Source organism: Vombatus ursinus, unplaced genomic scaffold, assembly GCF_900497805.2.
Source record: "Vombatus ursinus unplaced genomic scaffold, bare-nosed wombat genome assembly UNPS02014816.1, whole genome shotgun sequence".
NCBI classification, from domain to species: Eukaryota; Metazoa; Chordata; class Mammalia; order Diprotodontia; family Vombatidae; genus Vombatus; species Vombatus ursinus.
In genome coordinates this window covers 28,269,573-28,341,661 of record NW_020954594.1, presented here as the reverse complement: position 1 = coordinate 28,341,661, position 72,089 = coordinate 28,269,573, and the positions used below count along the sequence as shown (strand labels likewise).

Genomic DNA, 72,089 nt, shown 5'->3' with positions numbered 1-72,089 from the left:
GCTAAAGATTTGTAGATTACATAGAAACCTCATGTCAATATATCAAAGGTACTTTTTTCAAGAAGAGAGTCAGGAGGTCCTGGACATGGTGAGTATGACAAAAAAGTATCCCCAAATTTAAATGATTCTTAACAGACAGTAAATAACTCGTGATCAATGTGTAGGTAATTTCCAAATAAGCTAACTCTATATAGTCAGATGACCAATTTGTTAGATAAAGGATAAAAATTAACACCAAATTGGAATGGATTTTTAAAAATTAGAAAATAGGCCTTGCAATTAAAATATCTCCAGTATGGTTTAGTACAGACTAATGAATGAATATAAGAATGAATGGATTAAAAATGAAAATGTATTTAGTAAGTGCCTACTACATATCAAACACTATACTAAGTGCTGGTTATACAAAGTGAAAAAGCAAAACAGTCTGTGAACTCAAGGACCTTACACCCTAATTGAAGGATATAAAACATAAGAAAGATCATCAGCCGGGGAGCTAGAAAGGCTCGAAATCCTAAGGTTTGGAAATGCAGAGTGGTTGAAAGGGCCCAAGGGTTCTAAGCATGTAACAACATGAAAGAGAGTCATGCCCAAGTCTCTGGAGGTCACAGAAGCAGGGCAGATGGTAAAGCCTAGTGTCCACCTCAAAAGAAAGTTTCAGTTGTTGACTTCCAGCTCATCCAAGTCATGTGCAACTATATCACTCTTCCCATCTGGTCATACTATTGGGTCTGAGTATCCCAGGGAGGTCAAAGGAGGTACTATACATGTTAACACATATATATGCCCTCTTTGTTCTATATATCTTTTAATGATATGGATATTACAGATAAATCAGACTTAAATTTATCATATAGCCTTGAAATGGTTCTTCTACTTCAGTAATATTTTCTATTTTTGAATAATATCTTTAAACTCATTTGCATTTCTCAACTATCAAATATAATTCTTCCTTCCTAAATCTTAATTTTTGGGGCCCACCTTGCAACTAGTAGCTCAAAATGGGAACAGATTGCCTTAGGTTGATGTGATATGAGAGATAATGTGGCATAGTAGATATTATGCTTGACTTGGAGTCAAGAATCCTACCTCTGACAATTATTAGTGTAAATAAATCACTTAAATTGTCCATTTCACTTTTCTTATCTGTAAAAGGAGGGGCCTAGACTTAATCTCTGAATTTTCTTCCAGATCTAAATTTATGATCTTATAATATGACCAAATGTCATCAACACATTCATTACTCATGTCAAAGAGTAAACTTATTGCTTTGGTATTTTGGTAGATCTATAGTTATTCCCTACACTGATGCAGATTGCAGCCCCATGCTTGCCATGCATCCTCCTTTGAAGATCCTCCCAATGCCCTGGGAGGACTTTCTCCAATCATTTTAGGACCTTAGGAAAAGGAATATCCTGAGTGAGCTATCAATCTGTTGTCTCTCACTCTTACTACACAATTGGCCCAATTCCTTTTTTTGTTCTGTCCTGTGACCTCTATCTTATTACAGTTGTCTACTTTGAAAATTTGTGACACTGACCTCATAGTCACTCCTTCCACTAATGATTTTCAGGAGTTGTTGTAGCCAAAAAATTTATGACAAATAGGTTGGTGCTTAGACAACAGACATAAAGGTCCATCACCAGGCCCACATATGATAGCATAAATGAAACACAGCTCTGTATTTGTCAATAACTTATCAACAATCCTCCCCTACACATATGCATATAGGAAATATTTAATAAATATTTGTTGTACTAAATTGAAATACTTTGCAGAAAAAAAACTGGCTTATGATCAGGCTCATCCTTTTCATATAGCCAGTAGCTTTTTTAAGATAAATGCTGAAAAACATAGAATTGCATTTGGCTATAAAGGGAAAAGGGCCCGGGTTACTGCAAGAATATTTCATTAAGCTTCCCCAATAGGCACCTCAATGAGCAGAAATGCCATTTGAAGCTAAAAATATAAACATAAAGAATAGACTCTCCAGAGTAAGTCCCTGGCCCTTAAAAACCATTCACAAACTAATCAGTTCAAGTTCATTTCCACACCAAATAAATAAGGCAATGAATCTGTTGCTGTTTTCAATCACTGAGGTCCTTAAATTCAAAAAGAATTTCCAAAGAGCAAAGAGAGTAAGTATCCTGTTCTGATACCTTTTCTTACCACTGCTTTCTTAAATGAAGATTCTGATCCCACCAGATTGATCTATTGCCATATTTGGAACATTTCTATTTGTTTCCAGATCCCATGCCTTTGTTCAAGAGCACTACAGGGGAAAGGTCACTGAACTCGGAGTGTGGAATTTAGAATCAGGGGATTTTTATGTGAATTCTGGCTCTCCAATTTTGCCTTTGTGACCTTGGAAAATATCACTTAACCTGTTTGAGCCTCAATCTTTTTATATGTAAAGTAAGGGGATTGGACTAGATTACTCCCAAGGTCCCTTGCAGGTCTAGATCTATGATCTTATGTCATTCTTGCTCAGACTATCTTTCATCTGCCTCTTGTACTTGTCAAAAGCATCCCCCTCCTTCAAGAGCTTCCTTGTGGTCTTACTCTTCCCCCTGCTATGTTCCCTCATCACATCTAGCAAGGACTTATCTTTCTTCCCCTTGAATTCCTATAAGTACTTATTGTTCAGCTCTTAGAGCAGCGCCTAGCACATCATCATTGCTTAATAAATGTTTCTTTCTTTCTTCTTTTTTTTTTTGGCTGGACAATGGGGTTAAGTGATTTGCCCAGGGTCACACAGCTAGTAAGTGTTATGTGTCTGAGGCCGGATTTGAACTCAGGTCGTCCTGAATCCAGGGCCAGTACTCCATCCACTGCACCACCTAGCTGCCCCTTAATAAATGTTTCTTGATTGATTGATTATCTTTACCAAAACTCTTAGCCCCTAGGTGGCACAGTGAATAGAATGAAGAACTCAGTTCAAATCCATACTCAGATACTTACGTAACTGTGTGATTCTAGGCAAATCACTTTTAAACTCTGTTTGCCTCAATTCCCTTAACTGTAAGATTATTATAACAATAGCACCTACTTCCCATTGTTGTTGTGAAGAACAAATAAGATAAATGTAAAGGATTTAGCACAGTGCCTGGCATTTTATTGTTGTTATATTCATTTCTACATGACCCCGTGGACTTTGTTCGTGGAGTTGTCTTGGTAAAGATACTGGAGTGGGTTGTCATTTACTTCTTCAATGTGTGCCCATTTTAGATGAGGAACTGAGGCAAATAGGGGTTAAGTAAGCTAACAGCTAGTGTCTGAGGCTGCACTTGAATTCAGGTCCTCTTGATTCCAGGGCTGGTGCTCTATATACTGTGCCACCTAGCTGCCCTGATGATGTCTTTAGGTGGATTATTTTTTGCATGGCAAGGGGCAGAGAATAAGTATTCATCTAACACCTACCACATAGCAGGCATTATAGTTTTTTTAAAAAAAACAAAAATTATCTCATTTGATCACAAAGAGATTCAACTGAACAACAAAAATTTTATTTGATCATGGGAGTTAGGAGGGAGGAGAGGGATTTGTCTTATTAGCATCATTTAAATAGCAATGGATAGATTGATGGGCCTAAAGTCAGGAAGATCTGAGTTCAAATCCCACCCTCAGACACTTGCTAGCTATGTAACCCTGAGCAAGTCACTTAATCCTTTTTGCCTTAGTTTCCTTATCTGTAAAATGAGCTCGAGAAGAAAATGGCAACCCACTCCAGTATCTCATAAAGAGTCAGACATGACTGAAGAACAATTCAACAACAAAAATCAACAATGCCATGCAAGGTATCATGTGATAAACTATTTATCATACACCTAATTCAGTGCCCATCTCACACCTCTTAGTTTTTTTGTTCTATCTATTTGAACTCAGATCATCCTGACTCCAGGCCCAGTGCTCTACCCACAGCACCACCTAGCTGCCCTGTCTGGCACATAGTCAATATTTAATAAATGTTTGTTTCTTTCCCTCTTAGGACACATATCATAGACTGCCTTATGATGTTAGGTCCTTTTGAGTACATTTTAGTTGCCTGATGAGATACATGATTCTCAAGAACAGGAGCTGTGTTATCTATTTCTTTCGTATTCTCCCTAAAATGTCTAGTATAAGGCTCTGCAAATAAGTTAACAGACATGTTGACTGACTAACCTTGAGCAGCCAGAGGGGAAAATCATTGTAAGCTCAAGAATATATCTCAGGTGATAGATTTTTCTGTTGGAAAGCATATGTCTATGGACAGACCTGAGACTATATTTTTAACTGCTGTGGTATGAAGAATATGAGTAAGCAAAAAGGTTTCCAGACCCTGTTTCTACTATCGTCAAAAGTAGCAATGATGATTTTATGAAAAATGCAGAAAATCCTCCCACCATCAGCAGAGGAAATGCTTTGTTGGCACAGTCTTCAAGAGAGATGAAAAGTAGCAAAGTGGAAAGAGTGTTAGAGTACAAGGGTCTGGATTCAAATCCTGATCCTACATCTTACTACCTATGTGATCGTGGGCATGTCCTATATCTTCTTTAGCCTTCAATTTCTTTATTTTTATAAAATGAAAGAATTTGACTATGTGACCTGTAAGGACCCTTCCAGATCTACCTGCTATGAGTTTAGAATGTTAATTCACCTTTCTGTCATGTATGACCCCAACTTCATTGTTGTTTAGTCAATCAGTCATGTCTAACTTTGTGATCCCATGTACTATAGCATGCCAGGCCCTTCTATCCTCCACTATCTCTCAAAGTCAGTACTTGTTAATTGCTCCATAGTCCCCAGTTTTTTGATTAATATTTTCTCAGTTATACATAGCTTTTAAAATTCAGAAAACACTTACATGTAAATGAGCTGATAGACCACAATATGTTGAAGCCAGCCATCTTTACATTTATCAGTACTCTTGAAGCTGCTTCCAAACAGGTTCTCATGGTATATTTAACTGAGTAACTATTTGTTCTCAGTTCCTCAGAACTGCCTCAAACTGTTTTTTTTTAACATTAATATACTTTTTCTGCCCTTTTCAGGAAATAAAGTGTCTATATATGAAAAGAATAGTATCTTTCAGGGGAAGGATAATGTATTCTGTTTTGGATGTATTGAATGAATTTCAGGTTGTTCTAAGATATTCTGTATGAAATATCCAATAGGCAGTTGGTGTTATGGGGTTGGAGTTTAGGATGAGGTCGCCAAGAAAGAGAGAAAAAAGAGAGAGAAGAAAAGAAAAAAACAAGGAGCCAGGGCAGAGCGTCGGAGTATTCTTACAATGGGGGGGGGGGGGGGGGGTGATGTGGATGATAAGCCAGCAAAAGACACTAGGAAGGAACAATCAAACAGGCAGGAAACCCAGTAAAGAGTAGAATCAGAAGAATCCAGAGATGAGAGAGTATCTGGTTAATATCATTAGAGCCTTTCCATTCTGACTTGCCTTCATGTACTCCACGTTCCAGCCAAATTGGCCTTCTTGTTCTTCTTTTACATATGACATTTTAACATTGCACTAACTATCCATAAAGTATGTGAGGAAGAGGAATATGAATTGGGTATGCAAAAGTAGCCTAGAGCCAGACTGTGTAAATCCTCCAATACCAAACACAAGAGTTTATAATGTAGCCTAAAGGCAAAACAGGGTTCTAAAGATTCTTGAACAGGAAATAACAACTTAAAATATCATATTATTCTTGATATGGTGTGGGGATGAGATGGGATGGGGTGGGATGGTACCTTATATTATGGTATTGTATGGTATAGTAGCAGTAATAATTAACATAGAACTAGGTAGCACAGTGGATAGAGTCCAAGACATAGAGTTAGGAAAACCTGAGTGTGAATTCTACCTTAGGCACTTACTAGCTGATTGACCATGGGCAAGTCACTTAACCTCTCTGTGCCTCAGTGTCCTCATCTTTAAAATGGGGATAAAAATAGTATCTACCTCACAGGATTGCTGTGAGGATTGATTGAGTTAGCATGTAAAGTATTTTGTCAACTTTAAGTGTTATATAAATGTTAGCTATTATTACTACTACAATAGTATTGTATTATAATTGTATCAAGTATAAAAACTCCAAAGCACTGACTTATTAAATTCCGACTCAATCAGTAGCAATGCTTCTGTGCCTTTGTACTAGGTGTCTCCCATGTCTGGATTGAATTTCCTCTTCATCTCTATCTCTAGGAATCTTCAGTTTTCATTAAAACCCTAATGAAGAACCAAATTTAGTATTAGCCTTTCCTGGACCCCTAATCTTGTAATGATTTACCTCTCAAGAGTATATTGTATCTGTTTTATGTTTATTTTGATACATATACGTATACATGTACATGTTGTCTCCTCTGTTAGAAGGTAAGCTTCTTGAGGGTAGGGGCTACTTCACTGTTGTCTTTTTGTCACATGTATCTAGTATGATACCTGGCACATAGTAGGTACTTAATAAATAATTGGCTGTTGGTCGATGGATTAGGTAAGCCATTTATGTTCCCAGACAACCCTCCAAGACAACAAATTAGAGAAGAATTGCCAGTCCACAGTGCTAGAGGAAGTTTCCACACCAGGAGGTGTTCACACTGGTGAAATCACGTCAAGATCCAAACAACAATGATTAAAGTTAAATGTCATGGATGCTCATCCCATAGTGACTAAACTGACTAGGCCAATGACAGCATCTCTGCTGAAAATTAAATAAGAAGAATCTGGCTTAATTTGTATATGATGGATATAATTCCTTCCTGACAATAAGGTTGGTTAAGCACTAGTGTCTCCTTCAGGAATCTTTAAAAATAAGATAGATATCAATCCATTTGGAACAGTTCAGATGCAATCATGACAATAGAAAGAAGAAATAAAATAATGAAAAGAGCCTCGAGAGTCAGGAAAACTAGATTATAAACCCAATCCTGTTACTAAACTTGGACAAGTCACCTGACCTTTCTTGGCCCCTGTCAAATAAAATGTTTTGCTTAGATGATTTCCAACATCCCTCCTAGTTCTAAAATTTATAAAATGAGGAATGTCCTCAATTGTTTTCTGCAAAAACACTTGTAGTACAAAACCCAGTCAGGTTGAATGGCAAGGAAATAGTGACAGAAATCTGGTTCTTTCACTTCACCGGGATTTTTTTTCTTTCTAAGAGCATGCTTGTGACTGGGAGCCAGGCTCAGTTAAACACAGATGTCCCCATCCCTACATTCACAACAGAAGAGGAAAAACACACCCTGAAATATTTGAACATTTTTACAACCATGGTAATGGGCTTAGTGAACAACAAAAACTAAAGCAAATTGCTCTTCAAAAGGAAATTCACCTTTCCAACAAATGTAGCCTTGGAGCAATTGAAAGGTTCAGAAAGAGGTAGAATTGAGGTTACATTGAAGAAATCTCCCAGCAACTCATAAATGAATTAGGCTATAAATGAATACTAGATTTGTTTCAACCCTAAGAGCTCCTATAAAGCATAAAGGCTTTTAACTCCCTATGAATAATCCTTTCCCATAAAACCCCCTCTTCTTCAGCTGCCTCTTCATAATTTCTGAAAGTATAATTTAGAAAGTATGTTGTTTTTAAAGTGAAAAGGAGTTTCAAAGGAATAGACCTTGCAAGTAAATTTGTTTTGCAAGGAAACTAGCTAAGCCTCACGTCTCTTCAGTAAAGCATTATGGTGTAATCGATGGAGTGCTGAATGGGAAGTCAGAAAAACCTAGGTTCAAATCTTGCCTTCAGCCCTTACCAATGAGGGCACCCTGGACAAATCTAACTTCTCTGAGTCTCAATTTTCCATTCTGGAAATAAGGGACAATAATACTGGTAGGATCTGCCTGCAGAGTTTATGTGAGGTTTCAATTAAATAATGCATATGTAATACATCCTTTGGGCTACTCCCCAACTTGTGCTCCCACTTATGAATTGGACCTCAGATGTGTGACTACTCCCACATTTTAAGGGTATACCCTGTAGTACCACCATTCTAAAAATACAGTTCAGTGTGTTTTCCATTAGCAATCAACCAGCAGACTCAATTAATTCTTATCTAAAGTATTATTCAAATGATATAGCAAGAACAATAGCTACAAGCCTTCTCCTCTTCCCTTTATGCCTCCCTGAAAAAAAAAAAAACTTGGACAAATTATTTCACAAATATATATGATGGTGGTGGGGAGAGTGAACACAGACCTAAAGTACAATGGTAGTAAGATACATGTTTAAAGAACACAACGCTACTCACAACTGAAGAGTCTTCATGTTGCTTCTCTCTTGGACATGGGTCAGAGCTAGATGAGCTGTTTGGCTGTCATTGTTTCTCCCAGGGCATGACTTCTCTGCTGGTCAGGGCAATATACTGGACAACCTGGAACCTGAGTTTGCTCTGCAGTGGTTATCTGGAATCCTCACCACTCAAGTTTTAGGCTTAACTGCAATTCTCAGGTAGGACTACTGCTATGCTTTTTCAGAAAGAGCAAAGACACTTAGCCTAGGACTGGAAGAAGGCTATCCAATTCTGTTCCCTCAGACTGTCAGCTTTGAGACTTGCAACCTCCCAGGCAAAAGGTAGGAGGGCAGATTTAGCTATTCCTTTTAACCACTCTTCCTGGTACATGGCTAGATTCCATTGGTAGAGTCATCTCATCTTATCTTCACAATAACCCTGGGAGGTAGTTACTATTATTACCCCCATTTTGCTGATTAGGAAATTGAATCTGTGAGAGGTTTAGTGATTTGCCAAGGTCAATTAGTAGTAAGTGTCTGAGATAGGATTTGACCCCAAGAGCTGCTGATTCCCAAGTCCAACATTTATAAATGTGCACCAAGATGCAAAGTGGAAACAGGGAGGAATTCGTTCTTTCCATTGTAAAGAACTGAAAAAGTGTCTCCCAGACTCCAGATCCAGAACTTGATCCACTTTCTATCAAGTCACATATAAGTGCTTTTTGGGGTATAAATGAGACTACTCAAAGTTTTACATAAGGTTCCAAATTATCCACTGATGTGAAAGCAGCTTACCCTTAAATCTCATTGTATCTTCTGGTTTCTCCCCCTTGTATTCTGAAAATTTGCCTGTCTCAAAGACGTCACAGCATGGCATACACACAACACAGTATAGCATAGTATGATAAAGTATATTATTGCTTCATGTATAGTATAACATAATTAGAATAGCATAGAATAGCATAGTGTAGGATAGGCTAGGCTAGGCTAGGCTAGGCTAGGCTAGGATAGGATAGGATAGGATAGGATAAGGTAGAGTAGGGTAGGGTAGGATGGGATAAGAACAGCTATCATTGAGTGGGAAAACCCTCAGAACACCTACTCATCAAATGCCTTTCACCCTTCTGACTAGCCAAACCCAGCTTTCAAGGCCTGTCTCCTCAATAAAAAAAAATCTTTCTAAATTCTCCAATGCACAATGAAATCCTATAGCTGCCAAGAGTCTGTGCTAGATAGTTTTGCAATAAATTATTTGGTATTTTGTATTATTCACCAGTTATTATGTATGTATATATCTTATCTTCTCAGTTGGACTGCAAGCTCCTCCATCTGGTAGCAAAGTAATAGTTAGTGGTCACCTATCCCCTTTAGGATAAAATGCAAAATCCTTTGTTTGGCACTAAAAACCTTTCACAATCTGCCTCCAGGCTACCTTTCCATACTCATTTCATATTACTCCTCCTCATACACCTGATAGTTCAGGGAAGCTGGCCTACTTGCCATTCCCAATCTATGACATTCCATCTCTCTCGCTTTTGCATGGGCTTCTTCCCATTGCTTAGAATGTTCTCCACTGACCTCTACCTCTTGTAATCCCTAGCTTCCTTCAAGGATCAGTTTATTTGCCATTACCTAATAGAGTCTTTCCTGCTCCTCATCCATCCTCCACACATACACATACATACAAATGTTAGTGACCTATACCCCAGGTGGAATTATTTTATATACATTTTGTATTTAATTTGATACATACCTGTTCTCACACTACCTTGAGAGTAGGGACTGCTTTAATTTAATTTTAATTTAATTTAATTCAATATCTAGAATAGTGCCTTAAATAAATGTTTCCCTTTTTTTTTAACCTGTTTTGCTCCCCCATGGCATCTGGCGGTGTTCCAATCAGCAAGTAACCCTTTATTCAGTCATTCTATCAACAAATATGTACTGAACACCTACAATAAGACAATGTGCTAGATGGGGTAGGGGAAGAGGAAGGGGGAACAAACATAAAATAATATAAAATATCTGTTGACTGACTAACTGACCAGATGAATAAACCCCAAGCAATGAAAAAATGTTTTGATTAAATGATTAACTACATAAGAAACTGTTTTTGGGATGAGGTTGAAGAGAATAATCAAATCAAGTCAATAAATATTTATTAAACCCTCAGTATGTTCCAGGCACTGAACTAAATACTGGGGGTGCAGAGAAGGGCAAAAACAGTTCCTGTTCAAGGAGCCCAGTCTAATGGAGGAGAGATAACATGCAAGCAACTACTATGTACAGACAAAATATGGACAAGATAAACTGGAAATAATCAACAGAGGACAGACTAGCATTGGTGAGCCTGATAGGTAAAATGACTGACAATGGTCTGCTCATGATAAAACAGTAGTTATCCGGATCCTGTGGTTTAAAGTGATAATAAATAGCCTTTCCCACCCCACCCCATCCCACCCCACCCCCAATAATAGCTAGTTCTTTTTCCTTAACTTAAGACAGTGAAAAAAGAATGCACTGCACTTTTTTAATTGATCAAGACAAGGTCTACAAGAAATAAAGAGCTGAACAAATGTCGATGTCTAGGAAAGAAACTAGTGGTGGGAGATTTCTTGGCTTTGTTAACTAAATTAGGGTAACCCAGGACTACCTAGAACAGCAGCCTCATGTGGAATCCAAGGACTGAAATTGAAGAATCAACAAGTAAGGGATTATATAAATTTATTACATATTATTTCCCATTATATACTCTATGCTCGAGTCAAACCAACCTACTTGTTCTTCCCCTACACATGACATTACAGATCTTACCTTGCACCTTACCACATGCTGTTCCCCATTTTTAAACGCATTCCTCCACCTACTGGAATACTTAATTTCCTTCAACACTGAGTACAGGAGCCACCTCCAACACAATCCTCAAAATCATTTTGAACATATTTTGTACACTTCGTGCATATTTTATCTGCACACAGGTTGTGTGCCACACATTCCTCCAGTAGAATGGAAACTCCTTGAGGGAAGGGGCTATTTCACTTTTGTCTTGGTTTCCCCAGTGCCTTTGGATAGTGCCTAAACATAGTAAGTAGTTAATTAATGCTTGTTGAATGAAAGAATGTTTCCCCAATTAGCAAAACCTGAGAAAAAGGATCACGGATGGTTTGGAGTTAGAATCAGGATGAAAAAATAGCTTTATGATTTTCAATCAAGACAAAGTTGTACTCCGTAATCGAACTGCCAAGTTATATATGTATGGCATAGAGTAAAGCTTCCTTACAACGTAGGAGGTTCATTTCTTGAATGCTCAATAGCTGCCTAGATATGATCATCCAGATGACCTCCTCCCTGTGAAAGAGAAGTAAGTGGCAGGGCTTCATAACCAAGGCTGTGGTTTAAATTAGAGGCTGGCTTCTTTTCTTTTTAGTTGGTGAAAGGAGACAGGATCAGCAGAAAATGTACAGAGCAAGCATTTTATCACAGGTGCCCAAGGACTGCTCTTCTCAAACTGAGTTTCAAGTTCTAGTGAAGAGTAGTTATATAATATCATACTGTGCCCCACTGAAAACTCAGGGTGTCCCTTCGGAATTTAGCAATTATTTGGAAAAACATTGTGAAAAGATATATGGTGGGTGAAAATGGGACATAGTAAAGGGATCAAACACATAGCCATGGGCAAACACATAGCCATGGGCAAGGTATTACATTATATACAATATTACTGAGGGCTGCTGGGGGGAAAAATGTACCTATGAAATATTTAATAAAATAAAATGTAATAGGACATAGATAATGTTAAGATGTGGTTTCTAAGTCAACATGCAGCCTTCAGGGATCCTTATGAACAGTTTAGTACCCCCATTTCTATTTGAGTTTGACACCACTGGACTATAGCATATTACCAATGAATAGCTGCATACTAAAAGTAGTGAAAGAGCTCTCCTCAAGGAGATGGGAGGCAAGAGGGTACAGGGGAACAGAGTGGAGATTTGGGGACTCTAGAGACAGGGCATCTGGTTTAAATCCTGTATCTGATACTTAGCAATTGGGTGATTTAGGACAAGTCACTTAGCTTCCTGAGGCTGCAAAATGAGGGCATTGGATTAGATGGCTTTTAGGCTTTTATGAATAACCCTTCTAGCTCTAGCACTATGGTCCTATGTTTGATCAGAAAAGGAATACATTGATCAGGTAGAAGAGTGAGGAATAATAGATAGGGAGTCTCTGTGTTCCACTGGTATTCCTACAATGTGATGAGATGTAAAAGAAGCCCTCTAGTCCCTTAGATGGAAACACTGAGAAGGAGTTATGGGTAGATATGAATAAGGATTCCAGAGAAAGAAAAGACAAAGATAGATTGTCCTCTGTACTACTGGAGTAAGTACTCACATTAATGCAATCAGGGGTTTATCAAAATTTTAACTGAAAGAAATTAGGCATCAATCTATCCCACTATAGGGACAGAAGGAAAGAAAACCATCTCTCTTACTCACTGGCCCTGGATGGACACATCATGAGTGCCATGCATACATCTGCCTTTGCAAACCATTCAATTTTCTATGCCCTGGCCTTGGTTTAACTTCCTAGAATCTGATCACAGCTGACTTGGCACCTGGCTCTTCTCCCTTTTTGCTAACAAGAGTTGTCCTCTGAAGGAGTGCATGCTGCAGAAGGGAGAGAATACATAGCTTTCTGTTCCCATCCCACAGACATTAGGTATAGCTGGTGATAGCTCAGAGCAGGCCTGTACAAACTGCAGCTTGCCAGAGGATTTCCTCTACATACAAAGAATGTTTTCCTCTACATTTTTCAAGGGCTTCCTGAAATCCTTTGGCCTGCCATAAACAGCCTGCAGGCTGCAGGTTGTGCAGGCCTGACTTAGAGTGATTGGAATAATCCCCTATTTGCCTTAAATAAATTGTTTGGAATTTAAGTGGGCTAATTAGGGGAAAACTGGGGTGCATGATCAGCTCTCATCAAGAAGTTGTCGAACAGTGTTCACAATGAGTAGAGAAAGTGATGATGGGTGAATAACCAGAGTGGTGCACTAATTCTCTGGAGATGTCAGGAGAAAATGAGGTTGGACTTCTTATGACAAACTTTTGGGAGAACATAAATGAGAGCAGCACAAAATGGGCAAGCATAGACCAGCTGTGATCTACACTGCTAGAGGCTTGATGAGATCATGGATCCTTTTGATTATTAAATATTATCTCCTGAATAAGTAAACAAGGAATATTCATTTCTATAGACAATCCTCACAGGTATGTGAGACAAAAAAGGCATAGCGATTTATAGTCATCATAACGGCACCTAATGATAGTAAATAGGTTATAAGATGACTTTTGGAGAACGAGATTCTTGAACAGGTCAGATTAGATGAATTATGTAGTCTTTTTCAACTCCCGTAATCTGTGATTCTGTGTTTCTATAACTATAAAGCTAAAGAGTGGTGGGCCCTTCTCCCTGGGCAAGCTTTTGTATGGTCAAAGATAGGAATAATATATTGCCTCAGGGAGAGGAGGTCCCTCTGGTGGTGTGGTTTCAAATGGAGCCAAATAGGGAAAATTCTGAAGATTTCTCTGTAGATAGTAAGCCAACAAATAGTCAACTAGAATTTATTAAATGCTTACTAGGTGCCAGGCACTGTGCTAAGTTCTGGAGATACAAATACAAGTAAGAAGAAAAATAGTCCCTATCCTCAAGAAGCTTATTTGCTGACAGAAGAATTTGCTTTGGTAAGGAGTTTGGGAATGTCTGAGAGCAACACTTAGCGCCACTTACTGGAGGCTATATGGAATTTTAAGAGGAAGAAAGAAAATAAGCACTTATTAAGCACTTACTACATGCCTGCAACTCTGTTTAGCACTTTAGGAAGCTGAGGCAAACAGATTAAGTAAATTTGCCCGGAATCACACAACTACCAAGTGTCTGAGACTGGATTTGAATTCAGGGCTTCCTAACTTCAGACCTTGCTCTTTCCACTGAACCAGCTAGCTGTCTAAGACAAGAAAACATGGAGAAATGACAGCATAGACTGCCTGCTAGGAGTGGTACAGAAATGTAGGGGAAACATAATGAAGAACAATATATATCATTGTCAAACTTCTGAGAAAGGCAACACATATTGGGGGCAGAAGGAAGAAGTTATGAATGTTAAGTGGCTGTAACTCCCTAAGACCTTTGGGATATGGTTCCTCATTAGAGAAGATCCTTTGCTAGATCATCATCTACGTGCCATGACGAATTCTGGGCCTTCTCCTTGCCTTTTCTTTCTATTCTATCTCTCAGTAATATCATCAACTCCCATAGGTTCAATTACCTCTATGAAAATGACTCCCAAATCTATATACATAAGCCTCATCTCCAGCTGCCTCCCAGACATTTCCACCTGATTATTCCATGGGTATTTAAAATTCAACTCTGCAAAACTGAACTCATTCTTTCCTCCTAAATTCACTCCTCAAGGCAGGTAGGTGGCATTATAGATAGATTGTAGGGTCTGATGTCAGGAAGACTTCATGAGTTCAAATCTGGCCTCAGATACTTACTAGCTCTGTGACCCTGGACACGCCATTTAATCCTGTTTGCCTCAGTTTCCTCATCTATAAAATGAACTGGAGAAGGAAATGGCAAAAATCACTCCAGTATCTTTGCCAAGAAAACCTCAAATGGGGTCCCAAAGAGTCAGATATGACAGAAAACACTGAAACCTAAACTCACCCCTCCTCCTAACTTCCTGATTTCTGTCAAGAACACCACCATGTTTTTCAGTCACCCATGTCTATAATCATCAGGTCCTCTTCAATTTGTCATTCTCATTCACTGCCTCCCCAAAAAGCAAATAGTTGTCAAGTCATATTGATTTGTACTCCCCACCATATCTCATGTTCTTTGTACTCATCAAGACCAGTTCAGGCCATCATAACCTCTCTGCTGAACGTTAAAAGCAGCCTCCTAATTAGTGTTAAGTTCTCCAGTCTTCACTCTCCAATCCATTTTTGACATTTGCAAAATTGATATTTCTAAAGTATAGAACTAAATGTCACTCAGACTTAGAGTCATAGGATTGTGAATCTAGAGAGGGAGGGGACCTCAGAAGCCATCAAGTTCAACCCCTTCATCTTACAGTTGGGGAAACTGAGACCTGAGGAGATTAAGTGACTTACCCAAAGTTATACAGGAGGGAATGGGATTTGAACACAGGTCATCTCTCTCCAGAACAAGTGCTCCTTCCACTGTATTACCCTGCTCAAGAAGTATCAGTGGCTCTTCATTGCCTCTATGATCAATTGCAAAGTCCTCTATCATTTAAAACCTTTCACATATCTTTCTAGATTAATTACTCATTACTTCACTTCATACAATCTATATTCCATCCAAACTGGGCTCTTCCTTGTACATGACATTCTATCTCCCAACTATGCTTTTGCATAGGCTGCTTTTCATGCTTGGAATGTCCTCTTTCTAAACCTCATCCTCTTAGAATCTCTAACTCCCTTTAAGCCTCAGCTCAAGTGTCACATTCAAGAGGCCTTTCCTGATTCTCCCATATTTCAGTCTGAAATCTCTTTGTACTTCTTTTATTTATACCCTGTATTTACTTAGCTGTGAACAGTTTGCATCTACCTAGCAGAATGTAAGACCCTTGAGGGCAAGGACTGTCTCATTTTCATTATTTATATCCCCAGCACCTGGTACAGGGTAGACATTTAATAAATGTTTCTTGTTTGATCTATTTATTTAGTTAAAATTTTCCCTTTCCAATACTGTGAACTAGATACTGGAAGAGAGTTGGTACTAGTTCTGGAGGAGATGTTACTGGTACTGGTATCTGGAGGAGGCATTACTACCACTCTGTAGTAATAGGTAGTGATTTCCCTGTGTTGCACGAGTGGAGCTGGAGGAAATCCACAAAGTGAAATAGGGCCCTTTGTATTGTAAGAGCACCTGACACAAGATTAACATGTAAATCAAATATTCTGATCTCTCTCATATTTGTAGCAATCACTTTGGAATACAAAATGATTCATTAGAGTTTGACAATCTGATGGAAATTAAAGGTAGCTTTCATATCCATCTCAGGAAAAACTTTTTTCCTGCATTAATTTCAAAGTAGAAGTTCCATAAAATATTCTCACACCTTTCCAGTACTATCAACTTGCTATTATCTGCGTACAGATTATCCATAAAATGGATTATCCATGGTGAGCCATGAGTTCCTTCCCTGACCCACTGGGCCCCAGGGCACAGCAAAAGAATATTTCAGTGTGTTCGTTGGTATATGCATGTGCTTATGCATATGTACCTATCTATTAAAAAAAAAAAGTAAGGTACACTGCAATCATTGTGGTTCTCCATCACAGTCAGGACCTTGGACAGTTACTGATGTACTTCTCTCTACTAGATTCTTATCCAAATGGAGAGGAAGGTAGGCTGGTTGTTAAAAGTAGGTGGATTTGGACTAGATGAATAACCAAAAGCAAAAAACAAAAATAGTCATTAATGGGTCAATGTTAACTTGAAAAGAAGTCTCTATGGGAGGACCCCAGTGTTTGGTATTTCTTCAGATCATAGGATCATAGTATTATATCTTTAGAGCTATAAGACACCTCAGACCAGAGAAAGTCTTCAAATAGAGTTTTGAATGACTTCTTTAGGAGGCTCTCATAGAAGAGATTCTTGATTAGGTACTAGTTGGACTAAATAGCTTCTGAGTCACTTCAAACTTTGAGAGTCTATGAGTCTTTAAAATTCTATAGTTCTAATAACCTAAAAATATTTTTATTATAAGCTAAATAATTGTCAACAAAAACAAGACACTAAATAATCATGGAAAAGAGGGAAGAAAAACTCTCACTCCCTCCTCACGCTCTTTTAACAAAGAGAAACACAAAGAATTAGCAAACAACATAGAAGTTAACAAAATGCTTTTCCCCCTCCATCCCCTCCAGGCTTACTCTCAAATTCCACCACTTTTGTCCCAGTATTAACTTTATTTTTTCCAGTTTTAATCAACTAAAAACTGTGTGCCCAGCTGTGGACTGGGGACTGTTGAGAATAAAGAAGGAGCAGAATATATAGTCCTTGCCCTAGAGGAACCTACAACCTAGTTAGGGAAAGAAAGGGAACACAAATAAAACAACAGGGAATGATGCAAGTTGTAAATTACCATAATTCAATTACCACCACTGAAAACAACAATTGAATTTTTTCCTGCGGTAGAAAGAAAGGCTATAGAAGAGGAAGGAATGTTTGAGTACTTCTAAATGAAAACTGACAAAATTGTTTACTTCTATCAAAGTGTGGTCTTTCATGTAATTTATTTAGTGTTCCTAGTTTGCAGAATCATATCTAGCCTTGTGACCTTGGGCAAATCACATAACCTCCTTAGACCTCAGTTTCCCCTTCTGAGAAATAAGATGACCTCTGAGGTGGTCCCTTCCAGTTCCAGAGTTAACATCTTCTACTTGATCCTAGGATCTTATTTAGAATCATAGGAGTTTTTAAAAAATTATCTCATCTTCAAATGCTCAAATATGAATATGAATATGTGATCTCATAAATTTTAATTTTCCCTCCAATGATGCAGATTAAAATCTATTCACATCTATTCACCCCTTTCCTACATCCTAACATAAATTCACCTTAGAAGAGTCCACCCAACATTCTGGGTACCTTCCTTCCTTTCTCCAGATACTGAAAGAAAACCAGTGGAACACACAAATTGTTCAACTGTTATCTCTTGATGTTGCCAACTGACCAGCCCATCTTCCTTTTTGTCCATAAATTTCCTTTGTGACATTCTATAATCCTATACCACCATTTTACAGATGAAGTAACCAAGAACAAAGTTTAAGCTACCTGTTCAAACACAAGCTAGTGTCAGAGGTAGGACATGAATCCAAATCTTCTGAAACCAAATACAGTGCTACTGCCACAATAGTGACTGTAAAGTTTCTATGATTTTCAGTCCTGAAAGATTACCCTGAACCAAACCAAAAGGACTCTAAAAAGTATGAAGAAAGTAGATATTTGAGCTCTGAAGTCTCTGCACTGTTAGTCCCTTAAAAATACACATTTATGTACATTACAAAATGTACATTTCCTGAGGCCAAGGGCATTATTTAACTTCTCTATGCAGAGCAACAAATGCTGTTTGTTGTCACTCAAGCACCCCCATACACTCTTACTTTGTTAGGCTCTTATCTTAGTAAAGTAGAGAAAAATGGAGGTTAGATGATAAAATTAGGTGAACTTAAAACTAGTTGAATAACCAGATACAACAAATAGTCATTAACAGGCCCCATATATCCTCTCCTTACTCTTCTCCTGGATGGATGCTAACCTGCTATCCTTACCCCTCTCAGAGGGAACCCAGAATCCATGCCATACCCTGACTCTTAGGCCCATTGCCCCTGTCCCAATGTTGATGTGTCAGTCCTCTCAAGGTGCCAATTCTGTGGAGGAGACACCTCAATGCACCCTAAGAACTCCTTGTCCTTGTCATTTGCCCTACTGGTGTAACCTTAAGACCTCCAGGCCTATCACCCTACAGATATACCCTCCTATATGGGTTGTGTCTTACAATTAGATTGCAAGTTCCTTGCTATCAGAGATGATATTCTTTTTCTTTTTCTATCTCAGCTCTTAGCACAGTGCCTGACACATCGTAAGCACTTAATAAATGCTTGTACATTCCTTCATTTCTGAGTTGAGTACCTATTCTGTCACTATGCTGTGTAAAGCAATATCAATATACAATTAATTACCAAAGAATGAAATTACTTCCATGGTGGTGGGGAATGGCAGAATATAATGTTAGAATAAGAGATGTGAACTAAAGATTATGTTGACTCAGTGTCACTGTGAGGATGATGGAAGTCTTACTCCATTAACAGCAGTATAACTGAAAAATTCTTGCTTTGCTAACAATTTTCCTTCTCAGAGATCTGAAGAAACCAGGAAGGTAATTGTTGCTTAATTCTAACTAATAAGGAAGAACTATTAAGTGAAGTGCAAGTTACCAAAAACAAAACCAATAACCCAACCTTATAAGAATGTCACCAGGTTATCTTAACTTTCCATAGAGAAGGACCAGAACACTGCACAGTCGTATGTAACCCTTGATATAAGGAAAGTAGATTTCAGAAAGCTCAGAGGGAGTATAGGTGGCTCATTAGGGACAGATATCCAGAAAAAAGAAAAATTTTGCTAATGTAATTACAAAGATTCATAGATTTAGAATTGAAAATGTTCTTTTAGATTCTCTGAAGGTAAAAACCTTCATTCTATAGAAGAGGAAAGTAAAGCCTAGAGATATGAAGTGACTAGCCCCAAATTAAACAGGCATGCTTTTCTCCAACTCAAAATCCACTGTTCTTGTCATTGTACTACTACGGGAGAGGGACATGCACCTAATGAGCCCTGTGAATCACAAGACTATACAAACGAGATCAAAGAACAGGCAATGGAGGCTCTCTGATGAGTTTTTATTTTTTAAAAAAATGAACAAGAGGTGGAATTTGGTACACAGAACAAAGGACAAATAACAAAGAGCAACACAAACCAGTAAGAATGCCATTAGGCATGTTAAAGGCCAGAATCACCTGAGGCTTGAGAGAAAAAACAGTAAAAACAGTAAAATATGCTTTTTAATATTATTTGTGGAACAAATTTAGGGAGAGTAGATTTTGGACTGTGATATCTTTTCATTGACGTTGCTGCTTCTACAAGATAAATTTTCTGAGGCCAGGAGCCTTATACAACTTGTTTATACATGTCAGAGTTTTGAACATCCCAAATTTAGAATGACAGAATCATTCAAATAATTGTAACAATGCTCCAAAAGTAAGATAAAGCCAGAGATAAATGGGAAGTCTTAAGTTTTGGATAAAATTTAGACACACACACACACACACACACACACACACACACTAGCTACCCACTACATAAAACATAATTTCTTCCCTTAACCTACGAAATGACATATATACATGTAAGTGAGGTTTCATAATGCTGCCTAGTTGTGATTCCAAATCAGTAGAGAGAATGATTAGTTTCCACATCCCTGTATGTAGGGTAGAAATGACACCAGAGCTTTGAAAGGAGAGACATCCTTTATCCCTCTTTGGAGATAAGATATTTGACTCCAAGTCTCTCTTTGGGGAAAAAATCAATGAGAAAGAGAAAAGGCTCTGGAAGGCTTATATGTAGGACAAAGGTATCTCTTCCTCCTATATGTACCTAATATTCATCTTGGCTCCCTAGAGAATATGGGGAATTTCCCCTTAGGTTTCCCCTCTTTTTTTCAGTTTATTTGAGATACTTCAGGCATTAACTCCGTGCATTTTTGGTATGTTTTAATTTGAATATTTTCTCTGATTTCTGTTCATTTTCCTCTTAGAGAAAAGGAATTACTTCTTGTTCACTGTTTATAATGGTCTTTTGTGTAACTAGCATTTGGTGGGAAGTAATCAATTCTGGGAGGGAAGTTTAGAGTTGCTCTTCCTGCTTTAAGGGTCAGTGATCTGGAAAAAAGGTTTGTACTTTAAAAGAAATTTTCCCTAGACCTGCAATTTTTAAGTGGGCACATACAATTAATTCTAATCTTGTACCTCTTTCCCTCTCAGAGTGTAATAGAGTTGCCAACCTCATGGCCCCCTTCTCCTGCTACCCTCTAGGAAGGAATTAAATTTTTTCTTGAAGAAGGGTGGGCAAGATTACAAGATATCTATCAATGCCTCTCCATGAGCCACATTTAGACAACTCACGTAGACACGCACATATTACACAGGCAACAGGGAAGAAGGAGAGAAGGGGAAGGAGAGGTGAAGGGAATAAGCATTTATATAGAGCCTACTATGTTCCAAGCATTGTACTAAGCACTTTTTACAAATATTATCTCATTTGGTCCTCACAACAACCCTGAGAGATCAATGCTGTTATTATCTTCATTTTGCATTTGAGAAAACTGAGGTTTAATGACATGCCCACAGCCACACAGCTAGAAAGTATCCAAGGTCATATTTAAACTCAAGTCCCCCTGACTCTAGATTCAATGCTCTCTTTACTGTGCCACAAGGTGCCTCAAGTGCACATACCTTAGGTGCATAAAAAGTTAAATAACAAGAGAATATTTAGGTGACAATTCAACAATAGTAGAAAAATGGCAAAAAGCATAGCTATTAAATAAATTGTACAGATGATTGTTATATAAATTCAGTTGAAGGAGAGATCACTTCCAGCTGAGAGGACAAAAGAAGGAGATTTTCTGGAGAAAGAAGCATTTGAAAAATTGACTCTTGAAGGACACACAGAATTTGAATAGGCAGAAGGGTGAGAAGAGACAAAGATCCTCCAGACAAGTAGAAAAACTTAAGAAAAAGGGAAGAGGCAGAGGAGTGATAGGCATGTTCAGAAAATAGTAAATAAATTGATACCAGAGGCCTCTAGAGCATTTATTTCAGGGAGTAGTTGGTAATAAGGCTGGAAAGAAAGGTTGGAGCCACATTTTAGAAGTGAATGCCAGGCCAAAGCATCTGGGCTTTATTTATTGGTAACAGAGAATTTATAAAGGGTTCTAAGTAGATAAGGAACATGTTCAGATGTGTACTTTAAAAAAATGATTTGACAGCAATAAGCAGGATGCATTTGAGAGATTTGGAGGTGACATTTTGAGGTTGATAAGGTAGTTGTTGGTCATAAATCAATACGAGTTTGTATTTCAAACAGAAATAATGGTAGTAATAACTAGCATTTATATGATACCTTAAGGTTTTAAAAGCACTGTACATATGCTATCTCATTTTATCCTCATAACTCTGTGAAATAGGTGCTATTATTATCCCCATTTTACAAGTGAGGAAACTGAGGCTGAGGGAAATGAGTTTGCCCAGCCCAAGATCATGTAGCTAGCAATTTTTTGAGGCTGGATTTGAACCCAGGCCTACCTGACTCCAAGTCTAGCACTCTTACCCATTGGGCCACCTAGCTATCTCTAGAGAGTTGAGAGAGTAAAGTTGGAAGATTCTAGAAATAAAAGGAATAATTCAGGAGGTAACTGAAGGAGCGTTCTCCCAGACCAAGAAAGGATTAGAGCTGTACATTGGTCTCAGAGGGGTGAGCCTTGGAAAAGATGAAGGATATTCTTGATACTACAAGGAAGGGAAAGAGACCTATTTAGAATTACTGAGAAGCAAAGATAAAGGACCTCACACCTAATAACATCAATATGGGAGAGAAGACTCAGGAACCAACATCATTCAATGAGAGTAAGGCTAAGAGGAAAAACTGAAGGCTTTAGTAGAAAAGGGAAGGTCTGGAGTGGCTTTTTTGTAAAGAATGCTAGGAAATCTAATAAAAGCATTATTGAGTAGGAATTAGATAGTAGGGGTATTGAAATTAAAGAATGAGTTTAAAACATTGGTGATACTCCCACATTTAGAAATAGTATGTGAATATGTTTAATTAGAACTACATCCAGACACTGCCCACATCATCCTCATAAGGCATTAGACTTTCAATACTATCGACATATCACTCCAGATTTTTAATCCTAATATCTTCTGTGATCATAACCATGAAAATTCTGGTCCCTTTTAGTAGCTGAATATATATTTATATTTCTAAATATATCAGAATAATTTATAATAATTACCTTACATTGTCACTCAATAACATTTATGAAATCCCTAAAAAATAAGCACAGCAAAAAGACTCAGAGGAAGGATCCTGGCTTTGCAATTAGAAGACCTGGATTCAAATCCCACCTCTGATGATGCTTACCACCCACGTGCACTTGGGCAAATCACTTAATATCTCTGAGCCTCAGTTATCTTATTTAGAAATTGGGGCAATTAGACTAGATGCCCTCTGAGGTTCTACCATTTCTAAATATATAACCCTATTAGGCAGATAGGCGGCATAGTGGATACAGCACTGGGCTTGAAATCAGGAAAACTCATCTTCCTGAGTTCAAATCTGGCCTCAAACACTTACTAGCTGTGTGACCCTGGGCAAGTCATTTAACCTTGTTTGCCTCAATTTCCTCATCTGTAAAATGAGTTAAAGAAGGAAATGGCAAGTAACTCCAGTATCTTTGCCAAGAAAACACCAAATAGGGTCACAAAGAATCAGACTTGACTGAACAACAACAGCAATCCAATCAAATGTCTTAAAAGATTTAACATCTAAAAGAAAAGCAAATAAACAACATAGAAAAGGGTGAAGTGTGTGTTGCAATTAAATATGCAATGAGGGTTGACAAGATATTTGCAGATGTAGCTGGAAATGTCACTGCTTACATTACTTAATGAAAAACACTCTTCAGTATTACTAGCATGTCAGTAACACTGAGGAGTGTTTTTCACTCAGTAATGTAAGTGCACATAGTGCAACATGGGAAAAATAAGAAATTTAAATTGGAAGAATCACACCTGATGTTTGAGCAGAATGTAACATGATATGGCTAAAAATAGGCTAGAAGTAGGAGTCAGAGGACCTAAGTATGAATACTGTCTCTACCACATAGCTGTTTCATGATCTGAGCAAATCATGTCACTTCTCTGGTTCCAGATTATTCATCTGCAAATGAGAGGATCAGACTAGTTAACCTCAGAGGGCCTTTAAGGGTCTTGGGCTATGATTCCATGAGAAGGAACACATTTCTAACTTAGAAAAATGTGATGCTAATGAGTTAAATGGAGGACCTGCCAATTAATTGTAGATATTCAGATGACCATAGTGTAGGTGTGTCTATATGCAATGTATCTGTGCTTATGTAAATTATTTGTAATGAAAATTACAAAATTGTACTATCAAAATACTTCAGCACATAGTTGAAGGAAACAATTATTCTAAATAAACACCCTAAGCTCGAATGCATTCTTTGTTCCAAAGTATATAGTCAAATATTGACAGAGGATATTGATAGTTATCTATCAATCAATCAATAAGCATTTACTAAACTCCCACTATGTGCTAGGCTCTCTGCTAGGTTATTGGAATACAAATAAAGAGGATAAAGCAAGTTCTACTCTCAAGGACTTATATAGTTATTTTTCATTTCAAGTAAGGGGACTTCTCTGCAAATCTTCCCTTCCCCTTCAGGGGCTCCATCCCCTCTGCAGCTCAGACCAACCCCACTTTCCCCACCCCTCCCCCCAACAGCCTGAACTGCTTCAGTACCTGAAGTGGTGGACCCCTGCTCAGCTGGGGTGTACAGTTGCTGCTACTACTATGGCACCTGCTTTCTCCTGTCAGGTCCAGGGAGCTAAATTTGCTTAATATGGATTTACGTAAAGTGAGAACTATCCTAAACCACTTCTCTCTACACTTCCTCTTATACCTACCCATCATCCCAATAGAAGAAGAAGCAGATAATTAATTCATACCTTGAAATGTTTACATGTGGTAGTAGCTCCATTTCACATTCGTATTTCCAATGTCTGTCTTTCAATCGGAAATATAGGTAATAAAAGTGAAAGGGAAACCAGTCCAACCATGAATTCCAAATAAGAAGTACTAAAATCAATGTATTTTGGGGGCGGGCATCTCATGATGCATGACATGTGTGTATATGCCAGAAGAGATGTGCTGCCATGAAAGCATGCACTAAAGAACCCTTCATATTCTGAGCCCCTCAGACCATGCACGACATTTGTGAGATTCAAAATTACATGAAACCCCTGCAATCTGAAGCTGCTATTCCTGGAGCTCACCAGGAGACTCTTCAGCAGATGGATCAAACCCAAAAGAAGCACCAAGACACTCAGTAAGTCCACTGCAGACTCAATTGACATATTGATTTTTTTTCTAAGCAGCAGAAGCAAAGTTGAGGCGACAAGGGAAAGTTGGCAGAACTTTTACACCTCATCAATAAAGGACGCTTAGCTTCAGTGGTTAGAGGGAATCAGTCAACTGGTTATGGATCCATTTCTCCCTTGGCTTAAATGATGGAGTGCTAACAACACAGCCTGGAGCACAGTTGAATGTGTTCCTATTGCTTGGTTTAACAGGGACATTTAACTACTTCTGTCCTTGCTCCTGGGGCAGGGGGGAAACTCTTATATACCAGTCCAATGCTTTAAAATTAGTTTGCCATGCTTGGACAAGGGTACAAGGGTAGACATATTTCTACTGTGTATTTTTTTCTCTTTTTTTCTAGTGTTAAAGAAAAACTGACTTAAATAGACTTGAATGTTCTCCTTTCTTTCTCACTATTCCTTTGAAACAGTACAAAACTCACTTTTCCTCATCACATAATCAACAAACATTTATGAAGTGCCTACTATGTATCAGACACTGTGCTAGGTACTGCAGATGCAAAAGACAAAAGTGAAATAATGCTTGCCCTCAAGTAGCTTCTATTTTATCAAATTACATAGATTGCAACTGACATTGATACTTCTCTGCTATGAAAAACCTTGGAATTTGCAGAGTTGGGAGATGTAGTGTCTTATTCAAGGAACAGCACGGAGGCCAGAATCACTGAATAGAAGATGGGGGGAAAGCCTGCATGGGGAGAGGTTAGGGGAGGGAGTGCATGGTATAAATAGACTGGAAAGAGATGGAGCTAGGTTATGGAGGGCTTTGAACATCATATATCTCTGAATGGAAGTCAACAGAGAGGGCTGTTAGGATGGAGAAGTAGATTTGAGAATCATGAGCATAAAGAAAATTGAATCATAAGGACTGGTGAAATACCCAAATGAAATAGTATAAAAGGAGAAGAGATGAGACCCCAGGACAGAGTCAAACTATCTTCCTGCAGTTAGTCACCCACATAATAAGATCAAAGAATTTTTTTTAGAAACTTATATTTTTTCAATTAATAGGCATTTCTCTTCTCTCCTTTCCACTTTGCTTCCCCAATTAAAAAAAGAAAGAAAAACCGAGATTATGTTTATTTATGTATCTATAGCCAAGCTAAACAAATTCTCACCTCAGCAATATCCAGAAACATTTATCTTGTTCTGCATCTTGAATCTATCAGAAGGTAGCATATTTTTCATTAGTATTCTCAAATCGTGGTTGAGTATTGAGTTAGATCAAAGGATCTAGACATTCTAGCCACTTCTCATTTGCCCTGAAAAATACATTTCCATCTTACCCTACAAAATATTTTACAAAAACTTAGTGGTCCCCTAGAGGTAAGTGCATAGGTCTGGTGAGTACAATTTATTAAGTCCCTAACACCTCTAGGTGAATAGGTTTATCAGGTAGTTTTCCTCCAGATTAGGAAGGATTCTAGGAAATAAAAGAGTACTGGGGTTCTTGGAGGGAGATAGAGTATCAATTTTGCTAAGGGCCTGCCCTGAGTGGGATCATCTAGGAATTCCATTCCTCACCTAACCTTTATTTATCATGGGCTATCATCTCTTACACCTGTCTTCAAATGTGGCTAACACCTGACTTACAAAGAATGAAGGGGAGGAGAATGATCTTTAATGGCTAGTCAAGTGCACCAAAGGGAAAATCTTCCTTTGACAGCTAGAGCCATCCACTAATGACCTAGAGCATGATATTTGATGACTCCTCATTAGTGCATGACTATATTGCAGAAGTTATTGCTGGCCAGCTGATTATAAAATCATAAAGAGTAAGTAATTAGCACGGTAGTTTTACATAAAGTAAATTATAGTGCAGTTTGTCAGAGTGCAATTTCATGGGATCACAGTCATGCATTGATGTAGTTATAGGAAACTGTTAATGTGTTATTTGAATTGAAGCCCTCATCTCTGGCCAATTAGCACACTCGGTTAAAGATGGTTAAAGAGACCAAACTCATGGATTTGACCCGACATCATAAGCCAATATAGTTTTTGTGTGCTGTGGCATAGACTGTGCACCTAATCCTGATTGTCACTTTATGAATGTGCCACAGACTGATTCTCTTACTTAGGTTTAAAAGATACTTGGTTTCATTGGGTGCAATGGGTGTTCTTTCCACTGATACAAATGGATCAAGTGCCTGTGGCTTAAATACATAGAACAATAGATAAATACATAGGCATGTATAAATATATAGATATACACATATTTACACACACAGAGAGCTACTATAGATATACATATGTATATACCTAAATTGTTATATATGTATAACTATAGTTATCTATAGATCTCTATATGACTATAAATATAATTATATAGATATATAAAGATATAGATATAGTTCTAGATAAATGTGGCTCTAGAAATAAATACAGATATAGATGACACAAATACAGAAATAGAGATAGAGATGATAGAGAGGTGGAAGAGGTGGGAGAGTTGACAGAAATTGAGATAGAGATGGAGAAAGAGATGGCCCAGTGGCCATCATTCTGATAAGCCTCTCTGAATGTGGGTAGTCTGGTCTTCAGACAACAGACATATCTACTCCATTGTTAAGTCTATATTCAAGGTCTTTCCACTTTTCTAGGCTCATGCACACTTTATGATCTATAAGCATATATTTCAAAAACACAGAATCAACTCAATGCTGTGATGATGCAGTAGAGTAGGACTTTATTGGGTGACTGGATCCCTAACTAGCCCTGGTAATTGAGTGCTATTAATCCCCAAAGGATTCTAGGGAACCCCAAAGGGTTCTAGGGAAAGAGTATATGGGCTAAGCACAACTCATTCCCAAATCTTTGGTTTAAAAATAAAAAAGCTCACAAACCATCGGAGTTGATGTGCCAATGATGTCAAAAAAGAATTGTGTTTGCATATAAAATACAAATACAATTAAGAAAAGCCTTCCCTGGATCACTTGTGTACTTTACAGTGATCCATACCTGCAAGTTACCCAGTTGCTGACAACATTCATCAGTTCTGTCTTCTAAAAGAAGGACAAATATTCTATCATATTTGTCAATATTCAAATTGATTTAATTCATACTCATTGAGCACTTAGCCTGTCCAAGTCATATTGAATGCTGTATGGTCTAAAGGGTAAGTTAATTATGGCCTTCATGAATTTAAGGATTCTTATGTAGAGGATATTCATTAGTTCTTCTCCAGGGTTGAAAAGGAAGAAATATATTTAATTGAAAACAGGAGAAATTTAGATTGGATCTATGGAATAACTTCCCATCATTAATGTGAAAAAATATTGGGATTTTGGGATTGGCTACTGAAAGATGCATTATGGAATAGTGAATAGGGCACAGTACTTGGAGTCAGAAAGATCTTCAAATCTTACTAGCTTTATGACCCTGGGAAAGTTATTTACCTTCTCTGGGTCTTGGTTTCCTCATTTATAAAATGAGAGAGTTGTACTCATTGGTATCCAAGGTCCCTTCTAGCTTTAATCTAGATCCTGTGATCCTAGATCTCCTCCAGAAGAGACTAGACAACCATCTATCTTGACTACTTTACAAAAAATGTTCCCTGGAAATAGGAGAATTGATGAAATGACCTTGGAAGATCTTTCCTTTATCAAGAATTCTAGGACTTCATGGTGATCCAATGTGGGAACAATGGCCCCCACAGCTAACTTTCTCACCTAACTAAATATAATTGTGGGAGCAAAATTTTGAATATAAGGAAGTACTAATTGAATGTCTACTATGCAAATAAGATTGTGCTGGGCATCTTGGGGGACGGCAAGAAGTATCAAAAATGATCACTGTTCCCAAGAAGCTTATAACCTAGTTAGGAAACTAAGACATATACATGAAAAAAGTTATTAGCCGTTTTTACAATTTTTTATTTTATTTTTCATTTATGGAATAAAGTATTTCCATAACACAGTATAATAAAAAAAAGATACTTGCACATGAAACTGCAAATCTACTTTGTACAATTTGTTATTCCTCTTAAAATTACAGTAAAATTATCACATAAATTTATTTTTTTTCTTCCCTCCAGCTCATCATGGCCTACAATCATAAGTGAAGACTTCATGGAGAAAATAGCATTGAACTAGACACTGAAAGATCAGTAGAATTTCTATAGCAGAGATAAGAGAGGGTAAGAAGGAAGTAGAGAGGAATTCCAGACAAGGAATAAACCTTTGAAAGGCTGGGCCTTAAAGAATAAAATTACATGGGGTAACACAGTATGGATTGCAAGGTTCCTAGAGATGGAAGCATCCTGTCAGACTAAAAACCCTGAACCTGGCATAAGGGCTTGAATGCTGACTCTGACATTGGATAGGCATGACTTTGGACATGTGCAACAATAGTTCCTTCATCTATAAAAAATGGACAATACTATTTATTCTCCCAATGTCAGAAAGTGATGATGAAGAAAGCAATATGTAATTCTTAAAAGATAAGAACTAGACCTATAATTTCACTGATATGAGGAACTTCCAGATGAGGACACCCCCTTTACCAAGGCAGGCTGGTAGTTCTTTTTGCAACATAGAGCCTTTGGGAATTACCTAGAGCAGTAAGAGGTTAAGTGACCTACCAGGGTTACAGAGCTAACACGTAGTAGAGGCCAGGCTTGAACCCAGGTCTTCTTGGCTCTGAGGATAACTCTTTACACACTGAGTTTGCCATGCTGCCACTATAGTTTCTTAAAGAAGCACATAAATGATTTATTATTACTATTATCCAGTGTGGGAAACGTGCTTATATTTTCTGGGTCAAATCATTTGTGGTAGTTCCAGAATAGAAAACAATATTCTATTTGTAAACATAGTAGTAGGCACACATTAACGAGGACCCTCAGGTGGCTACCACACAGTGGGGTAGGCAGAGGCTAGTCACAGCATGAATTACTTTGCCCAGTGAAGCTGAAGGAGACTTAGATATGCTTGAGATATATTGAGGCATGATAAAAGTGCTTTATACCAAATTACTTTTTATTCCTCACTTAATAAAAATGTCCTGGGTTGTCTTTGGTTATTGCAGCTAAGCTCATGATTCATAGATCATAAATGTATGCAAAGAGCAAATCCTCTGATAGCATCCCAGGTACTATAGGAGCTTTGGAAGAAAGAGAGTACCTATTCAGTGGGACTGACACCCTCACATTGCCCGGATCTGTTATATATCTGAGGCCATTATCAAAAGGATACACCTCAACAACAAATAGTAGTCACATCAAGGAATAGGTATAATAATAAAAGGTAGCATTTTATAGCACCTTAAAGTATGCAAAGTGACTTACAAATATCACACTTTATTCTGACAATAATCCTGGGGGAAAGTGCTATTATTATCCCCATTTTACAGATAAGTATGAATTTAAAGGATTTTAAAATAGAAGTTACGTGACTTGCCCAGGGACACAAAAATTAAGTGTCAGAGGTAGGACTCAAGTTTAGATCTTCCTAACCCTGAAGTCTTCTCTCTATCTACTACAGAATTCTGACTTCTTACAAAGTATACACAAAGTCAACACAAAAGAATTTTTGTGGGGAGGGGAACAGTAACAACTGAGGGGGTCATTAATTAATAGCATGAGTCAGCCCACTTACTGTACTTATTGGAGACAAATTCAACCAATGCAACTCTGATACCTCATTATAGCAGGGGCCAGGGAGGACTCTGAGTTATTGAAGATAAAATAAGCAGAACACAAATTTTAGCTGATGCTACAATGCTGTAAAAGATTAGAGTATGGCCATTTTTAATGCCCAAAGAAACCTTTTTGTTGTCAGGCATTTTTCAGTCATGTCCAACTCTTCATGACCCCATTTAGAGCTTTCTTGGCAAAGATACTGGAATGGTTTGCCATTTCCTTCTCCAGCTCATTTTTCAGATGAGAAAACTGAGGCAAACAGGGTTAAGTGACTTGCCCAGAGTCACACAGCTAGTAAGCATCTGAGATTAAATTTGAACTCAGGAAAATGAATCTTCCTGACTTCAGGCCCAGTGCTTTATCCACTGTACCACCTAGCCACCAAGAAAGTTCTAATTCAACTCCTTCATTTTACAGACGAAAAAAATTGAGGCTCAAAATGCAGTCACTTACCTAGAGGCACACAGCTAGTTAGTGATAGGGCTAGTAGTAGAATCCCAGGATTGATTCCCATTACAGTAATCTTTTCACTATACTTCAATTGAATATTGGTAAATATAAATTCAAGTTCAATTCAGTTCAAGAGACTTCATAGCTTTTATTCCTCCTTCCATGTGCAGGTCTTCCTGTGCAATGTGGCACTTCCATTGAAAACAAATTCCTGGCAGGCTCCCAGTGTCCAAAGTCTCCCAGACACTAATACTACTTGTTCTTGGAAGCTGGACACAGGAAAGTGGCAATACCTTTAAAAGTTGATAGGCATGTTAAGTCTGAAGTTATAGTAGGACATCCATGTGGAAACGTGTTACCCCAGGATCATAGATCTAGGGCTGGAGGTGACCTCAAAAATCAATTAGCCCAGCTGCCTTATTTTATGGAAAAGGAGACTGAAGCCCAGGGAGGTTATGTGATTTGCCTAAAGTTACACAGGAAATAAGTATCAGAGTATTCAAACCCAGGCAGGGATTCTTTGACTCAAGGCCAAGGCTTTTCCCATCTGGCCATATCATATCCAAATAGGCAGCTGGAAATGAGGGTCTGGAATTCAGGAGGAAATAACAGAGCCAATGATTCAGATTTGAGAGTCACACGTAGAGCTGATAGTTGACAACTTCAGAATGGATGAAAGAGACTGAAAACAGAGTAAAGGTTGGCTCAAATTCTCTAAGCAGATCAACAATTAATTCATTCCAAGTCAATTAAGGCAAGGCCTGGTGCCCTCCACGGCAGTTTGCCCATCTGCATTGTAGGAGCTGACCTGAGCTGCCTATACCAAGTGTGCCATTGGGACAGTAATGGATGATGCAGTTATAAGGAAGTATCTCCTAATTGATGGTGTTGGTGCTGATCATGATTGGAGAATCAACCTGTTAGTGAAGAGTTTCATTAAATGGTGTAATGCCGGATCTCAAGAAGAAGGAGACAACCAGGACCAGCACATGCTGAGTAAATTACCTCAATGTGAATTTTCAATGGGAAAAACCCTGCTTGCATATGACATGAAACTCAGAAAAAATGGAAAACTATGGAAAAAATATACAAAGACGGAAAATAACACAGCTGGAACATATACAAAAAATTACTGAGTGTAAAAAGCAGATCCTTCAAGCAAAACAAATATGAAAAAATCACCAGGAATATGATACTTTGGCAAAAGTCACACAGAACCATACAGACAGGCATGAAACATTAAAGGAGCTAGATGCTTTGGGGAAAGAATCACAACACCTTTCTCATATAAAAGAAAATGTTGAAGATAAGCTAGAAAAAAGGCAAAAGTAGTTCCTTTGTACTATCCATAAACTTCAGCAAACATTTTAAAATGATGAAAAACTCTTCGAAGTGGAAGAAGCTCAGGAAGCAGTCATGGAAACAGAAACTAAACAACAGGCAAATGCAAGTCTCACCGGTATGAAGAGACATAGATATCTCCGTTTTACTTTCCTTTCACATGGCTAAGCACATGTGTTAAATCACTGTTACTTTGGTGAAACTAGCAGACTATAGATGATAAATTTTTATTATATTTTTCAAATGTACAACTAGTCAAAAAAGCTATTTTAATGAAGTTTGATTTTCTGAATTTTTTATTCAAATGTTTTCAGTTTGTATTTTCACGCATATTTTGGTCATTGTTAAAATGATAAAATTGACATCAATTTTCACAAGTTGTACTTTACAAGAAAACACTTTGAGAATATACACAGGAAATACAGAATTCCCTCTCCTTTGATGCCACAACTTAGTGAATAAGTCCTCGGGAATCATCTGAGAAAACAGAGAAGCCCAGGCTCACATGCTAGTATTTAAGGGGATGTCTAACCAACTCTTCCTGATTCCAAGACCAGCACTTGACCACAATTTCTATGCCATGATGCTTTTACATGGGGGGAAAAAACAACATGAGCAAATAATGGGCCAATTTCTAACCTAGTGAAATAAATTGTTCACTTTTAAATAAATGAAAATTAAACAAATTTAGTCATTAATTTTATAAAATATTTCTTAAGAAAAGTCAATCAGCCCACTGGCTTAGGGCTATTGTTAAAAGTCATAGAACTGTATCCAATGATTTATTGACAATTGCTAAAGGGAACAGATTCACCATCAGAAGTCGACAATTAACTTTTTGAGTGCTTATCATGAGCTCATAGCCATATTACAGACATATCAAAAAAAGAAGACACAATCCTTTCCCCTAAGCTGTTTGCCATCTAGTTTCATGAGATTTACAGATGAAAAGTTCCTTAAGAGATCATATTATCTAATTCTATCTTCATTTTACAGATGAGGATGCTGAGTGATTTGTTCAAAGTGGCACAGGTAGTAAGGGATTTGGGATTCAAATTTCATTGTCTTGGCTCCAAATCCAATAAAAGAAATAGGTAATAACTAGAAAGTAAATACAAAACAAGACATCATAAAATAATACACATATAGCTCTATTTTACAAACAAGTGCTATGTAGGAATTATGTTGTCTGAGCCTACTTTCCCTAGGGACTATAAATGAAAGTGTGGCCCCCCAGGTGTGGGGTGTGGGGGGGTAAGGATTGGTACTTTTCTGTCTACCATGTATTCAAAGTAAATTTATATTTAAAAAAGATAATTAATGTTAATTTATTAAATTGAATTGGGTGCTAGTCACTGTTGGCTCACAGTGAGGGAAATACACTAGAATGTGGGCTTGAGCTTATAGTATTAAAGAAAAACATCACAGTCCCTCAAAGGGTATCCCTAGAATCCTGAGGAATCCTTAATGTGGATGAATGAGGCCATCCAACTACACATATGTCTTACCTCTCTCTCTCTCTCTCTCTCTCTCTCTCTCTCTCTCTCTTTCCATCTCTGTCTCTGTCTCTCTCTCTCCCCATATTGATAGACAGACAAATAGATGGATAGATAGATGTAGATAAATAGATATATACTAACATTCATATTGCACCTACTGTATGGCAGGCACTGCACTTAGCACTTTACAATAATTATCTCGTTTGATCATCACAACCACCCAGGAGATATGTCCTATCACTATCCTCATTTAACAGTTGAGGAAACTGAAGCAAACCCAACCAATGGAATCCGCAAATGACCTGGGTCCCAAAGATTGCTTGGTGCTAAACTGGCTCTTCCCAGACCTCCCGGTGGTCTGCTTTACTAATCTTTTGGAGCTCATAAAGTTATAGCTATTTCTAATCAGCTTCACCTTACAGAAAAAAGACAAAAGAAATTGACACCCATGTTCACGGACTACATATCAACCTCAGATGGAGAACAGCTGAGGCTTCTCCCTTTACCGGATTGTCTCTCTTCTCGGCCTGGAATTCCATCAAGCAAGAATGAATCAAACCTGAAGAGACAGGCTATTCAACTATTCAACTAGTACCCTTTGAATAATCTCCAATTCTGGCTAAATCAAAAAGGCCTTCTCTCTACCAGACGGTTAGCAGACTGGAACCAGTTACAGAGTGTCTATATATGATCCACTTGGAGGAACAAGGCATTTACATGAGGTATAATCATGCGTCATCGAAAGTAGGCTCCTCAACTTCTTCATATTAGCCAAGCATATTCTCTATGTGCCGAGTGCTATGCTAAGTGCTAGTGCTGCACATCCAAGTGAAGGAGACTTTATATCTTCTACCCTCAGGGATCTTATATCTCCATAAGAGAAGATAATAAATGAAGAGGAGCTAGAAAAGGGGTGAGAATGGCAACATGATACATGAATGTCCAGACAGTGGCATGGAAGCCTAGTTTCAGGCAAGATGAGCCAAAAGCTCCCCTGCCCAAGCCCTCTGTCCCAGGATCAGAGTCCAAGATTCTACTGGAGGCAACACTGTGTAGATAGAGATGGTATAAGTCTGTCCCTACTCAACTAGACTTGCCCTCAATCGGCAGACCCATGAACCATTACTAACTCATACTCGAACTCTTTAAACTTTGTTGGAACTACCAGAATTCAACTCATATTCTTCCAGAATCACTGTCAAAAACTCAGAATTGGGGCAGCTAGGTGGTGCAGTAGATAGAGCACCAGCCTTGAAGTCAGGAGGACCTAAGTTCAAATCCGGCCTCAGACCACTTGACACTTACTAGTTGTGTGACCCTGGGCAAATCACTTAAAACCAATTGCCTAAAAAAAAAAAAGCAACTCAGAATTGCTTACACATTATGAAAGGACAGCACAATGGCATATGCCAGGTCCCACCTCAATAAGTATAGGAAGGATGTCAGGGAAGTTGATGTATGTTAGTGAAGAAGAAGGCCCAGAGTGAGAGACCATAGCTGAGGGAGAAAGGGAGACTATAGTCTAAGGTGGGTCTAAAAAATAACCAGGTTACAAGGTTAAGCTGAAGACAGAATCCAATAGGGGTAAACCCAAACAGATGACAAGACTGTGACTATGGATAAGTTGGATATGGAAGTAAGAGGCAGGGGCACAGCCACACAGGCTAGATTATGCAACAGTATGGAGGGATATTTGGGAATAAATGACAGTTTGTTTCTGGCATAGTGCCCTGCTTAATTAGGTGGCTTTTCTATCAGGATGCACTAGCCATGCTATTCCCTTATCCCCATCACCACACACACACACAGCTCTCTCCATCAGCCACAATGCTGAGTCAGGGTAGAAATTTAAGTTTTCTATGCCAAAAAAAGTGTTACAGGTAGTTGGAATCTCAGGCCTGCCCCCAAAAGCCTAATTTATAATATAAATGGAAGAAGAGCCTAGGTTTGAAACCTTAGAGATTACCTAGGACAAGTCTCTCATTTTACAAACGTGGAAATCAAAGTCAAGGTCAAATAGTCAACAAGTATTTATTAAGCAGTTGCTATGTGTCAGGCACTGTGCTAAACCCTAGGGTTCAAAGAAATGCAAAAAAAAAAAAAAAAGCTCCTGCTCTCAAACAGCTCTCACTGTAATGGGCAGAAAACTACATAGAAACAAGATATATACAAGACAAATTAGAGAGGCTTGAAGGAAGGCCCCAAGGGTAAGGAGGTAAGGAGGACTGGAAAAGGCTTCTCACAGAAGGTAGGACTTTAGCTAAAACTAAAACTTAAAGGAAGCCAGGAAATCCATAAAGCAGAAATGAAGATGGAGAAAGTTACAGACATGGGGGAAAAGCAAGTGGAAATGCTCAGAGTCCAGACGTGGGACATCTTGCCTAAGGAAAAGCAAGAGCAGAGCCACTGTTTTGTAGAGTATGTGAAAAGGAGTAAGGTGTAAGAAGACTGTAAAAGTAGGAAGGACCCATGTTATGAAAAGCTTTAAAAGCCAAACGAAGATTCCTTACTTGATCTTAGAAGCAATAGGGAGCCAATGGAGTTTATTGAATGGGGAAGGGTGGGGTAGGCAGGGAGAGGTTAACAAGGTCAAACTTGCAATTAAGGAAGATCATTTTGACAGCTGAGTAGAAGACAGACTAGAGTGGGAAGAAACTCATGGCAGGCTGACCATCCAGCAGACTGTTACAATAGTCCAGGTGTGATTCAATGAGGAGCCTGCAGTGGCAGAGGAGAGAAGGGAACATACATAAAAGATATTAGAAAGGTAATATCTGCAATAGAACTTTGCAACAGAATGGATATGAGATTAAAGTGATAAAGTAAGGAGATGAGGATAATACCTAGGTTGTGAACCTGGGTGACTAGAAGGATAGTGGCACCCTGCAACAAAGAAGCTAAGAAGAGTGGAAGATTTGGAAGGAAAAGATAAGAAGTTCAGTTTTGGATATATTGACTTTAAGATGTCTACAAAACATCTGCTTGAGATATCTGATAGGCAGCTGGAGGTCAGGAAAGAGGTTAGGGCTAGACAAATAGATCTGAGAATCATCTAAATAGATGAATATCAGGGCTAGGATTTGATCCCAGCTTCTCTGCCTAAAAATACAATATTCAACAGCTGTCTACAGCAAAGTATTGTAACATCTTTTAAAATGTTCTTTTTCTAAATTCAGAATTAAAATTGTGCCTAATGGGAGTTAATCTCCACTCCCAGAGCAATAAAAGCAATAAAAGGACCCATGCACAGACTAGTAATGGGGACTCCCTTCACCCTTTCCATATCAACCCAGTCTTCTTCAGAGCTCCAGTGGTATGAATTCATGGGTTGAGGCTTGGAAATGAAATTTGAGACATCATTTTATACCTACCAGATTGGCTAAGATAATGGAAGACTGACAAATGTTGGAGGTGGTATGGAAAAATTGGGACACTAATTCATTGTTGGTGGAATGGTGAACTGATCCAACCATTTTAGAGAGCAATATGGAATTATTCCCAAAGAGTTATTAAACTATCTATACCCTTTGACCCAGCAATATTACTACTTGGTCTATTTCCAAAATAATTAGGGGAATAGGAAAAGAACCCACATGTTCTAAAATGTTTATAACAGCTCTCTTTGTGGTGGCAAAGAACTGGAAATTGCAGGGATGCCCATCAGTTGGAGAATGGCTAAACAAGTTGTGTTATATGATTGTGATGGAATACTACTGTGCTATAAAAAATGATGAGCTCAATTATTTTAGAAAAACATGGAAAGGTTTGCGTGAAATAATAAAGATCAAAATGAGCAGAACCAAGGGAATACTGTATATAGTAAGGCAATATTGTTTTAAGAATGACTTTGAGGGAATAAGTTATTTTGACTACTATAAATACCCAAATTAACTACAAAGGATATATGAAGAAAGATACTATCTGCATCCAGAGAAAGAACTGATAAATAGAAGTTTGTGTAGAATAATTTTACATATAGATAGATAAATCTGTGTCTAATGTTAGCCATGTCTGAGGTGGGGGGGAGGGGAAAGAAGAAAAAGAAGACATTTATATGATAATTTGGTTGTATATTTGAAAGAAATAGCAAGTTGTGCATAGTAGACTTGCAGTTTCATATGCAATCATCTTTTTATTGTACTATGTTATGGGGGAAAAAAACTATAAAGGAGGTATGAAGAAAGATGCTATCTACATCCAGAGAAAGAACTGATAAATAGAAATATCTATAGAATAATTTTGCACATATATACCTATTTGTGTCTAATGGTAGCCATCTCTGGGGGGGAGGGTGAAGAAAAAAAGAAATTTACATGATAATTTTGTTGTATATTTAATAGATTTGAGTTTTCATGTACAATCATCTTTTTATTGTATTATTATGTTATAGAAATGCATATTTTATTCCATAAATTAAAAATAACACATGCATATGTATGTATATATGTGTGTATATCTGTATGTGTATGCAAAGGACTATGATTGGAGATGGGGAATGAGAATTTCCTCAAGTGGTGGCTCCCAGAGGACAAAGGGCAGAAGTCTTGAGCATCTCCACTCCTAAAGAAACAACCAAAACTACTACTTGGGATACCTTGACAACAATATTGAGTCTTGGAGCAGAACACCACTGAAAATGAATAGTTGGATGAAAATTAATAGAAGGATGGGGGATGAAAGGGAAGGTCAACAGTAGCCTTTTACTTGCATATTGTAATTAAGAAAATTGTTTATAAATATAGGAATATATGTATTTCTAAATGATAAAGGGAGTCAGAGCAAATTGATTAATCAAGGAAGGCTTTCTGAAAGAAGTGAATTTTTAAGCTTGTGTCTAAACATATAGTGGTGAAAGCCATTGTAAATGAAGAAGACAACACATGTGAAAGAGTATGACGGCCATTCTGAATTCATGGAATTATAACAATTGCAGCGATTTAAATTTGAAAGGGACCTTAGAGATGAAGTGTAACTCATTCATTTTAAAAGGAAGAAACTGAATATTGTAGAAGGGAAGCAACATATCCGAGGTCATACTGGTAGTGTGAAAGCCAAGAGTGGAACCAAAACCTTTAGATTACACTCCATTACTAGAATCTTCTCCCTCCTCACCGCCACCTCTTGGAATTTTTAGTTTTCTTGATGACTCAGCTCAAGCACCACATTTTGCATAAGGCTTTTACCAGCCCTTCCCCCCTACTAGTTTTTTGTTTCCCCCATCTCCTCCCCACCAAGGTTACCTTCTAGAGTCTGGATAGAATTGATTATCCCATGGAATATGCCCCAAACTGTCTACCTGCTTCTGGTTAACCAGGTGAGAGCTTTGGGGTCTGCATCTTACCATACCCAGCACTGTAGAACTTATAATTTGAGATAAAGAGTCCCTTTAATGGCTTCTAAGAGGAAAAACTGATAATTTAATGGATATTTAAGAGAAATGCCCCAATTATCAGGGTACTTTTCTATTCCAGATATGAATAAAGGATAGGCTCTTTGGAGTTGATCTCGAAAAAGGAGTAAGGGGTTAGGAAAAAAGTGACCTATCCTCTATCCCATCCTTCAAATGGCTATACATACATGAAATCTAAAGCACATCTTCCTAAAGCAAGCCTGAGTCTAAGTTTGGGCTGCCTCTTATGTATTTGTTCTTTTCTAACCTTAGGCAAATGAATATCTGTCCCAAGATGCACATGTCTAGGCTTGAAGGAAACCTTGTGGAGTATATATAGTAGAAATAGTACTGGGCTCACTCCTCAAAAGATTTAGTCAACAAACAGCTATGTGACGGACTTCAGTTTCCTCATTTGCAAAATAAAGAGGATGGACTAGATGACCTGGAAAGAGTGCTAAATAGGAATCAAAATACCTGAATTTGAATCCCAACACTAATACTTCCTCTAAACCCTTAGACAAGTCTTCTCTCATCCAATTCTTCATATGTAAAATGAGAAGATTGGACTAGGTAGCAACTAAAGTGTCTTTCAGTTCTAAATTTATGACTGTATGACCTTGAAAATCCTTTTTCTAGCTCTAGCTAGATTCTAAGAACATAGGAATATGTATCTGGTTAGATTGAGTGATGGAGCACAAATTGTCTTATGTCATAAAAAGTCTATATTGGATTGATGGGTAGTTTTATAGTACACAGAGATCTTCAGCCCAGTGCTTCATTTGGAAAAAACTTAGAACAAGGAAATGGCTTATATCTTGAACACCTTTTTTATTTAAATAAAATGACCAAAGAGTAAGATTACCACCAATAATACTTTAGACAGTAGAGTTTATTATCTGAAAGATTCAAACTTAAAATTTGTTTTTTACCCCTTCCAGGCATGTTAACACAATCTATGTAAATAGCTATAAATACTTGTAACTTACCTTAAAATAACCATTTTTATAAGAAGGAAATAAACTGAGAGAATTATCTAGAAATTTAACAACAGAGAATCCAGGAACTTTAGAAGGAAACATCCTCTATAGATATTTGAATTTAATTGAATCACTGTCCCATCTATGTAAAGTAGTTAGAATAAAGTTATGAATATCATTTCAAAAAGGAGGAAACTGAGGCACAGATAGTTGCTTTAGATTATAAGGATAGCTAGTAACATAATTAAGATTAGAATATAGATCTTCTGAAGCCTAGCAAGACCACATATTCTCAAAAAGACATGCCCTCATAATCATCATGAAAGTGAAGGGCATTTCATAAACAATACTTAAAATGGTTTAAAACACTCCAAAGTCTCCTTTATCCTTAAAAAAGGCTATATCTTACCACATCCCTGTTAGTTGTTGTGTTTTATCTCTCCTCTCCTTCTCACCTAAATTCCTTGGAAAAATATCTATATCACATGAGATATGATGGAGGACCAGACATTTTCTCCAATCCCCATGACTTTTCAAGGCTTTCCAGAGCAGAAATTACACACTAACAATAAATCAACTTCAGCTGTCTCTATGGTCTAGGACATTAAATTCAAAAGAAAGTTTAAAAAATAAAAAGCCCATGGATTGATGCTTACTATGAGCTCACTGAGCACCCCTCCCCACCTTCCACGCTACCCACAACAAGGCTGCACTAGCAGATCCTAAGACTTGGCACACTCTTACAACAAAACCCACTCCCCACAGCCCAGTCTCCCCCTTTTCCAGTGCCATGGAAACCCTCAGATACAGAAGTTTGCCTAGGATGCAAAAGTCAGGCAGTATTGTTGTAGCCCTTCAGGAGCAACAGCCTTCTGGGAGCAACAACCCCATAGCACAAGTACAGCAGAGCTCTGGACCTCTGGTTCTAGGATAGAAAATCTACATAGCACCAATGCTGGAAAGCTCTGAACTGCCAGTGCCAGGACAAGCCATCATGTGGGGAAGGAGAGAGATTTTGTAGGACTCCACTCATCCTGGAGGAAAGAACTCAACATCCAGTTGGGGCCAGTTCTGAAAACCCAGAAGTCATTTGGGAAGATACCTAGTCTTATGGACCATAATCACCCAGTGTGAAAGGAGACTGAAATGCTTTTGAGACCCAGCCTCCAACGAAACCACCATCAGAGGCGCTAGAACAAGAAAGTACACAGAGGAAAACTGAGGTGGGAGGAAGACCAAAATTAACAAAGATCTCAGGAAGAAAAAAACAAAGACCTTGACTGTATGAAAATAAATCAATCATGAAAATATTAAAAAGAGAAGGAAATATGGCCTTCAGAAGTAGTCAACAAGTTCTGTTATCTATCAGTAAATACCATAAAACAGAGGAACATGATTCAACACTAGATGAGACAGAGGATCCTGTGGAATTTGAGGAAAATATGGAATCACAAAATGCTGTACCTGAGTGGTTCAAAGGAGAAATAGGAATAATGAGAGCAGAATTTATGGACTGACAGTAAAAAAATAATGACCAAAACAGGAAAACTGGAATCTATGATGGCAATTCTCACAAAAGAAAAAAAGACAGAACAATATATTGGGAATGCAAATATAGAGATGTGAAGGACAATAAAGATAAAGAGAGGCAAAAAAAACATTAAGAGAAAATATACTCACTATTCAAACAAAACCTCCTCACCTCAAATACAGGACATATAGAAAACCTTAAGGATCATAGGTATCCCAAAAGAACATGACAAGACAAAAACCTTAACAGCATAATACAGGATATAATAGAAGAGAACTGCCTTGAATTTCTGAAGATAAAATCGATATTTTTTTGCAGGAATACATTACAATATGGAAAGATATGTCAAAGGAGGGAGAGAATCAAGGGAATGATATGTGGGATCAAATGGAGGTCTAGCAATGTGGGGAAGGTGACTCCTGTAGTCTTGGAAATATAAGAACCTACAGGAAGTGGTAAAGAGTAGAGGAGAAGGTTTACCAAGGAGGTGGAAGGAAGAAGGCCTTGCTTTGGTGGGAGGAGGGGGCTCAATTTGTGAATGCTCCATTTGGTAAAGAGTGATGGTCAATGAGGAGAGATAGGGAATTCAAGATGAGTGTAACCTGGAGGACTGGGTGCTTGAAAAGTTTACCCATCCTACCTCAGTGCAGAGGGAGGAGTTAGAACTTATATGGACAACTAGCATCTGTGGGAGTGGGAGAGCATAAACTCAAGGAGATTTGGGGTAAATGGGGAAATAAAAGGTAACCAGGAGAGGTTATAGAACAGTGGTGGGCTGCATAAACAGAGATGTAGTGGAAGATGTGACCTACCATGAAGCAGTATCCTTTCTGGCACCTGCACTAATTGGCATTGTTCTCTGAGTAAGGCACAATGAAAAGGGGGAAATCCACAAGGCAATGGCAGAAACCATCTAGGGAGGAAAAGAGAGAATAGTTGCCATGGAAGTTTTGATTACAGTGTCATAAATGAGAATCTAGAGAAGACAGAAAGAAAGGAGGGATAATGAATAGATTGAGGAAAATCCTTTTTTTTTTTTTAAAGGGGGAGTCTATTTGAATAATCAAGGGGAAAAGGGAAGGAAAAAATTAAATAACCATATAAAAGCAGGAGAGAAAAAGGAACTAACAAGCAAAACTCCAAAGAGAAAAGGGTTATCAAATAAGAAGAGGGGGATCATAAGTAAAGGGAAAAGAGCCAATGGGAACAGAGTTACCTTAAGAAAGACTAAGGTGAAGTACTTAAAGGAACATAATACTATGTTTATAAAAAAAAAAGAAGGGGAAAATCATAACTTTAAAAAAATAGTATTAGAGATAAATGGAGGAAAATATAAACCTAACTCACATACCTTTAAATGTGAGAGGCCCAAAAAATCCAATAAAATGAAAGAGTGACAGATTGGATAAGAAAACTAAAACTTATAACCTGTTACTTATGAGAAGCACATTTAAAAATAAAGTCATACATAAAATCAAACTGAGGGGATGGAAAATAACCATTATGCATCAAGTGAATCTAAAATAGTAAGAGTGGCAATCATGCTACCTGACAAATCAACAATAAACATTTGTAAGGAAAAAATAAAACTATCCCTACTTGCTGATGTGATAGTTGGAAAAAATCCTAGGGAATCAACAAAGAAATTAATTGAGATGATTAATAGCTTTAGCAAAGTTATAAGCTATGAAATAAATCCTCAAAAATCAACAGTATTCTTAAATAATAACAAAAATACATGAACCAATCACAAAAAGGAAATCCCATTTTAAATAACTACAGAATGCATAAATATCTAGAGATTGACCTGCAAAAGTACACAAAAAGTTTTTTTAACAATTCGATTACAAAGAGTTCATTAAAGACCTAAAGAACAACTTAAATAGCTAAAAGAATATTCAGTTTCTAATGGCTAGAGGCCATGCCAATATAATAAATATGACTACTACAAAAATTAATTTACATTTTAATTCTCTACCCATTGAATTACCAAGGGGATACTTTATAGAACTTGAAAAAGTAATAATAAAATACATTTAGAAAAACAAAAAAATCTAGAATATCAAAGGACATGATGCACAGAAGTAGGGAAGGAGGAATTCCAGACCTCAAACTATATTATAAATCAACAGTTATCAAAACCATCTGATATTGGTTAAAAATTAGAGAAATAGATGAATGGAAAAGACTAAATGAGAGAAGATTAGGAACAATAAACCTCAATAAGCTAGTCTTTGATAAAATGGGAAACATAAATTATCTAGGGAAAACTGAAAAGCAATCTTATGGAAATTAAGCTTAGAATAATACCTTATACCATAGTCTGCAATACATCCTAAATGGATACATAATCTTAATGTTAAAGAACATATTTTTAAAAATTAGAAGATAAACAGATCATATCATATCTTTGACAGCTATGGGTAGGAGATATATTCTTTTTTTTAAATGTATTGATTTATTATTGGGGGGGTGTGGAGGCAATTGGGTAGAGGGGTTAAGTGACTTGCCCAGGGTCACACAGCTAGGAAGTGTCAAGTGTGTGAGGCTGGTTTTGAATTCAGGTCCTCCTGACTCCAGGGCTGGTGCTTTATCTACTGTACCACCTAGCTTCCCCTAGGAGATGTAGGCAATTACAAAAGACAAAATAGATACCTTTTATTATTTGAAATTGAAAAACTTTTGCAAAAACAAAATTACTGGACCTAGGATAAGATGGAAAGTGGTTAAATGGAGGGGGGTGGAATATCTTTGTATCAAATTCCTCTGATAAGCATTTAGTATCCAAATTATATAAATAACCAATAAATATATATATAAAACCCATAAATATACATAAAACTAATAGACATCCCCCAAAAGATATGAACAAACATTTCTCAAAAGAATTACAAACTACTTACAACCATATGAAAGAATGCTCCAAATTACTAATAGTAAATGAAATACAAATCAAAACCACCTAGAGGTTTTACCTTACATCCTGCAAATTGGCAAAAAATAACCAAAAAATGACACTAATCAATGTTGAAAGATCTATGTAATGATAAGCACACCAATATATTGTTAGTAAAGCTGCGAGATGGTATAACTATTTTGGAAAGGGATTTGGAATTATGCAAATAAAGTAACTAAAATGTCCATACCCTTTGAACCAGAAACCCCATTAATGGGACTTCATTACTCTATTCCTCAAAGAAGCCTTTGATAAGAAAGTCCTCATATACCCCAAAATATTTATAGCAGTCCTTTTTGGATAGCTAAGAATTAGAAACATAGTAGATAGCCATTGATTAGGAAATAGCTAAATAAATTGTGGTATACAAATATAAAGGAATATTATTGTTACATAAGAAATTACATAGGTCGTGAATACTGAGAAGAATAAAAGGATTGTATCAATTGAAGTAAAGTAAAAAGAGCCAACAGTATATACAACTGAAACAATATAAATGGAAAGAACAACTACATACCAAAAAATCAAAAGAAAATATAACAAAATTATGACGATCAACCAGCGATATGGGAGGACATCCACAACCCACTCTTTCATGGAGGGGTGTCAAAAGGTGTTACATTTCATGTTTTCAGACTTTTTCAATGTATTGATCAGTTGTAATTTCTTTTCCTTTCAGAAAAATACTATTTATTGCATGAATATGGGAGGGAGAAGAATGCTTAGGATAACTATGATGATGTAAGAAATAGAATATATGAATAAAAACCTATTTTAAAAAAGAAAAAATATCTATACTCCATTGTTCCACTTCCTCTCCTCTCAGTCTTTTAATAAACCATCTATAATCTGCTTCTGAACTCATAATTTAAGGGAAACTATGATGCCTGCTTTTGTTTTTTGCTTTAGCACAGTATCTAGCACATAGCAAATACCTAACAAATGATTGGTTGTTTGCTTGCTTGGCATGTTGAATTAAACACCTGGATAAATGATGCAATTCTTAACCAAAAGGACTAAATTGATTCCCACCTTTTGGTATCCAAACAGTTCTACCTTGGAGGAAAATTGAATGTCCTATACCTCAAAGCAATTTAATCCATTTCATAGGGTCACAAAACATTAGAACTGCCTAGAGATTGTCTACTCTAATTTTCTCATCCTACAGATGAGGAAACCTAGGAACAGAGAGGTTAAACAACCTCCCTGAAAGTATAGGTAAGTAGCAGATCAGAGATTTGAAACAAAGTCATCTGGCACTGCATCCAGTGCTTTTTCTACCACTTTAATATTTATTAATTAGTACTTCAATGTGATACTTTAATATTTATTAAACTATTATGTACAAAAAACTGTGCTAGGAATGGCAAGAAACACAAAATAGATACTAGACAAGGTATAGTCCATGATCTCAATGAATTTGTGTTCTCCTTGGGAGAACTGTCAAGTCCTGGACAGCTGGCATTGAAAGGGTTACTCACTTGGATGCCAACAACAAAGAGCTATTTGACTGTTTAGAGCAGGATTATTAGGAAAGGTGCAAGTCACAGGTCGGAATCAATAGGGGAGTGATGCAAGGAAGTATAGGGAGCATGATAGCAAAGGTCAGGGTCAAGGAGTCAGTTGGCTGTGTCATCATATCAAGGAAATGGCAATTGGGGGAGATAGGATACAATTCAGGTCATTTACAGGAGGACCAATACAGATATATTAGGAGGGCTCAGGGTGATGTCAAAATGAACCATGAGGTCAGGAGCCAAGCAGACCAAGATCAATCCCAGAATCATTTTACTAAAGGACAGTTTTGCCTCCCTCAGCATGCTTCCTGGCAGAATGCTTTTTTTGCACTGGATTTATAGGCCCACCACACTTCTTTCTCTTTTTAAAGAATGCAATTTTGTCAATCAGAAGTATTCATATAATAAAAACACAATGAGGTATACTTCCAAATAATTCCAAAATTAACAGTCTGACAGTCAATGGCATTGGAATTCTAAGGGGAAAGAGTTTAGTTCAGGCTGATATGATCAGGCCTTCTTAAGGTGGGATCTAAATGATGTATAAAATTTCCATAATTTCTTGACTATGTAGTGTGGAGGGGGAGGTGAGCGGAGTTCATGTCACCCCTAGCTTTCTTTGTGAATTAATAGCACCCCCCAGAAGATGTTGATATGAATGTCATAAGTTGCTTTTCTCCAGGCTAAATAAATATGCCCATTTTCTTCAGCCATTCCTCATAAACTCAAGACGCTTCTCCATCTTGGTTGTCCTCTAGAGGTTCTATAGCTGTCATAGATGGTGAGTGTTTCTAGCGCAAGAAGTGAAAAAAATGCTCTGGTGTACCATTTTGGAAAGCAATTTGGAATTATACAAATAAAATGACTAAAATGTCCAAACCTTTTGAACCAGAGGAACCTTCCCTCAGGAAGTTTCATGGACAAGACATGGGCTGAAGTAGAGGGGAGAAAGATGAACTACAGTAGAAAAAGAGAGGAAAAGGAGAATGTGGATAGCTAATGCTAATTCCAGTAGCAGGATGCATTTTCCCTCAGCTGCCATCTGGCTGGGAAGGTGTCAATAATCCTGTTACAAGTAGCATTGAGAGGCTTTTCCACCTGATGGGTCCCAGAAAGAAGTAACAAATCTGAAATGTTCTAGCATTCTTGGCCAAGACACAGTATTTTGTGATCATTGCATCTACAGCATTCTTCTACCAAAGTAGCCCTTAACACTCTTTCTATTCCATAGTTAAGATCAGTCCATGAACTTTTATAAAGTGCCTACTATGTGACAGGCATTGTGTTTAGCACTGAATCTTTTGCTGACAAGCCCAAATACTTTATAGAAACTACTAGACTCAATCAATCAGCAAGGATTTATTAAGCACTTACTATGCACCAAATACAGTGCTACGTGTTGTTCATATATAGGGAGACTAAAATAGTCCATGCCCTGAAGTAGCTCACTTTCTAATAGGAGAAAGAACATGTTAAATAAATTCATATGCAAAATATATACCGACTAGATGGAAGGTAACTTTATCAGCGAAAGTCCTAGAAGCTGAGAGGATTGGGAAAGGCTTCTTAAAGAAGATGGCACTAATGCTGTCTTAAAGGAAGCCAGGGATTCTAAGAGGCACAGGTAGGAAGGCGAGTGTATTCCAAGCATGGGAACAGCCAATGCAGTGCTAAGACAAGGAAGTAGTTGGTGATTTGCCATGTACAAGGAAGAGCAAGAGGGCCAGTAGAGTTAGATCTTAGAATGCATGGAGTGATATTCAATGTAAGAAAATTGGAAAGACAGGAAGAGGACAGGTTGTGAAGAGCTTGAAATGCCAAACAAAGGACTTTATATTTAATCAAGGAGATAATGGAAAGCCACTGGAGCTCTCTGAGTAGTAGGGTAACATGGTCAAATCTATACTTTAGGAAAATTTAGGAACTGTGTATGGGATAGATTAGAAAGGAGATACGTGAGGAAGGGAAGCCTCAGGAAGGTTGTTGCAACTAATATATTCCTAGGATTGAAGTGGTAGAAGGAGGTAGGTTTGGAAGATAAGTGGTAATAACTGTTGAAGACTTTAATTTGTTCTTTACTTTGCATTCTGGTTTTTTTTAATATCCTTATCTAAATATATCATCTGACCAGGTCAAAGATATCAGGAAAACGAAGGCTCTTTAGCAAAAGCTTTGAACAGATGATGGACCCAAACAAATTCTAGAAACCTGAACATCATAGCAGACCAGCACATTGCCAAGGTTCTGTGCCAGGCACAGAATGCATACCAAAACAAAAATTAAACAGTCCTTACCCTCAAGAGCAATTGGAATGCAAAGAGTTATGCATTAGTATGTGTTTTAAAAAAATATTTTTAAAAGTATTTATTTCCTTACTGACCATGAAAAGCTTTGGATTGCTCTTTTTTTGTTGTTGCTCGGTCATTTTAGTAGCATCCAACTCTCTGTGCCCTTTTTTGGAGTTTTCTTGGAAAAGATACTGGAGTGACTTGCTATTTCCTTCTCCAACTCATTTCACAGATAGGGAAATTGAGGTAAATAAAGTTAATAGATTTGCCCAGGGTCACATAGCTAAAAAGTGCCTGGGGCTGGATTTCAACTCAGGTCTTCCTGACTGCAGGTCCAGTTCTCTAACCACTGTACCACCTAGCTGCCCTGGATCAATCTTAGTTATTCATATAAATCATTTATTCCATTAGCAATTAATTAGTGATTCTAAGTCACATTTCTTCTCTTTCTTTCTACTTCTCTACCTCTTTATCAACAGCCTTATCACCCTAGAAATGCCTCCTCCCTGAAGCCCTCTCTCTAAACTGATGAATGCCTAGAGTGGATCACTTTCATAAGACACCCAGGCTATGATCACTGCAGTTCTGGATACATGCATACTTTCGGGATTTTTCTACCACCTCCGCAGCAATCTTGACTCCGTGTAGGTACACACACCCCTTTCCATACTCCTTTGTATCTTGACTTCCCCAATTAAATTGTAACGATAAAGACTATATTTGAGGATTGTATTTATATCTTCAGCACTTATCATAATGGCTGGTAGGGATGTCTTAAAAATGGCATCTCTCTCTCTCTCTATCTCTCTCTCTCTTTCTCTCTCTCTTTTTCCAAAACTCTCTCCCTCTCTTATCTATCAAGTCTAAGTATATTTTCCTACCCTGAATTATCATATTAAAACATGAAGAATAAATGCATGTAGAGAGTAGGTACAACACTAACTGCCTGGGTGAACTTTGGCAATTCAATTGACTTCTCTGTACCTAAATTTCCTCATCTTTAAAGTGAAGAGGCTGGCCTGAGCTATCTCTAAGGTCCCTTCTAGCTCATAAGGTCTACAATAACATTGACCCGAAAGGCACCAACTTTCCCCCCTCATTAACAACCAAACCCCACCCCTTCCCAAAAAAAAACCTTTGCTTTAAAATTGACATGCAATTCAGCATTCACTTCCCCAAGTGAGAAAAACAAGCCACGTTTAAATTAAAGAGTTATCAGTCATTCTTGTATATTGCAGCTGCTTGAAAAGCCATAGGGCAAAGGCATTTATATGGGAGATAAGCTCATTGTGTTGAACAAATTAATGCTAGATTGTGAATTAAACGGCATGTCTTTGGACAGCTAATTAGCTTTGTGCTGCTCAATTAAGTTTTGAAAGGACATGTTGTGTGTCTTGATGGAAGCCAGAATGAACTTCAAGGCTTATTGCAGCTTTTGATTATTTTGGTTTGAAAACTGATGTAAAAGGCCAAGAAAACAGCAAGGACTTTGTAAATCCAGATCAAATGAAGCCTCCAAAATATCTCAAATTCTAAAATCCAAACAGCAAAATAACACCAAAGTAAGAACAAAGGTATTTTGAATATTTCCACAAAGTTAACAAGCGTGAAATTGTGCATGTCTTTCTTTTCTTCGTGGCACTACTAAAATTGGAGCAAAATTAGTAGAGTTTAGAATGAAGACCAAGTTCAAATATTCCACTGGTTTCCATGCCCTTTCATTCTGCTAACTTAAATCCCAAGTCTATTCTTCCCATGCAAAGTCAGTTCTTGTCTAAACATGACAAATATGTCCTGCCATACTGTATTATTTGGCCCTAGATGATTTCCCTTGCTTTCTGTTTCTCATTCCTATATACAGTGCAAAGAAAAGAGAAAATTGTGTCTACATAAGCACACAGACTGCCAATAAATATGTGTGTAAAGAAAGACCAAGAATGCATACAAAGTAGCCTTTCTACATTGTTCATTGATCTATATGAGCAGTCAGGACCATTGATCCATGGTTATGCACTGCTGGTTCCATTTCTGTTCCCACTCAAAAATCTCCAAAGTTGGAATGTCTATACCAACTCCCCACTTTTCCACACCAAGTTTAGAGATGGATGTTAAAAATCTATAACAGTTCATATGAGTGTAATGCTCCAAGATTTGAAAAATACTTTCCTTACAACAACCCTGTGAGATAGGAAATTCAAAGCACTAGTATCCCCACTTTACAGATAAGGTAACTAAGAGTTACTGAAAGGAAATAACTTCTCCAAGATTGAACTAATAAGTACATGGACATGTGACCTAAATCTTCTGAGATCAATGGTCTTTCTATTATATAACACCATCAATTTGTAATGTTCAATTTATGAAAGCCTATAGGGGTCTTTTAAAAAAAGCATACTTTTTGTCACCATAGAATTCAATCAATGAATGGAAGAATCAGATCTGAGACTGTCAATGACATTTTTGATACTGTTGATGACCCATCCTTCTGGATACTGATTCTTCCAATGGATTTCATGGAATTGTACTGTTCTGCACTCTTTAACTGAATACTGCTTGATCTCCTTTACTTGTTCATCTTCCTTCTTCCAATGATTGTCAGTGTGTTCACAAAGGCCTTGGCCTAGGTCATCTCTTTTCTCTACATTCTTTCCCTGAATGATTTCATCTTCTCCTATGCATTTATATAAAACTTACCGTTATATAACATTTTAAGGCTTACAATGCACTTTCCAAATATTATTTCACTTTAGCTCCACAACAATCCTGAGAGATAGATCCTATTACGATCATCCCCTTTTTTCTGATGAGGAAACATGGGAAAACATAGGTTAAGTAGTTTGTCCAGGATCACATAGCTAGTAAGTGTCTAAGGCTGGGTTTGAACTCAGATATTCCTGATTTCAGGTCCATTACTCTATCCACTGTGCTAACTAGCTGCCTAATATCATCTCTTTTCAGACTCCAAAATCTATCCACCCATCTCTAATTTCACCTGAACTCCAATCCTACATTTACAACTGCTCACTGGTCATCTAAAACTTAACATATACAAAGTAAGTTTATCAGTATCTCCTCCAAATCTTCCCCATCTCTCAACTCCCCATTTCTAACACCATCATCCTCTTAGTCATCCAGACCTGAAACCTTAGATTTATCTTTGACTTTTCCCTTTTCCTTTATTCTTCATATACACTCAGTTGACAAATCTTTATCTCACATTATTCCTCTTCCCAAGTGCTTTCACCTAGCCCAAATGGACTGCTATTACTCAAATAAAACATATAATTTCTCTCTTCCATACATTTTCAAAGGTTGTACCTCATTACTTGAATACATCCCTTTATTTCCCTCTTTCAGAATCCTGCCTTCAAGATTTAGCTTAGGGGCTACATCTTCCATAACATCTCCCATAACCTTCCCCGAGCTGAAAATTGTATTTCCCTCCTCAGAATTCCCTAGGGTAATTTATATGATCTCTCTCTTGTTCCTTTTAACACCCTCCACCACCCTCAGTAGAACACAAACTCCCTGAAGGCTCAAGTGCTGTCCAAAGGTAATTGAAGATTGAGAGACCTTAGTGACCTAACTTCATCTAACATTGAGGTTAGAAACTATGCCATTTCTCTTAAATCTTTATTTCTGTCCAGCCTAAAAACAGATGGCTTTATACAGTTTGTTCTTTTGATCTAGACCTATGCTTTTATTGGCATAAGGAACTCTTCATGAGGAACTCTTCTTACCAGAGGTCCTCCTCTGATCCTTGATAATGATCAGTCCCTGTTCTGAACTTTGTAGTCTTTTAGAGTTGTCTGGGGCACTGAAAAATTAAATTATTTGCCCAGGTCAAGCAATCAGTGTGTGTCAGAGGTAGGACCTGACCCTAGGTAGTTCTAAATTCCAGATCAAATGGCTATCTAGCCACTAGACAATGCTTCTTGGCTCATAGTAAGTACTTTCCTCATAAGAGGTACTTGTATAATAGTGTTTGCGGTAATAATGTGTCTGTATAATCATGTGTGATCATCTGTGACCAGTCAAAATCAATGATAGAGTTGACAATCAATCAATACAACACTCCACTGCACATTACTACATCACTCTTGGGGACTTCTTATCTTGGACTATGATTCATTCAATTAACAGCTCTATACAAATATCTATCCCCCCTACTGTTCCTTCCCAGGGTACTATGTCAATAAAAACTTCCACACAAAGGTTACAATCCTAGTAATCAATTTATTTGGATCAGATATAATCATAACAAAATATAGGAAATGATTGTGTGTATCTCAGAATCCGGAAACATTTACTTCCATCTCCCAGGATGGAACCTCCTTCACATTAATGCCCTCCTTCCTCAAGTTCTCATGTTATTTTGTACTCAGCCAATGAGGAAGTGACATCAACATTCAGAGCTGCACCAATCAAGTCTTAAGGAAAGACTCAATGCTTTTTAAAGAAAAATTATCCTAATCTGCATAGACTAGTATAGGGTAGGAAGGTTTAAGATATTGTTCATGTTACACTGTATGGTCAGGGCACACATGTAGGTGAAACAAATCATGAAGCCATATGCCTAGTTACACGCATGGAGAACACATTTAGGCACAATGCTAGCATATAATGAACTTTAGCTCTTTCAGGGCTATATGATGTTCTCTTCTGCTTTTTAAGATTAATACTCTATTTTAGGGCTTAGGTAAGGCTATGTGATACCATACACAGTCAATCAGGTAAATTAAAAAATGCAGATTAAGTTTAAGCTTATTTTTTAACTGCCTTTGTCTTGTATGGACTCAAGATCCTTAATCCCAAACAACTACCTAATTTAAGGTTAAAGAATTGTTTGGGCAACAGCTAGGTGATGCAGTGAATAGAGCACTGACCCTGGAGTCAGGAGGACTAGAGTTCAAATTTGACCTCAGACACTTGACACTTACTAGCTGTGTGACCCTGGGCAAGTCACTTAACCCCAATTGCCTCACAAAAAAAAAAGAATTGTTTGTAACAATTCCTAATTGTTCTCTGTGTCCCCAAAACCTAATATTTTGTCCCACTCCCCCCAAAAAAAGCCAGAAGTTATGTTGGAGCTACGGTGATAAGGCCCATGTCATCCCCAAGATACTCCATGATTGAAATACAAGAAACCTGGAGCAGCTAGGTGGCTCAGTGGATAGAGCCCTGGCCCTGAATTCAGGAGGACCTGAGTTCAAATTTGGCCTCAGACCAAATATTTGACACTTACTAGCTGTGTGATCCTGGGCAAGTCACTTAACCCCAATTGCCTAAAAAAAAAAAAAAAGAAAGAAAAGAAAGAAATATAAGGAACCTATCAACAAAAACAAAAATAGGTGCAGCAAGCAGGGTACTACTCCCCAAATTTACTATGGATATCTGGCATAACAAATTCCATGATGTTTTTTGAGCTATAATAAAACTATTTCAAACTTCCCTGGCATCTCTACAAGTGCTTTTGAGGTTTCTAACACCAGACAGATATGATGGGAAGAGTCCTTGATGAGGAGTCAGAAGAACTAGGCTGAAGTCCTGACTGGAAGTTCTGAGTCATGTGACATTACACAATCACTAAAATTTTCTGCACCTTAGTTTCCTCATCTGTAAAATAGGCATAATAACAACTAATAGAGTTGTTGTGATAAGCAAACATATTATATATAATATATATATACATACATTATATATATATTATATATAATTTTGTGAACAACTACTTGCTACATAAAGACCTGTTGTTACTATCATAACTCTTTTGAAGTATTTAGTCTTGATATGTACATGATTCTTTTAACTCTTACTTTTAAAGAGATTTTAAACTTAAAGAGGAAATGAATTGCCAATTGGGAAATGGAAAAGATCACCCTGGGGAAATAGTCATAGAAGCAACCTTTTTTTTTCCCATCTCAAGAATGTGTCAAATGTAAAAACAAAATCTGGAGTTATTACAAAGTACTGTGAAATTATTACCAAGTAATTGTCACCAATATGTTCTGCCCATTTCCCTTAACCTATTTCTACCATTGTTGGAACATGAACTGCTTCTATAGACACACCACACACACACACACACACTGAACACTATGAACCCCACAACACTCATGCAATCTCCCTCAGTGTTTATTAGAAGGCAATGCATATTGAGCAACATGTCTTGCTGATTGACAAGAAGACAGATGATTAAACACATTTAAACTGGGAACCTTTCATATATTGTTGGGGACTCTTTCAAGTAAATCAATTGTAAATAATAATTTAGTGATGTCATTCAAAAATTACAAGCAAAGTTAAAAAGTACTAAGATTGTTCAGGACTATGATTTATTCTCTTTATCAAAACTAGTAATGGCAGATTACCTTTAATACTTGTTTCTCAAATGTTTCTTTTGCTTCATTTTTATGATGACTGTTTTAATGAACATAACATTTGGTATGAAAATATTACGAAAATCTACATGGTCAGAATTTCACTATGTATAATCATGTTGACCTCTAACATCACATGAGGTCAGAAATAATAAACAGCTTAAGAGACAAAACTGTCTTCCATGACTAAGATTCACCACTGATAAGATACATTCATTGTTAGAATGTCTCTCAATTTTCCTGGGAAATTGAGTAATAAGTAGACATTTTCTCTCAAGGTTATAAAATTAAGACACTTATTCCCTGCAAAATTTCAAATTGTTTCACTCAAAGAACTTTAGGAGGTCCTACATTGGTAACAACCTTAATTGAATACAGAAGATTTGGAGTTGGAAAAAAAAGACTCTGATAAAAGATTTGGAATTATTTAATCTAAAGAAGAAAAGACTGAAAATGAGTAAACATTTAGCTTCTCTCTAACTCTGTCAGAGAATCATCCTCACACATCTCTCAGGTCCAAACTTACCTTAGTAAATAAATATTCACCTCTAACATCTGTTCCCATGGTCTAAGTTGTATCCTCTAGATTAAATATAATTTCATATACTACCAATTCCCCATCCATCCTCTGCACTTGCCTAGGTCATGGTTAACTCACAACTGGATAATTTTAACCTCCTCTCATGATATTCTCACTTTCAGCCTCCCACATAAGTTCCCCACCTAGAGTTCCAACCAATTCAATCTAGTATGTCTGTGAAAAGGCAAGTGCATTGGCACATATTAGACACCTGGCCAACTAGCTCAACTGCAAAAAGTCACCCCAGGGGCTCTTTATCTCAAGAAAGGTATTAGAGGCCCTCAGAGTGGGAACAGATGCTAGGGGTGAGGAGAACATAGGAGGAAATAGATAGTAAGAGAAGCACTTCTACCTTTTGTAGAAACTTCCATGTTATTGAATCACTGTATCATGTGCCAACTTTATTGTACATATCTTAGGTTGCTGGCCCTTGTACTAGGTCATTGGGTGATAGGAATGAAAACTGGAGAAAACGACTTAGAGATCATTTAGTACAATATCCTCATTCTACAGATACAGAAACTAAATCCCAGGGTTGTGAAATGATTTGCCCATAGAGGGTTCCTATTTTAACATTTCAGTTCCCAAACAATTTCCAAAGAGATAGATAAATTGTAGACTACATTCATGTGGTAGCAGAGGAAATATATGAATTCATAAATAAAATTAAAATATATATTCTAGATTTAGACTGAAAGGAAGCTTTGAGGTCATTCAATCCAGTCCTTTAATTTTATAAATGAAGTCCCATATATATGAAGCAATTTCCCTAATGTCATGCAGGTAGTAAATGGTGGAACCAAAATTTGAACCCAGTCTACTGGCTAAAATCCAATATTCTCTCCACTGTAGAATGATATAGGAAGAAAGGGGGAAATGTAAATATTAGTTTTGAAAATTTACTGAATTTATCTCCAAGAAATTGAACTAGCAGAAGATGAAGTTGATTTGGAGGGGAGGGGCATGGCTAAGTTTAATGTCAGCACATTGGGGATCTGAATTTTACCTCAATTATCAAAAAGAGTTAACAAAACTACCTGATATCCCTACCTTATTCCAAAGACAAGGTCATTTAGAGTTCTGGATCATCCTGTTTCCCTCATTTAATTTGTCTCTGGGCTGACACTCTGGTTTCTATGATGCTTGAGAATGTTTAATTTTAGCCATTTCACTCAGGCAACACTTTGTAGCTACAAATAACATTAATGGCTTTTATTAAAGCACACCCAACTTCTCCTAATGGCTGAAATGATTCCCTCGGAACTACTCTACTACTTTGGCTACCAACATGAGTTACACTCATGCATTAATTAGAGAGGCAAGAGGAAGAAGTGGATGGAAAAAAAAAAAACAAGCAAAATGCTGGCTTTGAAATTTTCCATGAAGGCTTCTGACAAATCAAACTAGAAGAAATGAATGAGTACCCACACCTGGCTGCCTTATTCAACACTTTCATACACAGAATCATCCCCCAGTCACATCCTACCTAAATACTCAATTCCCCAAACTCTTCTCGGTTGTTGCCACACAGAATACACTTACCACTCTGTTAATATGGAATGATAATGCTAACAGAAAGTATGACAATAACAATCATGAGGCTGATGGTTCATACACACATGCGTACACATGCACACACACACACACACACACACACACATACACACACACGGGTAAGTGTCTGTGTATATGCATGTATAAAATTTTAGCCAGGTCTTGAGCTTTATTTTATTTAAATAACCTTCTGGGAGAACAAAGCCACATCCCCTCTTGTGCCTCAACACCAACACCCACATACATACAGTACGGTATGATAAAAAAAAGAGCCCTGGTGACAAGCAACCCAAGTTCTAGATCCATTCTTGTCACTAACTAGCTATGCAACCTTCAACAAATCACAGCCTTTCTAGGGCCTCAATGTCCTCATCCATATGCATGAGTGGGTTGGTCTAAACAATCTCTAAGGCCCTTTCCTGCTCTAAGATTCTATAATCTAACCAGAAATTACACATCAAAAGGAATGTTGTCCTTCAAAACAGCAACAGAGGGAAACTTTATATACTTGTTCCAATAACGTTATCATTGTTCCAACTAGTTCAGGAATTCCTGTTTACAAATTGCCTTCTGCACCAGGTTAGGAGATAAAAGAGAAAACTTTTTTATATAATTTTGTGTTTGCCTCCTTCTTGACCCTTGCACATTTTCCTTTTTCACCAGATAGATCCAGTTCCTTATGACTTCTGGCTCTCTCCAAACATTACATTCACTCAAAAAACAAGCCATAAAACCAGTGAGGCAATTCAAACAAATGCCCACCATGTTTTAAAGCCAATTACCAATGATGAGCTTCAGAAATTCTTTAGTTATGACTGCATCATTGGAATAATTGTATAGCTTCTCATAGTGATTAATTTGAAGGTAATAGACTTAGTTGTCTGGAAAACTATAGTATATGTTTAAAAACCAATTAGGTTAACTAATTGTACATTCATTCATCTCTTCACTTTTTCCAAGGTTTTGCTGGTTATCAGCTTTCTGTCTCTTCTATCTTAAATGACATGGTACATAACATTAGGGATGGTGTTCTTATTTGGTTTATATAGGACCTACCCTGCTGCCAGGCAAAGGCAAAGTCATAGACTTAATAAAGACTTTGATGAAGAAAATTAAATCACAGTAAAAAAAATTAAGTGTCGGTGTTTATTGACTTGCAGGATATACTAGTATATTAGATGAATTAATTAAACTGAAAACTTGAAAATATGGGTCATATTTAACAAAGCCTATTTGTAATAAATTTAGAGTATTTTGGCAATGTTCATCTTACCTAGATAGTCTGTGGTTTCAAAAGAATGGTCAAAAGGAAAACAGAGTGCCACTTCAAAATCCAATTTCACTTAAAGCCTTGTCTCATCATTCTTCTCTGCTTCTTTAGCCACAAGAAAATAACCAGGGTTTCACCACATAAAAATTCCCTGTTCTTTCTGTTATAAGAACTTTAAAATCCAAGAGGGAATGGAATAAACTTTGGAAAACTTGTATTGTGATGTTCCCAGAAACATTTTAACAGATACTCTTGATCCATCTATTTTGTTTTTTCTTTCATTCAATGTAGCCATGATTTAAAATAGTCAATCTCACAGAAACGTTTTATGTTGTAACTACATCTTTAAGAGAGAGAGGAAATAGCATATTGAAGAAAGATTGTTTAACTGTTATCTGGAGAAAATTAACTACCATGGCTAAGAGAGACTTCCTGGGACACAAAGAAGAAGAACCCAGACAATTTTTTTTCCCTAAGAGATTGAATGAGTTAATTTTCAAGGAGAAGGAAGCTAAAGAAATATTTTGAGTGAACTGAGTTTAACTTATCCTGTGGATAAGCTATGAAGAATGTCTTCTGAAACTGATTTCTTGTGAGATGTTGACTGCCATTCTGAGGGAGGTGAATGATGGGACTAAAGTCCCAGTACCTGTAGAGAAAATCAGCAGTTGCAATTGATGATTAAAAATGAATCTGGCTACTTGGACATGACATTGTGGGACTATTTAAATATGTATTTTTTATTGTTTACTGCATGGTTATTAAATTATATATCCAGTAACAGAAATGTTTATGAGACTGAGGTCTGAGGGTAAGAGAGAGGAACAAGAGCTTGTGGGAAAAGAGTTTTCTCTAGTTTACAAACTGGGCTTAATCTAATTAATGAGAGAGATTGTTCATTTCTGTTAAATTAAGAAGAAATAAAAGCGCAACCTCTGGATTTCCATAAAACCAAGGATCAGAATTAATAAGGTGGTATGGTACATATAATGTGGGATTTGGAGATAAGAAAACAAGTTTGAATCTTGCTTCAGATATTTAGCTGTGTGGCCCTGGGCAAGTCACTTAACATCTGTCTGCCTCAGTTTCTTCATCTATAAATTAAGGATAATAAAAAATTAGGTATCAAGGTTATTACATATATAAAGCACTTTGAAAACTTTGAAGTGTTATATAAATGCTAGTTTTAGGAATTGTCATTATAAATGAACCATTAACATTTAGACAAAGGCAATTGTTGGCGTAATTCTCAACTAGTACATGCATAGCATAGCCTCAGTCAGACCCCACCGTAGGCTCTACATGAAGATTTTCATTCCCAAGCCCTGTTATACCAACAAACATTAAGTATTTCCTACTGCCAAGGCACCATCAAAATATATATACAAAAGAGACCTGGCTTTCAATGAATTTACAGTCTCATGGAATGTAAAGTCATGTATACAAATAACTATGATACAAGGGAAGAAGAGATAAGGAAGAAGAAGGCAAAGTGGTATGAGATCATAGAATAATAAATTTAGAGTTAGAAAGTTAAAATTCATCTAGTCCAAGCCCTCTGGGTCCAAAAATAATGTTCTTTCCACAGTGGAAAAATGTGGATCAAGGTCAGGAAATTCTACAAACTGCAAAGAAAAAAAATCATTTTTTCCTTGAATTCATGTGTTTTTCTGCAATGACAGTCTGTCTAGACTTGTATAAATTTTTTATATTAGCAAAGCAACGTGTCCATAAAATTATTCTTGAGTCCATTTACTGAAAGAAAAGACAATAAAGCAATTCACTGATTTCTACGCCAAGGAGAATTTAAAGTGTTCCAGTTCCCCTAAACTGTTGCTATAAAACAATACTACTTGGCTAAGATTCCTTGAAATGGAGTCTTTTATGTCTAAAGTGACCAAGTCTTGAAATATTATGTCAATCACTAATTCTACCATAATTATAATGACAGTGAGGTACTTTTTATTTTGCCCTCTGTGTGAATAAGAAGGATACAAACCTTAACTCTTCTGCTGGGCCCCCTGAACTTCAAATTCTATTCAGTGCCAGAAATAAGGAAAATTGGATATGTTGGAGATGGTACCAGAAGAAGTTACCTCCATATACCTTCACATGTCCCCTAACAAACTACAAGGAGGTATGCTTGGCTTTGAAGTAACAAAGAGCTGGGTTCAAATACTGCCTCTGACACCCACTAGCTATATCATATTGGTCAGTGCTCTGAGCAATTCTCTAAGACTATAATTTGGCCAAAATGGCAGAGAAAGGAAGGAACCCTCTGAAAGCCCTCCCAAATTCCCCTCCAAACAACTAAAACTAGAATTGATCTGGGAGCAGGGAAGCAGCTTACAGTATAGCAGAAAAAGTCTGTCTCACTGGTGTGGGAGGGGAGTGAGGTCCAAGAGCAGCAGCAGCAGCAGCAGCCAGTCTCACAGCAGGGGGCCTGCAGAAAGGCTCCAAGACTGGGGCAATCTACCAGTGAGACCCCACCCTCCTGAAAACCAGCAACCCCCTAGGCAAGTGAGCAGTCTGTGCAGGAAGCAAGATCTTACCCCAGAGACCCCATCCCCAGTACAAGCCACTAGCAAGGCCCGTTGCTAACTAATAGTGAAGTTCCATCCTGGGGCTGGCCAACAGTGAGACCCCACCCTTTGGGGCTTGATAGCAGAGAGACCCTGTTTCCATAGCAACCCAGAAGAAGGGCCCCACCCCAGAAAGATCAGCAACAAGACAAGATCCCTCCTTCACAACCAGCCACCACAACGACTCTGTTACAATAGTAACCCAGCAGAAAGGCCCTACCCCTCTGACAGGCCAGTAGCTAAACCTCACACCCAGGGGAGGCCAACAGGAAAGCACCACCCCCAATACAAGCTAGAAGGTTAACCTACCCTCCAGTAAAAGCAAGCAGCTAAGCCCTGAAGCCCAGCAAAAGCCAGCAGTAAGATGCTGAGCCCTAGCACGAAAAGCTTAGGACAGTGCAGCACCAGACCCCCAGCTCTCCCATAAAAAAAAATCACAAAAAGGGCAAAAAAAAATTGCAAAAGAGAAAGAAGAAGAAGAAGAACTTGATTATAGAAAGTTACTATGATGACGGAGAGGATCAAGGCATAAACTTAGAAGAGGACAATAATATAGCATCAAAATGGCTACATGGGAAGCCTCAACGAAAAATGTAATTTCCTCTCAGGCCCAAAAAGAATTCCTGGAAGATCTTAAAAAGAATTTTAAAAAGCAAATCAGAGAAGTAGAAGAAAAACTGGTAAAATAAATGAGAGTAATATAAGAAAATCATGAAAAAACAATTAGTAGCATGGGAAAAGATATACAAAAATTTACCAAGGAAAATAACTTCCTAAAAAATAGGCCAAATAGAAAAGGAAGTACAAAAACTCACTGAAGAAAATAACTCCTTAAAAATTAGAATTGAGCAAGTGGAACCTAATGACTCTATGAGACATTCAGATATGATAAAACAAAATTTAAAAAGTAAAAAAAAAAATAAAATAAAATGTGAAATTTCTCATTGGAAACACAACAGAGCTAGAAAATATATCCAGGAGGAATAATATAGGAATTATTGGACTACCTGAAAGCTAGGATCAAAAAAAAAAAAAGCCTGGATATTTTTTAAGAAATCATGAAAGAAAACTGTTCTGATATGTTAGAACCAGAGAGCAAAATAGAAACTGGAAGAATCCACCAATCACTATCTGAAAGAGATTACAAAATGAAAACTCCCAGGAATATCATAGCCAAATTCCAGAGCTCACAGATCAAGGAGAAAGTACTACAAGTAGCCAAAAAGAAACAATTCCTATATCATGGAGCTACAGTCAGGATTACACAGGATTGGCAGCTTCCACATTAAAGAACCTGAGAGCCTGGAAGGCAAAGGAATTAGGATTACATCCAAGAATCACCTACCCAGCAAAATTGAATATAATCTTTCAGGGGAGGGTTGGTAAGGAATGGACAGCATTCCCCATTAAAAGACCTGACCTGAATAAAAAAATTTGACCTCCAAATACAAGATTCAAGGGAAACATAAAAAGGTAAAAAAGAGACAAGAAAGAGAAAACATAAGAATTTCCACAAGGTTAAACTATTTATATTTCTATATGACAAGATAATATCTATAACTCTTAAGAACATTATTACTATAAGAGTAATTAGGAGTATATATAGACAGGGAGTGTGGATATAAGGTGATTTGATGGGATGATACTTCCCCCTGCCCCCCAAAAAAAAGGTGACAAAGAAAATTGGAAGAAGAAAGGAGGAGATTTAATGGGGTAAATTATTCTACATAAAAGAGGCATGAAAGAAATATTATAATGAAGGGGTAGATGAGGGGATGGTAGGCAAAACTTAAACCTTATTCTCATCAAACTTGGCTCAAAGAGGGAATAACATACACACTCAGTTGGATACAGAAATCTCTCTTACCCTATAGGGAAGAAAAGGGATGGGGATAATAAAAGGGAAAGGGAGGACTGAGAAAAGGGAGGGTAGATTGGGGGAGGCAGTGATCAGAAGTAAAACATTGATGAGGAGGGAAAGCATGGAGGGTAAGAGGGGGGGATAAACAAGGGAAAATACCATGGAAGGAAATATACAGTTAGTTATCATAACTACAAATGTGAATAGTATGAACTCACCCATAAAATGGAAGTAGACAAAAGAATGGATTAAAAACCAGAATCCTACAATATGTTGTTTACAAGAAACACATTTGAAGCAGATACATACACATGGGATAAAGATAAAGGGCTGGAGCAGAATTTATTATGCTTCAACTGAAGCAAAGAAAGCAGGCATAGCAATAATGATCTCAGACAAAGCAAAAGCAAAAATAGATCTAATTAAAAGAGATAAGGAAGGAAACTATATCTTGCTGAAAGGTACCATGCACAATAAAGTCATATCAATATTAAAGATATAGACACCAAATGGTATACCATCTAAATTTTTGAGGGAGAAGAGGAATAAGTTACAGGAGGAAAAAGATAATAAAATTATACTAGAGGGGGACCTCAACTTTCCCCTCTCAGAACTAGACAAATCTAACCAAAAAATAAATATGAAAGAAGTTAAAGGAGGTGAATAAAATCCTGAAAAAAGTTAGATATGATAGATCTCTAGAGAAAATTGAATTGGAATAGAAAGGAATATACTTTTTTTCTCAGTGGTATACGGCACCTACACAAAAATTAACCATGTATTAGGCTATACAAACCTCACAACCAAATGCAGAAAAGCAGAAGTATGAAATACATCCTTTTTGGATCATAATGCAATGAAAATTGCATTCAATAATGGGCAATGGAAAGAGGGGTTAAAATTTAATTAAAAATTAAATAATCTAATCCTAAAAATAATTGGGTCAAAGAACAAATCTTAGAAACAATTGATGGGCAGCTAGGTGGTGCAGTGGATAGAGTACTGGCCCTGGAGTCAGGAGGACCTGAGTTCAAATCTGACTTCAGACACATAACACTCACTAGCTATGTGACTCTGGGCAAGTCACTTAACCTCAATTGCCTCACCAAAAATATGTAAATAAATAAATAAGAAACAATTGATAATTTTACCAAAGAAAATGACAACTAGACAACATATCAAAATTTATGGGATGCAACCAAAGCAGTACAGAGGGGAAATTTTATATCTCTAATTGTTTGCATCAATAAAATAAAAAAAAAAGCAGATCAATGAATTTTGCATGCAACTAAAAAACTAGAAAAAGAACAAATAAAAAATCCCCAATTAAATGCCAAATTGTAAATCCTGAAAATCAAAGGAGATATTAATCAAATTGAAAGAAAACCATTGAACTAATAAATAAAACTAGAAGCTATTTTATGAAAAAACTAATAAAATGGATAAACCATTGGTTAACTTGATTTAAAAAAAGGAAAGAAGAAAAACAAATTACTAATATCAAAATGAAAGATGTGAATTCCCCTCAACGAAGAAAAAATTAAGACAATTGTTAGGAGCTATTCTGCCTATTTATATACCAATGAATGTGACAATCTAAATGAAATGAATGAATATCTACAAAAATATAAATTACCCAGCTTAATAGAAGAAATAAAAACTTAAACAACCTAATCTTAGAAAAAGAAATTGAACAAGTCATCAATGAGTTTCCTAAGAAAAAATCCCCAGGCCAGATGGATTCACAAGTGAATTCTACCAAACATTTAAAGAACAATTAATCCCAATGCTATAAAAACTATTTGAAAAAATAGGTGGAGTCCTGCCAAATTCCTTTTACACAATATGTGTTAATATCTAAACCAAGAAGGGCCAAAACAAAGAAAAAAATTATAGACCAATTTCTCTAATGAATATTGATGCATTTTTTTTAAATAAAGTACCAGCAAAGAGATTGAGCAATATGACTACTAGGTATCCCAAAGACATCCAAAAGAGAGGAAAGGATGTATTTGTCCAAAAACGTTTATAGCAGTTCTTTTCATGGTGTCTAAGACTTTGAAATTAAAGGGATGCCCATCAATTGGGGAATGACTAAACAAGTTGTGGTATATGATTGTAATGGAATACTATTGCGCTATAAGAAATGACAAGCAGGATGATTTCAGAAAAACCTGGAAAGACTTAGATGAACTGATGCATAGTGAACTGAACAGAGCCAGGAGAATGTTGTACACAATAACAGCAGTATTGTTTGATGAAGAACTGTGAATGACTTAGCTCTTCTCAGCAATACAACAATCCAAGACAACCTCAAAGGACCAATGATGAAGTATACTATTCACCTCCAGAGAAGGAATTGATATTGTTTGCATACAGACTGATGTATGCTATTTTTCACTTTCTTTTTTTTCCTTTTATTCAATTCATCTTGCACAAAATGACTAATACGGAAGTGTTTTACATGATTGCAGATGTATATATCTGATTATATCTGTATAATGAACATACAGATAATTAATAATTATATATAATAATTAATTTTAGTTATAATTATAGATATAATAATTATATAATAGAATATTTACATTATATATCATATACTATAACATATTATATTATGTAATTATAATTATATATAAATACTTATGTGTGTAGTGATTGTTTAATATATAAAAATAATAAATAATAATATATATATAATAACTATATGTGATTGCTTACCATCTCAGGAAGGGGGGAGGTGAAGCAGGGAGGAATAAAGTTTAGAACTCAGAACTTTAAATAAAAATGTTTTTAAAAATAAAAAAGACTGTAAGGTAAATATAAGTGGCTAGTCAGCAATGGTAGAAGAAATTTCCATACCAGGAGCTCCCTGATTGATTAAAACATAGGCTTAAACTCCCTTCCATTCTCTCTTTTTTAAAAGGCATCTACGTTAGGCAGTGGAAATATAAAGACAAAAATAAGACCATCCTTGCCTTCAGTGAGCTTACATTCTATTGAGGATATACAACATGGACACAGATAAGTATATACAAAGTTATTTCAGGAGGGACAGAGCTGGGGGAATCAGGAAGGGTTTTGTGTAGGAGGTGAAGATGAAGAGAAGGATGCAACCCAAACATCAGGGAACACCTTGCAAAAACAACTTGGTGTGTTGAGTTGAGGAAATAGTTAGGCTGCCAAGAGTATAGCAACTCAGATTGTATATTACTATATCCTATTCTGCTTAGGAGCCTAATAGTACTACTACCTATTATTTCCAACACTACACACACAGACACACAGACACACACACTATATCCTGTTTACTCTAAATTGCTCCATTGTCTCTAATGCCTTCTACTTTCTCCACAAATATATGACATAAACTTCCTTCAAAGCCCAACCTATACAATGAAAGTTATCCATTCTTTGGTGTAATAGGAACAATATCCTAACCCCTTCCTTCCATAAAAATTAGACTATTTTTTCCTAAAAAGTATTGAACTGTTGCAAAGTGAAATGAGAACCATTGTATGACTATATTGTATAAAATTTATATAATAATAACAGTATGATAAAGATAATGAAATCTGATCAGTGCAATGACCAACAAAAACTCCAAAGAACTCCTCATGAAACAGGCTATACATCTCCAGATAGAAAGCTGACAAGCATATTTTCTTTTCTTCTTTTTTTAAAAATATTGCTATTGTAGAAAATTGGTTCTGTAAGGCTACACACTTGTAATGAGTTTTGTTTTTCTTGCTTTCTCAATGGGGGGAGAGGAGAAAGAGTGAGAGAATTCAGATCTAAAATAAAATTGAATTTAAAAAATAAACACTTGCAAAAGTAATAAATAGGGAGCTTAATGCTCATGCTCATAAAATAATGCACAACTTTTTTTTTCCCTACTGGTGAGTTAAGTTCCCACTCTACCATAAAACTCTGCCTATAAACTATTTAGGTCACAAGAACTCTTTGGGAAAGTGTAATATATTTTTAAATCTATAAAAACAACAAGGAAGAATTAAACAAGAAAAGGAAGAATGAAAGCTATGAAAAGAAAGCTCAGTATCTTTTATTAAGTATTCAGATCAGAAGGCAAAAATCAGATCTACAACAATAACAATGAGGAAGGTGTGTTTTTTTTAATATCAATAAAAAGAAAAGTATTGAAGCCATTTTCAGGATGTGGTTGGCTTAGAGAACTAAAGCCTCAGGCTGTTGACATCAGTTTCTGGTCAGCAGCCAAGAGGAGCTCCAGCCATTCTCTCTGATGCTTGGCTGGTGGGAAATGAAGGGCAACTCAAGCAAGTGATCTTTGCCCAGTCAATTCTAGGTGTCCTCAATGTATATCCTTGCTGAATGTCCTTCTCTTGCTATAGCTAAGCAAATCCCATTTTGTTACATGTTCGATGACCTACACAGGTCTCATTTTATTACAATATTGAACCTAAACTACAGGATGACTGGCCTGCGGCAGGCCCTGTCCAGAACATCTGGCTATTTTAATCAGAGTATTCCACCCCACCCCACCATCCTGTGGTTTCAACCGTATGGTGAACTCCCAGTATGGAAGCTCCCTCCACTGATTGAATCAATCTGTAATAGTCTTTGATAATTGTTTTGGAACACTATGAAGTAAAGTGAGCTGCCCATGCACACACAGGCAGTTTGTGTCAGAGGCAGTATTTGAACCCAGTTCTTCTTGATTTCAAGAGTAGTCCTCTATCAACTGTGTCACATTATCTCTATTCATGAAACACATTCATACTCTCATTAAAAAAGTAGAACACATGGGCAAAGAGGACAACAGAGGAAAAAATACTACCTTTGAAATTTTCCATGACACTTTTTTTCTAAGACTGATTTTCCCTGTCTTCTTCATTCCCATAATCCTCATATTCTTTCTCCTTCCCTTCCTCCATCTTATCTAAACAATCAGTTCCTACAACTTCTTTCCTTTCCCTCCAAATACAAAGTTTTATGTCCTATTGTCTCTCCTCACAAAGCCTCTACAATAGTTCAGGCCCTTTTCACACCTCTTACCAGAAACATTGTAATAGCCACCTTGCTATTTTGGGTACATCTAGTCTCTCCAATGTCTACTTGATACTTCAAATGGCTGATAAAATAATCTTCCTAATGCCAAAATTTAATAATATCAGTTTCCTCCTCAAAAATTTTCAGTTCCTCCCTATTTCTTTTAGAATAAAATGTAAACTCTTCACTTGGCATTTAAGACCTTTCATAATCTGTCTCCAATCTTGTTGCTTTATTTCCTATTACTCTCATTTATGCTCTCTAAATTCCAGACAAACTTGTCTACTGAATATTTCATAATCTCTACCTGTCCTTTCACCTCTGTACATTTGCCTAGAGCATGAACCATACCTATGTAACAAGCAGAACTACTAACTCAGAGGGTTAAGGCTCCCTTTCACACTAAGTGGCCCATCTCTGGACTGAAAAAAAAAAGGATCAAGTTTTATATTAGAGAAGTCTGATCTCTAAACAGAGGAGTCATATTCCTGTCCCATTGCCTCTAGCTCTTTACACTTGAACTACAGAACTCCAGAAAGAAAAAAAAAACATAACTTAAAACTTAGGTTTGGTTCACATCTAGCATTTCCCCCAAGGGAACAGAAAGGTATTTACTGTATACAATGTAGAGCAGGTATAGGTCTTGAGGAAGAAAAACTCAGTACTCTGTATTTTTAAGAAGTCTGTCAGAGATAATTTATTAATAATATTATTAATAAACAAAAATTGTTGCTTGGAAAAGAAAAATTCAAAGGAAAGAGTTTGCTCCTCCTTGGTGGAATTTTCTCTCCCACAATGAATGTCTTTTTATGCTTTGTAATAATCAAGAAAAATACCAAACTCTACAGAGATGAAACAAGAGTACAAAATTCAATTGAGAGTTGATGTACTCACAAGAACTGTAAAAATGACATCAACCCATCTCTGGCCTTGGAGAAGTAACTGTCTTCCTGGAAAACTAAAGGATCTGGAAGGTTGAACAAAGGGTTATCTCCCTTGACTTAGTTCATGATAAAGCCTAGGTATACTTCCTTTAGTAAACAAAGAGACATTCCCTCTTTCACACTGGTCAGAGGTGAACTGCATTAAATAAAAAGACTTCCAACCCAGTTCAGTCACCATAAATAAGACAAAGAGTTTTACTTTCAGGGAATCACATTCTCTCCCAGAATTTGGCTGAATCTGAGAATCAATTTTAGTTAATCAATAAACATTTATTAAACATCTATGTGCCACGTATTGTGCTAAGTGATGGGGATATAAAAAGAGACAAAAGACAGTCCCTGCCCTCAAGTAGCTCATGATTTAGTGTATTAGGCACAGAATCAAAGACTTCAAGCTAGGGCTAGGACATTGACTTATTGACATTAATTAAACTTTCTAATCAAGAAAATTTCATGAGTCTAAAGACTAAAATCTAATATCCTCACTGACAAAACAAAAAGATGCTTTATTGGATTTGCCACCACAACAGCTAGTTATTTCCTGCACAAAAGAAATGTTTAAATTTAAGATTCATAAGCTCTCATTGACAAATACTTAAAACCTGAAACAGTAACAGATAACTCCTGTTACAAGAAGTTGATAGTCAGTCAACAAACATTTATTAAGTGTTGACTATATGTCAAATGCTGTGCTATGTACTGGAAACTGGGGATACTAGCAATACAAGCAGGGAGAGGAGTCTGCAATGAATACTGGAAAGGAATGAAGATATCTGGAAAGAATCAGTCAGAGCTGTAACAAGGAGAGGTCACAGAGAAGGGTTATTCTTTCTCTTCTTCCTCCTCCTCCTCTTTCTTCTTCTTCTTCTTCTTCTTTCAAATAGGACTTTAATAGTACGTTCACATACATACTCTAGTATATCTTATGACTAATATTTCTATTTATGTGGTACTACTTATTCTGCATTCCAGGAAGTGACAAACCAGACATGTTAAAGGTATTATTGCATTGATTTTTAGTGACTACAAGTCCCTAAGATCCTTAGTAAAATTTCAAAGTAGATCGTTTGTCTTTTGTGCCTTCCCGTCTACCTTTCTTTATCAAGAAGGGCACTTCTAATGTGAAAAGTAGTCTGGGGCTAGTGAGTTTCCAGGGTGAAGGGTATTCTATGACATGCTAGTTAAAGTCCTTTAGAAATAAGTAAGCAGGACAGCCTATTAAAAAATTAAATATAAAACATTTTGTGGGACTGTTGAACAGCCATTTTACTTTCACTTCAACCGCGTACTGCCTGAACAATTCCCTCAAGGATTGTATTTTTTGGAAAGCCACAGCATTGTTTATACTCATTCTCTTAGTGAGAGTCATGTTCTCCTCCAAGAAAGTCATAGTGGCTTCAGGGAGTAAGTGTGTTCCGATGCCAATCACCTAGACTCCTCAGTGCCTTCAGACACCTTGATTGTCAGCCAAGGCTAAAAAGATCCATCTCAGGATTATTACTTAGTCACCTATGTTCAGGGAAAGAAACAGAACAGAAGAAGGCCTTGAGATTAAGGTTCTCCTATGTAACACATATGTATGCTAGCATGTATAAATAGTTGCTATATATTCTTGGGGGAAGGGAAGGGGAGGACGAAGCCTCTCTTCCCCGTCACATGAAGTCCAAGAGAGGTTTACAAAGTCCCCACACATTCAGCAGATGGGAAGAAAGAAAATACCATAGGGGCAGGGTTGGATCTTTTTGACTGACTCTTCTTGGCTCACTGGTCAATTTTCTTCCATGCAATCTCCCAACACTACCACCACCATCATGCTGGCCAAGAGAACAAAAAGATCTCTTCATCATCCCAAAGCAAAAGACTTTCAGTATTCAAGTCACATGTGTCACCAAAAATAGTCACAGAGTCCACTCCATGAATGCTCCAAAGGGTGTTCTCCAATTCAACTCTAGTACACCTATAATTCCCTTCCTCCTGATCTTCCTCAGACTATTTGAACTCCTCTTCCTTCAAGGCTTAGTTTAAATGGTACTTCCTCCACAATCCCCTCAGTTTCCTCTTCAAGTTTCCCTAGAATAAGTTTTCTAGGCCTCTTCCTTGCCCTTATGATTTCAAATCTGGTAATACACTTATTTATTTACATTTAGATGTCCCATGATCTCACAGAAAATCAGTCATTCAGGATTCAGGTTTCCTGACTCTCACTTCAGTGATCTTTCCAATACACTATATTAGTTGACTCCTTTAGTAAACCTATGAAAAATTTGGTGGTGGTCACCTTTTAAAGAAAATGGTGGAGACATCCAAATTCATTACCATAGACATTGGGGGAAAGTCCACTTTATCCCCTACTAACAACACACAAGGGAAAAAAGATCCCAGTTACATTCAATTGGGTAAACACTGCCAAAAATACACAAATCATTTTTATTCAGTTGCACCAACTGTGTTTGAACAGATAAGTCAGGCTGATATCATCTGCTGTTGGGCCAACCTGATGTCTCTGCCATTTAGAAACTTGTTCTACCGTTCTTCTGATGTTGAACTGATGGATGTAATGTGACATTAAAAAGCTAGTGTTGCCAAAAAATAAGTCCCTAAAGGAGATGACAACCAGACAAGGGAGAAGACAAGTACTCTAGCACACATTGTTTTCCAGAAAAAAGTTACAAACTGCCTGTTTGCAGTATAGCAACCACATTTTAGGGAGTTCATAGCATCAAAAATTTCCCAATTTTATCACTTCCTTCAGTGATTTGAAAGGAAAAATAATTGCATTTTCACTCTGGAAATTTGTAGCAGCTGGAAATTGTGTTACATTTTCAGAAATATCAAAGTCATGAAAAAAATTGGAGAGGAAAGAATTTTAGCAGAAAATGAAATATATCAAGTATTGTTTGTACTTTTTGAAACTATGAAGTCACTTTGTTTAATCTAATTCAATTCAACAAGTGAAATATCTAATATTTTCAAGACACCATATAGGGCTGGAGAAACAAAAACAAAACAAAGTAAAAAAAGAAAAAAAGCCTCTACCCTCAAGGAACTTACCTTCCTCTGTGGGTAGAGGGTGATTCTACAATGAAACAAATAAGTAAACGAGAAATAATGTAAGGAGGAAGAAAACCTTTAAAAATGCATACAAAAGTATAATGTTTGATTTAGTCAGAAAAGTGTAAGTCCAGAAAAAATTCAATAAAAGCACTTATTTCTTTGTTTTTCATTTTATACCAAAAAAATAAATCTCAGAAAGAAAAAAGTTA

At 37.1% G+C, this 72,089-nt stretch overlaps 1 pseudogene; it reads left to right on the top strand.

Moving 5' to 3' along the window:
- Nucleotides 1–31,962: 31,962 nt before the first annotated feature.
- Nucleotides 31,963–33,722, top strand: LOC114023068 (annotated as a pseudogene).
- Nucleotides 33,723–72,089: the final 38,367 nt, after the last annotated feature.